The 70,376-nt window shown below is 41.5% G+C and overlaps 1 protein-coding gene and 2 pseudogenes across 1 annotated transcript; 2 read left to right on the forward strand and 1 right to left on the reverse strand.

Moving 5' to 3' along the window:
- The first annotated feature begins 19,471 nt into the window (after positions 1 to 19,471).
- Positions 19,472 to 60,404, forward strand: LOC113888698 (adhesion G protein-coupled receptor E3-like). Its single transcript, XM_027535726.1, has 12 exons — positions 19,472 to 19,522; positions 20,867 to 21,044; positions 26,457 to 26,576; positions 27,831 to 28,024; positions 34,145 to 34,303; positions 35,750 to 35,944; positions 39,689 to 39,924; positions 41,938 to 42,004; positions 45,839 to 45,930; positions 47,158 to 47,338; positions 49,479 to 49,574; positions 59,535 to 60,404. The coding sequence occupies exons 1-12, from the start codon at positions 19,472 to 19,474 to the stop codon at positions 59,583 to 59,585; spliced, it is 1,620 nt and encodes a 539-aa protein (XP_027391527.1). The 3' UTR covers positions 59,586 to 60,404.
- On the forward strand, positions 28,475 to 30,964 carry LOC113888696 (annotated as a pseudogene).
- LOC113888697 lies at positions 36,113 to 36,512 on the reverse strand (annotated as a pseudogene).
- Positions 60,405 to 70,376: the final 9,972 nt, after the last annotated feature.

Below are 70,376 nucleotides of genomic sequence, written 5' to 3' on the forward strand. Positions count from 1 at the left end.
CTCCTGTTTCACTTTTATCAAGAGGTTCTTTAGTTCCTCTTCACTTTCTGCCATAAGGGTGGTGTCATCTGCATATCTGAGGTTAGTGATATTTCTCCTGGCAATCTGGATTCCAGTTTGTGCTTCATCCAGCCCAGCGTTTCTCATGATGTACACTGCATATAAGTTAAATAAGCAGGGTGACATTATACAGCCTTGACGTACTCCTTTTCCTATTTGGAACCAGTCTGTTGTTCCATGTCCAGTTCTAACTGTTGTTTCCTGACCTGCATACAGGTTTCTCAAGAGGCAGGTCAGGTGGTCTGGTATTCCCATCTCTTTCAGAATTTTCCACAGTTTATTGTGATCCACACAGTCAAAGGCTTTGGCATAGTCAATAAAGCAGAAGTAGATGTTTTTCTGGAATTCTCTTGCTTTTTCTATGATCCAACAGATGCTAGCAATTTGATCTCTGGTTCCTCTGCCTTTTCTAAATCCAGCTGGACCATCTGGAATTTCTCAGTTCATGTACTGTTGAAGCCTAGCTTGGAGAACTTTGACAACGACTTTACTAGCTTGTGAGATGACTGCAATTGTGCAGTAGTTTGAGCATTCTTTGATGTTCCCAAAAGGAATGAAAACTGACCTTTCCCAGTCCTGTGGCCACTGTTGAGTTTTCCAAATTTTCTGGCATACTGAGTGCTGGATTTTAGCAGCATCATCTTTTAGGATTTGAAATAGCTCAGCTGGAATTCCATCACCTCCACTAGCTTTGTTCATAGTGATGCTTCCTAAGGCCCACTAGACTTTGCTCCACGATGTCCAGCTCTAGGGGAGTCATCACACCATCATTGTCATCTGGGTCATGAAGATCTTTTTTGTACAATTCTTCTGTGTATTCTTGCCACCTCTTCTTAATAGCTTCTGCTTCTCTTAGGTCCGTACCATTTCTGTCCTTTATTGAGCCCATCTTTGCATGAAATGTTCCCTTGGTATCTTTAATTTTCTTGAAGAGATCTCTAGTCTTTCCCATTCTATTGTTGTCCTCTATTTCTTTGCATTGATCACTTAGGAAGTCTTTCTTATCTCCCCTGCATGGATATCTTTCCTTTTCTCGCTTACCTTTCACGTCTCTTCTTTTCTCAGCTATTTGTAAGGCTCTTCAGACAACCATTTTGCCTTTTGCGTTTCTTTGTCTTGGGGAAGGTTTAGATCACCACCTCCTGTACAATGTTACAAGCCTCCATCTATAGTTCCTGAGGCACTCTATCAGATCTCATTCCTTGAATCTATTTATCACTTCCACTGTATAATCATAAGGGATTTGATTTAGGTGATACCTGAATGACCTAGTGGTTTTCCCCTTTTTTCTTCAATTTGGCAATAAGGAGTTCATGATCTGGGCCACAGTCAGCTCCCAGTCTTTTTTTTTTTTTTTTTCTGATTGTATAGAGCTTCTCCACCTTTGGCTGCAAAGAATATAATCAATCTGATTTTGGTATTGACCATCTGGTGATGTCCATGTGTAGAGTTGTTCCTTGTGTTGTTGGAGGGTGTGTATATACACAAACACAGTGGAATGCTACTAAACCGTAGAAAAGAATGAAAATTTGCCATTTGCAGCAACATGGATGTACGTGGAGGGCATTAGGCTAAGTGAAGTAAGTCAGACAGAGAAAGACAAAAACTATCTGATATCACTTAGAGGTGGGATCTAAGAAACATGAGAAATAGGTGACTATATATAACAAAAAAGAAGCTGACTCACAGATGTAGCATATAAATGAGTGGTTACCGGTGGGAGGAGGAGAACGGTAGGATGGGGGAGTGGGAGGTGAGACAGAGTTTTGGCTATCACATCTGGGGGGTGGTACTTCTAGCACCTAGTGGGTGGAGTTTACAGCTGACTCCTACAGCAAAGAATAATCCAACTCCAACGTCAATAATCCCAAGATATAGAAAAAATATGCAGTGTTTAATTACAATTTTCTAACATTAGTAGGAGCTCTGAGCATAGAGATTAGATGTAGCTTTTATTTTCTTCTTTTTTAAATCCAAGTTTTCTAAGACTTCTATAAGAAATGTACTTTAAGATTTTTAAACATCACTTTATTAGGAAAACTTGGCAAGCTGCAAGAATTGTACAGTGAACACCCACGTACCTGAGAGAGGCTGGGACCTGGGACTGTTTGTTGCAGTGGTTCCACCTGGACAAACACCTTCCTGAACAACAAGATGCAAAGAAACTATAGGGGACTAAAAATAACTTCACAGTTTCGCAGCTGGGGGCAAATTATAAACCAATTGCCATTTCTGGTGTGGGAGCAGACTGAGGGTCCTGCACATGGACCTGCAATCTTCAGTGAAAGTTTTACTTGTGTTTTCAGTGTATCTCCATGTCTGCATTGCCCTCTCCCTTCATGGGCTACGGTCCATGGGGTCGCAAACAGCTGGACATGACTGAACCACTAACTCATTCACATTCATTCGTTCATCTTATTTTTTTAATGCATTTCAGAGTAAGTTGAAGCCTTCAGTAAACTGTCTCTGTTTCTGTATTTAAAAAGAAAAAAAATTGCTATTCTCTTCATTTGCACAATACTAGAAGACCGTCCCATAGCAGCTGTTACAAAACCCCCAATTCTCCCTGAGAAACACCAGAGAAAGATAAAAGACAATGTAAGTTCCTATTTTTGCTTTCATTTTGTCGTGATGGCTCGAAGTCTGTTTTTGCCTTGGAGTGGTAAGTCTTTAAAATATTTTATTCTCTTTTAAGAAATGCAAATATTGTGTATTGATACATATATATGGGATCTAGAAAAAAAGGTACCGATGAACCTATTTGCAGGGCAGGAATAGAGACACAGACATAGAGAATGGATTTGTGGACACAGCAGAGGGAGGCGGGGGCAAGAGGAAGGTGTGATGAATTGAGAGAGTAGCATTGAAACATACATTATCATGTGTAAAATAAATAGCTAGTGTGGAGTTGTTATATAACACAGAGAGTGCAACTCAGTGCTCTGTGACAACTTTGAGGGGTGGACTGGGGTGGGGGGCAGTGGGGGTGAGGTTCAAGAGACAGGTGACATATGTATACTTTTGGCTGACTCACCTTGTTATATGCCCACAACCAACCCAACGTCATAAAGCAATTATCTTAAACAGACATAGAGAACAGACATACGGACACGGGGAGAAGGGAGGAGAGGGTGAGATGTATGGAAAGAGTAACATGGAAACTTACATTACCATATGTAAAATAGATAGCCAACAGGAATTTGCCGTATGGCTCTGGAAACTTGAACAGCGGCTCTGTATCAACCTAGAGGGGGTAGGATTGGGAGGGGGTTTCAGAAGGAAGGGGATGTATGTATGCCTATGACTGATTCATGTTGAGGTTTGACAGAAAACAACAAAATTCTGTAAAGCAATTATCCTTCAATTAAAAAAGTATTTTATTTTAAAAAAACAAGTATCCTCCAATTAAAAATAAATTTTAAATTAAATAATAAAAAATGTTTAATATTTTATTCTCTTTAAGTAGAAATAGCAAGGACACTTCAGCTCTCATACTCTATCTCGTTTTTAACACTGTGGCTTGGGCAGGGGGCATCCACTTAGTTTGCTCTTTTAAAACCATTTTATTCCATGGTCTCCTATGGAAATACCTGGAGGAATTAAGATGGGGCACTTTCAACATGATTTCATCAGGCAGTGGGGCTCTTCAAAGCTTGCTCTTATATTCCGTCGTACAAGGATAGGATCAAAGTGAGCTTCTGGGGTGGTTGTTGCGCTGTGGTCAGTCGTGTCCTACTCTTTGCGACTCCACGGAGAGGGGAACCTGGCGAGCTACAGTCCACCGGAATTTTCAGGCACGAATCCTGGAGCGGGTTGCCGTTTCCTTCTCTAGGAGATCTTTGCCGCCTCGTCTCCTGCAGCTCCTGCATTAGCAGGCGGAATCTTTACCACTGAGCCAACTGGGAAGCCTTGCAAAACATGAATCTCTTGTAAGAATGGATTTTTTTCGTGTCAAGGCCAGACTTTTGACATGGAAAGCTGTCCCGTGCTCATTTTTCTTCCTGAAACTGAGTTGAATTCTCCCGGATCCATTTGCTTTAGCGAGTCAAAATTCCGCCCGGGTCTCACCTTGGTGTTTCTTGGCTCAGAACAGACAGCTGAGCTGCGTGTGGACGGCGCCCCCTGGTGGTCACATGTGGATGGGACAAAGCATGCAAAGGCCTCGTAACACCGAAACGTTTCTCTTTCAATCTGAATGTCCCATGACAGGAACTGAAAATTGATAAGGACCCTTCCTCTGTTGCAGAGAGATCACATTTGCTTCCTACTCCTAATTTTGGAAGCCCCAACCTGTATTATATAAAACATTAAAATTGTTCCTCATTCCATATTACGTGGGTTTTGTTTTGTTTTATGGGGTTTTGTTTGTTTGTTTGTTTTTGCTAAAATTACCAAGAGCATTTCTAGAATTATTGCCCAGGATAAACTCATTTAATTGTCCAAGCCTTATGATTTTTTCGTTTTTGGGGGGAGCATGGGGCAGCTTGCAGGATCTTAGTTTCTGGATCAGGGTTCAAACTGAGCCCCCCGGCAGTGAAAGCGTGGGATCCTAACCACTGTTCAGTTCAGTCGCTCAGTCGTGTCCGACTCTTTGTGACCCCATGAACCCGCAGCACGCCAGGCCTCCCTGTCCATCACCAACTCCCGGAGTTCACTCAAACTCATGTCCATCGAGTCGGTGATGCCATCCAGCCATCTCATCCTCTGTCGTCCCCTTCTCCTCCTGCCCCCAATCCCTCCCAGCATTAGGGTCTTTTCCAATGAGTCAGCTCTCTGCATCAGGTGGCCAAAGTATTGGAGTTTCAGCTTCAACATCAGTCCTTCCAATAAACACCCAGGACTGATCTCCTTGAGGATGGACTGGTTGGATCTCCTTGCTGTCCAAGGGACTCTCAAGAGTCTTCTCCAACACCACAGTTCAAAAGCATTAAATCTTCGGCGCTCAGCTTTCTCTATAGTCCAACTCTCATCCATACATGACCACTGGAAAAACCATAGCCTTGACTAGATGGACCTTTGTTGAAAAAGTAATGTCTCTGCTTTTGAATATGCTGTCTAGGTTGGCCATAACTTTCCTTCCAAGAAGTAAGCATCTTTTAATTTCATGGCTGCAATCACCATCTGCAGTGATTTTGGAGCCCAGAAAAAGAAAGTCTGACACTGTTTCCACTGTTTCCCCATCTATTTGCCATGAAGTGATGGGACCAGATGCCATGATATTATTTTTCTGAATGTTGAGCGTTAAGCCAACTTTTTCATTTTCCTCTTTCACTTTCATCAGGGTGGTGTCATCTGCATATTCTGAGGTTATTGATATTTCTCCCAGCAATCTTGATTCCAGCGTGTGTTTCTTCCAGCCCAGCATTTCTCATGATGTACTCTGCATAGAAGTTAAATAAGCAGGGTGACAATATACAGCCTTGACATACTCCTTTTCCTATTTGGAACCAGTCTGTTGTTCCACGTCCAGTTCTAACTGTTGCTTCCTGACCTGCATACAGGTTTCTCAAGAGGCAGGTCAGGTGGTCTGGTAGTCCCATCTCTTTCAGAATTTTCCACAGTTTATTGTGATCCACACAGTCAAAGTCTTTGGCATAGTCAATAAAGCAGAAGTAGATGTTTTTCTGGAACCCTCTTACTTTTTCAATGATCCAGTGGATGTTGGCAATTTGACCTCTGGTTCCTCTGCCCTTTCTAAAACCAGCTTGAACATCTGGAATTTCATGGTTCATGTATTGCTGAAGCCTGTCTTGGAGAATTTTAAGCATCACTTTACTAGCGTATGAGATGAGTGCAATTGTGCAGTAGTTTGAGAATTCTTCGGCATTGCCTTTCTTTGGGATTGGAATGAAAACTGACTTTTTCCAGTCCTGTGCCCACTGCTGAGTTTTCCAAATTTGCTGGCATATTGAGTGCAGCACTTTCACAGCATCATCTTTCCCGATTTGAAATAGCTCCACTGGAATTCCATCACCTCCACTAGCTCATAGCTCATAGCTTGTTCATAATGATGCTTCCTAAGGCCCACTTGACTTCACATTCCAGGATGTCTGGCTCTAGGTGAGTGATCATATCATCATAATTATCTGGGTTGTAAAGATCTTTTTGTACAGTTCTTCTGTGTATTCTTGCCACCTCTTCTTAATATCTTCTGCTTCTGTTAGATCCCTACCATTCCTGTACTTTATTGAGCCCATCTTTGCATGAAATGTTCCCTTGGTATCTCTAATGTTCTGTGAAGAAATCTCTAGTCTTTCCCATTCTATTGTTTTCCTCTATTTCTTTGCATTGATCGCTGAGGAAGGCTTTCTTATCTCTCCTTGCTATTCTTAACCACTGTACTGCCAGAGAATTCCCCAGCTCCTATGACTTTTATGAAACACTTGTCGAGTGAGAAACCTAACTTATGTATTATTTTCAAGTAGAATAGACTGCTAATTAATGTCAAATTCAAGAAGTGAAGAAGTCATATAATTCTACCTATATACCTGCAAAAGGCATTAAAGTGAACATTTATTCATCAGTATGACTCATCTTTCTAAGTTTTCCCCTATTTTATCCATTTTTTCCTTGAAGTCTCAAAAATATTTTCATGGATCTGTGAACATTTGTTTACCCTGATCAACATACTTTTAACTCTCAATGATCACTAGTGAGCCAAAATTATGTTGGGTGTGCCCAATGTGTTTGGGGAAACTAAGTATACAAGAGCTATCTGGGGAAAAAGGCAGAGTCAGCCTCAATAGATTCAGGTCACCAAAGTATTTTAAAAATTAAACTCCCCTTTTGTTTTCTCCCCCAGGACTTTCTTGCTTAATTTTCCTCCTGAATATTCCTAACTCATCATTCCAAGGTATGTGGGTGATGGGCAGTGAATCTGGAATAGTTTGTGTAGTTTGTGTTTCTGTAGATGGTTCTAGTTTGTTGGGTTTTTTTTTTGACTGCACCCCGAGGCATGTGGGACCCTAGTTCCCTGACCAAGAATCAAACCCACATCCCCTGGACTGGAAGGTGGAATCTTAACCACTGCACCACCAGGGAAGTCCCTATAGATGTTTCTTTACAAAGCAGTTTGGGGATAAGCAGAACAAGTTTTGCTCTCCCCAAATTCGACTTAAAAAGAGAAATATGGAAATGGTAAGCATTTCCTCAAATTCATGTAACTCTCCAAGTAATTCTAGCCCTTACCGTTTTCCCCACCACACTAAACTTATGACACTTAAAAACAAAATAGCTTGGGGCTTCCATGGTGGCTCAGATGGTAAAAAGAAATAGCTTTATTGTCTTATTCTTACTGTGTAACTGAGGTTATTTACACAAAGAATCCACAAAAATCAGGAGAACAATTATATAGAAATAATAAAGAGAAAACCATTCTTTTTATTATGGTACTTATATATATGCTCTTTTACCTACATATATATGTATATATATATTCATATACCTAGGTCTCCTACATGGCAGGCAGATTCTTTACCACTGAGCCACCACGGAAGCCCTCAAGACATAAGAGCCACAGTAAAAAGGGTCATCCTCTTTTATTATTTCCATATAACTTTTGTGGGTTCTTTGTGTAGATAGCCTGTGTATTTTAAATAGTTTGTATATAAATATTAATGTGTATTTACACACATAAAGAGATACAGATATAGACTGAGATTTGATAAATACAGATGTGACTTTGTATGTATTATTTTACCAAATATGGTCACAGTTTATAGTGTTTTACAATATGCTTTTATTTGACCTAGTATATCCTGAATATCTCCTCTTGTCAATCAGACATAGCATTTCGTTTTGTTAATATACCGCAGTTTATTGGTCCATTATCCTGTTGGTGGACTCCTGACTCTCCGATGCTTGACTACGATGAATAGGGCTGCTGTGAACATTCTTGTACAAGTCTTTCTGTGGATGTATGTTTTCATCTTGGGAGGGGATTTTCTTGGGGAAATTCCTCTAAGAGTAATCACTAGGTCATAGGATGACCAAATAAGTAGAATTATTTTCTTCATCTTGAAAATGATAAAAATGAAAGCAGAAAAAGCAATCCAGCCTGGGGAACTGCAAGTTAAAAATCACAATGAGATTTGCCTCTTGGTCCAATGGTTAAAACTCTAAGCTTCCACTGAAGGGGTTATAGATTCGATCCCTGGTCAGGAAACTAAGATCCCACATACCTCAAGGTGTGGCCAAAAAAATTAATGCAATAAATCACAATGAGATAATTGTTATTAACCTGGCAGGGTGGCTAAAATTAAGAAGCAGACACTACCAAATGTTGGCAGGGATGTGTAGCAACCAGAAGTCTCATAGATTGTTGTTGGTGTTTAGTTGCTAAGTCATGTCTGACTCTTTGTGACCCCATGGACTACAGCACATCAGGCTTCCTGTCCTTCACTGTCTCCCAGAGTTTGCTCAAACTCATGTCCACTGAGTCAGTGGTGCCATCCAATCATCTCATCATCTGTTGCCCTCTTCTCCTCCTGCCTTCAATCTTTCCCAGCATCAGGGTCTTTCCAGTGAATCAGCTCTTGGCATTAGGTGGCCAAAGGACTGGAGCTTCAGCTTCAGCATCAGTCCTTCCAATGAATATTCTTTCTTTAGGATTAACTGGTTTGATCTCCTTGCTGTCCACAGGACTCTCAAGGGTCTTCTCCAGCACATAGATTGTTACTGAAGGGTAAAATAGTACAGCACCTCTATGGATAAAGTGGTTAGGATTCCCCGCTTCCTCCGCACAGAGCACAGGTTCAATTCCTGTTCTCGGAACTAAGATCCCATACACTGTGCCTTGTGGCCATTAAAAAGAGTAGTAAGGAGTTCATATTTAGTAGGAGATTGCCCTGAGATGTTCATATTTATTCATATTCATATTTAGTAGGAGATTGCAAACACCCTCTTCCAACAACACAAGAGAAGACTCTACACATGGACATCACCAGATGGTCAACACCGAAATCAGATTGATTATATTCTTTGCAGCCAGAGATGGAGAAGCTCTATACAGTCAACAAAAACAAGTCCAGGAGCTGACTATGGCTCAGCTCATGAACTGCTTATTGCCAAATTCAGACTTAAATTGAAGAAAGTAGGGAAAACCACTAGACCATTCACATATGACCTAAATCAAATCCCTTAGGATTATACAGTGAAAGTAAGAAATAGATTTAAGGGCCTAGATCTGATACAGTGCGTGATGAACTATGGACTGAGGTTTGTGACATTGTACAGGAGACAGGGATCAAGACCATCCCCATGGAAAAGAAATGCAAAAAAGCAAAATGGCTGTCCGGGGAGGCCTTACAAATAGCTGTGAAAAGAAGAGAAGCGAAAAGCAAAGGAGAAAAGGAAAGATATAAGCATCTGAATGCAGAGTTCCAAAGGATAGCAAGAAGAGATAAGAAAGCCTTCCTCAGCGATCAATGCAAAGAAATAGAGGAAAACAACAGAATGGGAAAGACTAGAGATCTCTTCAAGAAAATTAGAGATACCAAGGGAACATTTCACATAAAGATGGGCTTGATAAAGAACAGAAATGGCATGGACCTAACAGAAGCAGAAGATATTAAGAAGAGGTGGCAAGAATACACAGAAGAACTGTACAAAAAAGATCTTCATGACCCAGATAATCACGATGGTGTGATCACTCACCTAGAGCCAGACATCCTGGAATGTGAAGTCAAGTGGGCCTTAGAAAGCATCACTATGAACAAAGCTAGTGGAGGTGATGGAATTCCAGTGGAGCTATTTCAAATCCTGAAAAATGATGCTGTGAAAGTGCTGCACTCAATATGCCAGCAAATTTGGAAAACTCAGCAGTGGCCACAGGACTGGAAAGGGTCACTTTTCATTCCAATCCCAAAGAAAGGCAATGCCAAAGAATGCTCACACTACTGCACAATTGCACTCATCTCACACGCTAGTAAACTAATGCTCAAAATTCTCCAAGCCAGGCTTCAGCAATATGTGAACCATAAACTTCCAGATGTTCAAGCTGGTTTTAGAAAAGGCAGAGGAACCAGAGGTCAAATTGCCAACATCCACTGGATCATCAAAAAAGCAAGAGAGTTCCAGAAAAACATCTACTTCTGCTTTATTGACTATGCCAAAGCCTTTGACTGTGTGGATCACAATAAACTGTGGAAAATTCTGAAAGAGATGGGACTACCAGACCACCTGACCTGCCTCTTGAGAAACCTGTATGCAGGTCAGGAAGCAACAGTTAGAACTGGACATGGAACAACAGACTGGTTCCAATTAGGAAAAGGAGTATGTCAAGGCTGTATATTGTCACCCTGCTTATTTAACTTCTATGCAGAGTACATCATGAGAAACGCTGGGCTGGAAGAAACACACGCTGGAATCAAGATTGCTGGGAGAAATATCAATAACCTCAGATATGCAGATGACACCACCTTTATGGCAGAAAGTGAAGAGGAACTCAAAAGCCTCTTGATGAAAGTGAAAGTGGAGAGTGAAAAAGTGGGCTTAAAGCTCAACATTCAGAAAACAAAGATCATGGCATCTGGCCCCATCACTTCATGGCAAATAGATGGGGAAACAGTGGAAACAGTGTCAGACTTTATTTGGGGGGGGCTCCAAAATCACTGCAGATGGTGACTGCAGCCATGAAATTAAAAGATGCTTACTCCTTGGAAGGAAAGTTATGACCAACCTAGATAACATATTCAAAAGCAGAGACATTACTTTGCCAACAAAGGTCCATCTAGTCAAGGTTATGGTTTTTCCAGTGGTCATGGATGGATGTGAGAGTTGGACTGTGAAGAAAGCTGAGCGTCAAAGAATTGATGCTTTTGAACTGTGGTGTTGGAGAAGACTCTTGAGAGTCCCTTGGACAGCAAGGAGATCCAACCAGTCCATTCTAAAGGAGATCAGCCCTGGGATTTCTTTGGAAGGAATGATGCAAGAGCTGAAACTCCAATACTTTGGCCACCTCATGCGAAGAGTTGACTCATTAGAAAAGACTCTGGTGCTGGGAGGGATTGGGGGCAGGAGGAGAAGGGGACGACAGAGGATGAGCTGGCTGGATGGCATCACTGACTCGATGGATGTGAGTCTGAGTGAACTCCGGGAGTTGGTGATGGACTGGGAGGCCTGGCGTGCTGCGATTCATGGGGTGGCAAAGAGTCAGACACAACTGAGTGACTGAACTGAACTGCCCTGAGATGTTAACCATTTAAGATGACATTTTTTATTATTTATTTATTTTGGGTGTCCTGGGTCTTCATTGCTGCGCAGGCGTTTCTCTAGTTGTGGCGAGTGGGGGCTACTCTCTAGCTGCGTGTTCAGGCTTCTCACTGCTGTGCCTTCTCTTGTTGTGGGGCATGCAGGCTTTAGCAGTTGCAGCACATGTGGCAAATGGGCTCAGTTGCTCCAAGGCATGTGCAGTCTTCCTGGACTGGGGATCAAACCTACATCTACTGCACTGGCAGGCGGATTCTTTACCACTGAGTCAACAGGAGAGCCCTTGAAATTACATTTTGAACTCAGGGATGATCATTCTATCTCCCTGTTCATTCCTGTCTAGCCTTCCACACCAAGATGGTCTCCATCTCATGACTTGTCCCACTGCTCAAGAAAACCTTCTGCTAGAGACTTCCCTGGCTGTCCAGTGATTAAGACTCCATGCCTCCAACCCAAAGGACCCAGGTTCGTTCCCTGGTTGGGAACTAAGATCCCACATGCCATGTGGCAGGGCCAGAAAAGAAAAAAAAAAGCCCACCTTCTGCTAGATTTTCTCATACTTAGTCGTCTCAGCCACACTTGCCCTGGTCATCCAACAGAATTTCTCTTCCTGACCTCCTCTTAGCCTCTGGCTTCTTTTTTATTTATTTATTTATTTTTAATTGGAGGATAATTGCTTTATGGCACTGTGTTTCTTTCTGCCATACATCAATATGAATCAGCTATCAGTTCAATTCAGTCGCTCAGTGTCCAGCTGTTTGTGGCTCCATGGACTGCAACACATCAGGTTTCCCTGTCCGTCACCAACTCCCGGCGCTTGCTCACACTCATGGGTATACATATGTTCCCTGCCTCTTGAACCTCCCTCCCACCTCCCATCCCATCCCACCCCTCTAGGTTGTCACAGAGCACCAGATTTGAGCTCCCTGCATCATACAGTAAAATTTTCACTGGCATTCTAATTTTACATATGGTAACGTGTATGTTTCAATGCTACTTTCTCAGTTCATCCCGCCTCTGGCTTCTTGTTGTGGTTCTTCAGTTGCTCAGTCGTGTCCAACTCTTTGAGATCCCATGGACTGCAGCATGTTAGGCTTCCCTTCCCTGTCCTTCACTAACTCCCTGAGTTTGCTCAAACTCATGTGTTTGAGTCGGTGATGCCACCCAACCATTTCATCCTATGTCACCCCCTTCTCTGTCACCCCCTTCTCCTCTTGCCCTCAATCTGGCTTCTTATATTACATCTATTTGCAATCCTTTCCATATGGGATAATTTGTTCCCTTGTCTCCCCATAAAAATATAATTCTGTGGAATCAGGACCTGGAATGCTCTCATGAACTGGTGGGCAAGAGAATGATAAACCAAGTGCCAGGAACCTAGGAAGTACCCCATGGCAGACCAAATGTCTGCCTGACAGGAGGGCAACATGGATTGAACTCACTCGTTTGACCTTTGATGGATCCTTAATCACAGATGTGAATGAATGCCTGAATACCCAGGCCTGCCCTTCGAAAGCCATCTGCACAGACGCTGTGGGAGGCTACTTCTGCACCTGTAAATCCGGATTTGAATCAAGCAATGGGAAGACATATTTTAATGGTTCTGGAGTGAAGTGCATAGGTGAGTGTTATTTAGGTAAGAACATTCTAGACAAAAGTAGGTCTACTTATCCCTCATATTGAGATATTGGACCTAAAGTTGGAGAATAACTGATCAAGTCAATGGCTTTGATAGTAGAGACCTACGTGTTAGGCATGGAAAGCATTTTTTGTTGAATGTCATAAAGAGCCGTTAAATTCTTTAGCTCAAGGGTCTTTTTGTTTAGATTGCAGAGTTTTGGGATCTAAATACTAAATAAAAGGACCTTCCCTGGTAGCTCAGCAGGTAAAGAATCTGCCTGCAATGCAGGAGACCCTGGGTTCAATTTGATTCCTGGGTTTGGAAGTTCCTCTGGAGAAGGGATAGGCTACCCACTCCAGTATTCTTGGGCTACCCTGGTGGCACAGACGGTAAAGAATCTGCCTGCAATGCAGGAGACCTGGGTTCAATCCCTGGGGAGGGAAGATCCCCTGGAGTGGGGCATGACCACTCACTTCAGTATTCTTGCCTAGGGAATCACCATGGATGGAAGAGCCTGGCAGGCCACAGTCCATGAGGTCAAAAAGAGTCAGACATGACCGAGCGACTAAGCACAGCACAGCACTAAATAAGAAGGAATGTTAGCCAGGGATGTATAAAAGGGGTTTGTCCTCAATCTGGAATATTTTTAAGTCCATATTAATAAGGGGTTGGCATGCATGTATAGCATATTAATTTCCCACTTGAAATGTTGTTTTATTTCAGTCACTAAGTGGTGTCTGACACTTTGTGACCCCGTGGACATACCAGGCTCCATTGTCCTTCACTATGTCCTAGAGTTTGCTCAAACTCATGTCCATTGAGTTGGTGATGCTATCTAACCATCTCATCCTCTGCTCCCCTCTTCTCCTTTTGCCTTCAATCTTTCCCAGCATCAGAGTCTTTTCCAATGAGTCAGCTCTGCCCAAAGGATTAGAGTTTCAGCTTCAGCATCAGTCCTTTCAATGAATAGTCAGGGTTGATTTCCTTTAGGATTGACTGGCTTGATCTCCTTTTTGTCCATGGGACTCTCAGGAGTCTTCACCAACACCACAGTATGAAGGCATCAATTCTTCAGCACTCAGTGTTTTTATGGTCCAACTCTACATCTGTACTTGACTACTGGAAAAACCATAGATTTGACCTTTCTCAGCAAAGTGGTATTTCTGCTTTTTAATACACTGTCTAGGTTTGTCATAGACTTCCTTCTAAGGAGAATGTTTCCTAATACATTAAAAATATATAGTTCACATAAAATTCTATTCCTACCATTTTGCATTTGGGGATTTCAAAAAACTTTTATCACTTAAGTTTATATTTATAGCAAAAAAAAACTTCAAGATTTGTGCATGGGAATTTGTTTTCATTGTATATTCTATCATGTTATTTCAGAGCTTTAGAATGTAGTTTTTAGAAAGTGTTTTAAAAGAACTCAACTCCTGAAACACACTAGTGAGTTTTCAGATGTTGCTGCCGAGTTTTTCACATGGAGAAATCAACTCATATAAAAAGAGTTGTTTATGTATTTATTTTGGGGGTAGAGAGAAATTTTCTCAGGAACGGGACTGCTGGATCATATGGCAATTCTATTGTTAGTTTTTTGAGGAATTCCCATACTATTCTCCATAATGGCTATATGAATTTATATTCCCACCAACAATATATGAGGGTTCCCTTCTCTCCACACCCTCTCCAGCATATATTGTTTGTAGACTCTGAATATAAGAATGCCACCTGTGCTCAAGACACAGAAAATGTGGACTCGTCATAAAGTCGTCTTAGTTCTTCCATTGTTTTCTACACAGATGAGTTCTATGCGTGCTCAGTCACTCGATCACACCCTGACCCCTTGGACTATAGCCCACCAGGCTCCTCTTGTCCATGAAACTCTCCAGGCAAGAATGTTGTGGTGGATTGCCATTTTCCTCCTCCAGGGCATCTTCCTGACCCAGGGATCAAACCCACATCTCCTGTGTCTTCTGCATGGGCAGGCAGATTCTTTACCACTGCACCACTGCCGCCACCTGGGAAACCCAATGAGTCCCATTCTCTTTCTAAATCTTACCTCACTGTTTGTTGGGGTTTTTTTTTTTTTGAGGGGGGGGAAGGAATTTCTTGTATGGTGTTTTCATATTCTCTTATATTTTGTCACTTCCTCCGAGACATGTTTTCTAGACTCACACTTTAAAAATCTCTGTTCATCACTTCCTGTTCCTTCTACTGTTTTTTTTAAATAAATAAACATGTATGTTAGTTAATGTTAGTCACTCATTCATGTCAGACTCTGCAACCCCGTGGACTGTAGGAGGTTGTAGCCCACCAGTCTCCTCTGCCCATGGGATTTCCCAAGAATACTGTAATTTCCTTCTCCCAGGGATCTTCCTGATTCCTGAACTGAGGTCTCCTACATCTGAGCCACTAGGGAAGCCCAAATAGGTATTAAGTCTCTTTTTTAATTTTTTAGTTAAAAAGTGTTTTTATTGAAGTATTTATTGCTGTTGTTCAGTTCACTCAAGGTGAGTGCCTTGAAATACACAGACTGTTCACTGCTCTGATGCTGGCTAATACTGTGACTCGTGTGTAGTGGACACGCACAAGCATGGGATGAAGAAGTGAACTCACGGAACCCTGAGTGACCCCATGGAGCTGTGTCACTGAATGATTCATTTTTCATCCCTTTCCTTTTCTGCCACAGATAAGAATGAATGCCTGAACAGCACAGCGTGCCCACTGACAGCCACATGTAAGAACATCCCGGGAAGCTACCTCTGTGTCTGCAATCCTGGGTTTGAGACGCCTGAGGGGAGAACTCAATTTATTGGCTCCAGAGGAACTTGTGTAGGTAAGCAGATTCTCTGACACCTTCAGGTGAAAACTTTCTAAAAGAAAGATTTGACCAAAACAAATGATGAAAAACAAACAAATAATCAATATGGATCTGACTTCAATATGTTAATAACCTTTAAATTCCTCAGTATCTAAACATTGTCATTTGATATAGCTGTTTATGTGTGTTTATGTATGCATAACATGTATGTGTGTGTGCTCAGTCGCTCAGCCGTGTTTGACTCTTTGTGACCCCATGGACTGTAGCCTGCCAGGCTCCATGGGCTTCTGCAGGCAAGAATACTGGAGGCAGTTGTTATGGCTGCTTCCTCCAGGAGATCTTCCAGACCCAGTGATAGAACCTGTGTCTCCTGTATCTCCTGAACTGGCAGACGGGTTCTTTACCACTGAGCAGAGATGCCTTCCAAATGCACAGCTTCTGTTAAAGTAACCACAAAGGCTCTCCCTAGTGGCTGTCAATTTATTGATATTTTAACTTGTCATCCTTACTTCTATTGAAAAAAATCCAAAGATAGAGCAATTCAATTAAAAAACAGAAAGACAAATTCTTTTTCAAAAGAATAGCTGCATATACACGTATAACTTGGAGAAGGAAATGGCAACCCACTCCAGTATTCTTGCCTGGAAAACTGTATGGACAGAGGAGCCTAGGAGGCTACAGTCCATGGAGTTGCAAAAGAGTCGGACATGACTGAGCACGCATGCACATGTATAACTGAACCAATTTGCTGTATACCTGAAACTAACACAATATTGTTAATCAACTATACTCCAATACAAAATTAAAAAAAAATTTTTTAAAGGACAAACTGCTGAATTGGAGAAAATATTTACAAATTATATGATGGATAAGGGATTAATTTCCAAAATATCTAACAGCACATACAACATCAAAAATTTTTTTAATTGATTAAAAATGGACAGAAGATCTGTATAGACATGTTTTCAAAGACATACAGCTGGCCAACAGGCACATGAAAAGATACTCAACACTGCTGATCATCAGAGAAATGCAAATCAAAAGCACAATGAAATACAACTTCACATATATCAGAATGGCTATCATGGAAAAGTCTGCAAACAACAAATGTTGGAGAGGATGTGGGAATGTAAATTGGTGCAGCCGCTATGGAAAACAGTATGGAGGTTCCTCAAAAAAACTAAAACTAGAGTTACCATATGATCCAGCAATTCCATTCCTGGATATATATCTGAAGAAAGCAAAGACATTAATTTGAAAATAGCAATAGTATTTACAATAGCCAAGATACAGAAGCAACTTAAGTGTCCATTGACAGGTGAATGGATAAAGAAGATATGAGATATATAAAGATACAGACAGATAGGTATAGATATATATACATGCAATGAAATACTACTCAGCAACAAAAAGAATGAAATTCTGACATTTACAACAATACGGACTAGAGAGTATTATACTTAGCGAAATAAATCAGACAAAGACAGACAAATGCTGTATGGTATTACTTACATGTGGACCCTAAGAAATAAAACAAACAGATGTATATAACAAAACAGAAACAGATTCACAGATATAGAGAACAAGCTAGTGGCTACCAGTGGGGAGAAGAAAGGGGGAGTGGCAAGACAGGGGTATAGAATTAAAAGGCACAAACAAGTATGTATAAAATAAATAAGCAACAAGGATATATTGCCCAGCACAGGGAAATATACCCACTACTTTGTGATAAGTTTAAATGAGGTATATAATCTATAAAAATATAGACTCACTATATTATACACCTGAAACTAACACAATATTATTAAAAAAAAAAAAACTATACTTCAATTTTGGGCTTCCCTGGCGACTCATATGGTAATGAATCTGTCTGCAATGCCAGAGACCCAGGTTGGATCCCTGGGTTGGGAAGATGCCCTGGAGAAGGGAATGGCAACCCACTCCACTATTCTTGCCTGGAGGATTCTATGGACAGAGGAGCCTGGCGGGCTACAGTCCATGGGGTCACAAAGACTTGGACACTAATGAGCAACTAACACACACACTCACATACTTCAATTGGCCAGCAGGCATGACAACCAGCAGGCATGACTGAGAGGCAGAAATCCCATTTGGAAAGAAAGCTGGGAGAAAAGTTGGGAGGGAAATTTCTCCAAATTCAGACTGTGAACAAACATTTCATTTCATTTCTTTTTTTTTTTTTTTGAACTCTCATTCTATTTCTAGGAATCAACCATAGTTCCCCTACCCCAACCCAAGTTACATTTTCAGAAGACCGTAAACAACAGGTATGTTCCCATCTTTGTAAATCTGTTTGGTGCCCACCACCAGTATGTGGAAATAAGCAATAATTACAAACAAAATACTCTCTAGGGGGAATATGCTAAAATATAAAACAAGGGTTCAAATCAACCCCACCAGCGCATACACACATAATGGTCTCTGGGGATAAAAAGGTGTTTCTTGATATTAATATTTTTAGATCCTCTCCTATTTCTTCCATATTTTATGCTTTATCTATTGCTTTCATTTTGAGCAACAAAGTATTGTTTGGGGAAAACATGGCAGCCATGAAGTGTTCTCAGTCAACACTAGCTTTGTACAGAATTAATTATAAAAAAAAAAAAAAGAGGCACCCTGGGACTTCCCTGGCAGTCCAGTGGGTTAAGACTTCATGCTTCCAATGTAGGAGGCATGGGGTCCATCGCTGGTCAGGGAATTAAGATCCCTGGCCAAATGGCATGATCAAATTATTTTTTAAAAAAGAAGCACCCTTACCCCCTCAATTTAATCATTATTACGATTGATATAATTTCATTGCTGCAAGTACTGTGTGTTATTGTAAATAAATCTTTTAAGGGTGACCTACAAAACAAATATATGTTACATTAAGACAATAAGGAAACCAGTATGTACACCCATAAGATGAATTTTCAAAATCCAGTCCTTTGTTTCATTAAACGTTATTTGTAGTTTGGTCTAAGTTGTCCAGTGTCATATAGACCTTAAAGGAATTAAAAATCCTGACTTCTAAACCATTTAGGTGAAAGTGTACTTTTGGAAAATAGACTGTCTCTAATCACAGTCAAGAAGAAAGGTAAATATGCTATGAAGATTGTTTTTATTAAAAGAGAGAGTGGAAGAACCTGTCTACATTATTATATATTATATAAGAAGGTTATGTATAAATAATATGTTATACAGGAACACAAATATTTTATATAAAATATACAAAAACAGAAATAAATTTTAATATTTTGACTATTATGAATGGTTCTTGGTTATTATTATGTCTCCATCCCCTAAAGTTAATATATTTGAATTGCCTCTTCTCCAATTTTATTTTGATTTTGTCAGTGGGAAAAAAGGGATTAGCTTGAGAGTTTAGATTTTATTATATTTAGGCATTTTTAACATTTTGGTTCTCTAGAAATTATTTTTGAGGATAATGAGGTGGGTGTTGAACTGATTCACTCTTTTCAAATGGATGCCCACTAGTCCCAAAACAATGTATTGAACTTTATTTACATTGTGTGTGTGTGTTAAGCTCCAACAAGTGTGTTTAATTTTGCAGTCTTGCATTCACAGATATGTCAGAGTATTTCTCTGCCAGGACCAACTGTTTTAATAAAGCTTCTGAGAACTTGAGAACAACCTCTGGATGCTTCTAACTGAATGAAAGCCAATGATATGTTTCTATTCTTTCCTTTTAGGACACCACCCAGGACCCAAATAACAACAGGATTAGCTCTGTTACCATGGTGACAAAAGGAGTACCAGAAGATAACAATGTCACACTTGTGTTACAGGTTTGAAATCATTCTCAGTTTCTGTGAATGTTCTCTCACAATAGATAATTCTCCATCTTTTTCTTCCTCCAGTATGCCAGAAGGAATTAATTATAAATTAGGTGGGACAAGTTCTTTGTCCTTTCTGTCTCCACATCACAGGAGGAACGCAAACCCCACAATAGATTTTTACCTTAATTCTACTGGCTACAGAGGTCTCTCCCTTCCTAATTTTCTGAAAATAAGCATTTTCCCATATTAGATGACAACTGATCACTTCTGTAGGGGTATACTAAAAAGCTCTAAAAGAAAGCACAAATGCAGGGGAATTAAGAAGAAAAGCAAAGGTGAGACCAGGCAGCATGGGCACGTTCTCAGTCGCTCAGTCGTGTCCGACTCTTGGCAATCCCACGGACTATAGCCCACCAGGCTCCTCTGTCCATGGGATTTTCCAGGCAGGAATACTGGAGTGGGTTGCCATTTCCTCCTCCAGGGGATCGTCCCCACCCAGGAAACCAGGTAGAAGGTGATGCAAAATCTAGGACCAGTGAATTAAAAACATTCAATTACTTCACAATGAAATGAAGTGACAGTGTAAGGTCTGAGTTTCTTCCAGCTTTGTTTAAACATTCACACCTTTTCCCTACACTGTTCCCTTCTTCTGCTATTGAGCAATGGGAATAATCCCAGAGAAAGCTCATAGTTGTGGAAGCTTCGAGAAAGGTCTGGAAAATAAAATCTGTAGTCTTAGTTTCCTTTTATGATTTCCTACTAGACAATAGTCATTTTCACATCCATTATTTTTTGTTTATTCCTCAATATTTCATTATTTAAAAAAAATTTTAGTGGCATATCACACTATTTTGTTTATTCCTAGGTATTTTATTCTTTTTTTTAAATTTTATTGAGGTATAGTTGATTGACAGTGTTGTGTTAGTTTCTGGTGTATAGCAGAGATTCATATATATATTCATTCTTTTTCGGATTCTTTTACCATATAGATTATTACAGAATATTGAGTATAGTTCCCTGTGCTATACAGTAGGCCCCTATTGCTTACCTGTTTGGGTAAACAACAGGTGTGTGTATGTTAATCCCAAATTCCTAAATTGTCTGTGAGTCTGTTTCTATTTTGTGAGGACACTCACAATTTTTAAATTTATTTTTTTATGTTATGGTTTATCACAGGATAGTGAATGTAGGTCCCTGTGCTCTACAGTAGGACCTCATTTTTTATCCATCCTTTGTATCATAGTTTGCATCTGTTAATCCCAAACTCCCAGTCCATCCCTCTCCCAACCCCTCTCCCTCTCGGCAACCACAAGTCTGCTCTCTGTGTCTGCACACTCACTGTTTGTATGGCAGGAAATAGTCAATTCTTTTGGCAACTTCAGCAAGACCATCAGCGAGTCATCTCAGAGACGCAAGGAAGAAACTGCCCGTTTAGCGACACAGTATCTTCACAGAGTGCAGTCGGCAGCCTATGAAGCTGCCCTCAATCGACCCACAGGAGGAACGCTGAGGAAAGAGTCACAATTTATGGGTAAGCTGCGGTCATAGATACTCAGGCAGACTCTCAAACTTAATTGGGTTCAGGAAATGCTGGTTGAGCTACAATTCCATTGCCAGAAAACAGCCTTCTCTTTCTTTACACTGGCAAAATCTGTGTATGTACTTGACATGAAATATCTTATTTCTCTTCAGAACCCTAAGTTTGCATTGGATGAGGCTTGAACGTTCATTTGACTGGACCATCCATTCATCATTCAGGTCTAACCTATTTTCAAAGTGAATCTTTTGTGGCTGTGTGTATTGTCACTTTTAATCCAAGAGTCACCCTAGAGTTACGTACAAATCTTTATCAAGGATACACTGAAGGATAAAGCAGCCTCTAGTCTTAGAATCAGTAAAAGTTGGGAGCATAAGCAGCACCTAGTAAAGTGTCTGGTACTTCAAAGCATTTACTAATCATCAAACGAATGACTGAATATACGGACAGAAAAAAAAATGTGGCGCTGTCATCAATTAGAGGATAAGATTCCACTTTTTTAGAAAAAATTATTTTATTGAAATATAGTTTCCCCCCTCCATATCCTTAAGTTTTCAGACATTTTTCCCCTGATGACATTATGAGTAAGCAATGGTTTCTTGCTGTAGTTTTATGTGCATCTCACTGATTACTAATGGACTAGAAGTCTTCATTTTATGCTGGCCATTGGATTTCATTTCTGTAATTATTCTGATCTATATTCTTTGTTCATTTTCCCTTATCCAGTTGTTCTTTGTCCATTATACTTTTGGTTTTTATCTTACTGAATTTTAGGGCCTCTTTACATATGATGGACTTCATTTATGTTTCTAAATATCTTCTGCCAATCTGTGGTTTCTTGAAAGGACTCTTGGGTGAAGATGTTTCCACTTTTGATGTAATCACATCTTTCTGTCTTAGAGATGTGGGGAGGGAGATAGCAAATACCAGGGAAGCAGTTTGTGATGCTAATTAGACTGATCAGAGTAGGCTTGGAGAGGAGGTGAGATTTGTAAGAAGACTTGAAGGAAAAGAAGGAGTGAGCTACGTGCATATCTCACGGAGAATGATCCTGGGCAGAGGGGTTGGGGTGAGCATTCCTGGTGTGCTGGAGGTACTTGCAGAGTGTCTGGAAGTGACTGGTCAAGGAACTGATGTAAGGCAAGATCAGACAGGGTCTCCTGGGAATTGTAACAACACTGGCTTTTATTCAGGGAGACCCTATCTGATTCACATTTTGAAAGGATCTGATTGGCTGCTCTGGAGGAACAGTGAATGCAGTTATGTGACTGGGATCAGCCAGGATAGATCTACTGGCGGTCTAGATGAAGTCAGTGCTCCCAATCAGATTCACACCAACATTGGTGTCTTTTCAGCAAAAAGGTGAATTTGCTGCCAGGTTTGAGAGAAAGAGAAAGGTTGGTGCTAAAGTTGATTAATGTGTAGGTGATTAAAATATTTGGCTTGTTCAAAACAAAAGAGACAAAAGAGTGAGTATGGAGAGATGGAGGGAAGGAATAAGATGCCTTGTGATTCTTTTTTAAATTAACTTTTATTGGAATATGGTACTTTACACTGTTGTGTTAGTTTCTACCATACAGCAAGATGAGTCAGCTACATATCCTCTTTTTTTGGATTTCCTTCCCATTTAGGTCACCACAGAGCACTGAGTAGAGTTCCCTGTGCTGTAGATTTTATGTGCATATGTACAGTAGATTCTCATCAGTTATCTATTTTATTTGTTGTTATTGCTTAGTCACTAAGTCGTGTCCAACTCTTTTGAGACCCCATGGACGGTAGCCTGCTAGGCTCCTCTATCCATGGGATTTCCCAGGCAAGAACACTAGATGGGTTGCCATTTCCTCACCAAGGGATCTTCCTGACCCAGAGATTGAACTCGCATCTCTGGCATCTCCTGCATTGGCAGGTGGATTCTTTACCACTGAGCCACCTGGGAAGCCCATAGTATCAATAGTAACTGACTTATATGCCTTGTTATTTTTCAGCATGTATCAAACTAAGTGAAAAAGTATATGATTAGTAAATAATGGCCTCTTAAACTCTTTAATTAAGACCTTCTCTTGAATGGTAGTGTGGTCAAAAGGAAAGATATCAGTCTCAAGATTAGAAGAGATGAGACAGTCTCATGCCAGCCTCACTCAACTCTACCATATTGAATCTGTTCCCTCCAATAAGAGACTGGGTGCCCAAATAAAGCCAACAGCTTCTATGTGTCCACTCCAACTCCAGCACCCAAGCTCCAGTTTTCATTTGAAGCTCCCACAGTTGTCAAGGGCTTCCCTGATAGCTCAGCTGGTAAAGAAGCCACCTGCAATGCAGGAGACCCCAGCTCAATTCCTGGGTTGGGAAGATCCACTAGAGAAGGGATAGGCTTCCCACTCCAGTATTCTTGGGCTTCCCTGTGGCTCAGCTGGTAAAGAATCTGCCTGTAATGTGGGAGACCTGGGTTCAATCCCTGGGTTGGGAAGATCCCATGGGGAAATTCCTACGGAAATTTCTACCCACTCCAATATTCTTACCTGAAGAATTCCATAGACTGTATGGTCTATTGGGTCACAAAGTGTCAGACACTCCTACAGTCGTCATTTATTTTAATTTAATTTTTATTTATTTTTTGCCACACCACGCTGCATGTGGAATCTTTTTTTTTTCTTCTTGTTTTTATTTTATTTATTTATTTTTTAAATTTTATTTTATTTTTAAACTTTACATAATTATATTAGTTTTGCCAAATATCAAAATGAATCCGCCACAGGTATACATGTGTTCCCCATCCTGAACCCTCCTCCCTCCTCCCTCCCCATACCATCCCTCTGGGTCGTCCCAGTGCACTAGCCCCAAGCATCCAGTATCATGCATCGAACCTGGACTGGCATCTCGTTTCATACATGATATTTTACATGTTTCAATGCCATTCTCCCAAATCCTCCCACCCTCTCCCTCTCCCTCTCCCACAGAGTCCATAAGACTGTTCTATACATCAGTGTCTCTGTTGCTGTCTCGTACACAGGATTATTGCTACCATCTTTCTAAATTCCATATATATGCATTAGTATACTGGATTGGTGTTTTTCTTTCTGGCTTACTTCACTCTGTATAATAGGCTCCAGTTTCATCCACCTCATTAGAACTGATTCAAATGTATTCTTTTTAATGGCTGAGTAATACTCCATTGTGTATATGTACCACTGCTTTCTTATTCATTCATCTGCTGATGGACATCTAGGTTGCTTCCATGTCCTGGCTATTATAAACAGTGCTGCGATGAACACTGGGGTACATGTGTCTCTTTCCCTTCTGGTTTCCTCAGTGTATATGCCCAGCAGTGGGATTGCTGGATCATAAGGCAGTTCTATTTCCAGTTTTTTAAGGAATCTCCACACTGTTCTCCATAGTGGCTGTACTAGTTTGCATTCCCACCAACAGTGTAAGAGGGCTCCCTTTTCTCCACACCCTCTCCAGCATTTATTATTTGTAGATTTTTGGATCGCAGCCATTCTGACTGGTGTGAAATGGTACCTCATAGTGGTTTTGATTTGCATTTCTCTGATAATGAGTGATGTTGAGCATCTTTTCATGTGTTTGTTAGCCATCTGTATGTCTTCTTTGGAGAAATGTCTATTTAGTTCTTTGGCCCATTTTTTGATTGGGTCATTTATTTTTCTGGAGTTGAGCTGTAGGAGTTGCTTGTATATTTTTGAGATTAGTTGTTTGTCAGTTGCTTCATTTGCTATTATTTTCTCCCATTCTGAAGGCTGTCTTTTCACCTTGCTAATAGTTTCCTTTGATGTGCAGAAGCTTTTAAGGTTAATTAGGTCCCATTTGTTTATTTTTGCTTTTATTTCCAATATTCTGGGAGGTGGGTCATAGAGGATCCTGCTGTGATGTATGTTGGAGAGTGTTTTGCCTATGTTCTCCTCTAGGAGTTTTATAGTTTCTGGTCTTACGTTGAGATCTTTAATCCATTTTGAGTTTCTTTTTGTGTATGGTGTTAGAAAGTGTTCTAGTTTCATTCTTTTAGAAGTGGTTGACCAGATTTCCCAGCACCACTTATTAAAGAGATTGTCTTTAATCCATTGTATATTCTTGCCTCCTTTGTCAAAGATAAGGTGTACATATGTGCGTGGATTTATCTCTGGGCTTTCTATTTTGTTCCATTGATCTATATTTCTGTCTTTGTGCCAGTACCATACTGTCTTGATAACTGTGGCTTTGTAGTAGAGCCTGAAGTCAGGTAGGTTGATTCCTCCAGTTCCATTCTTCTTTCTCAAGATAGCTTTGGCTATTTGAGGTTTTTTGTATTTCCATACAAATTGTGAAATTATTTGTTCTAGCTCTGTGAAGAATACCGTTGGTAGCTTGATAGGGATTGCATTGAATCTATAAATTGCTTTGGGTAGTATACTCATTTTCACTATATTGATTCTTCCAATCCATGAACATGGTATATTTCTCCATCTATTAGTGTCCTCTTTGATTTCTTTCACCAGTGTTTTATAGTTTTCTATATATAGGTCTTTAGTTTCTTTAGGTAGATATATCCCTAAATATTTTATTCTTTCCGTTGCAATGGTGAATGGAATTGTTTCCTTAATTTCTCTTTCTGTTTTCTTATTCTTAGTGTATAGGAATGCAAGGGATTTCTGTGTGTTGATTTTATATCCTGCAACTTTACTATAGTCATTGATTAGCTCTAGTAATTTTCTGGTGGAGTCTTTAGGGTTTTCTATGTAGAGGATCATGTCATCTGCAAATAGTGAGAGTTTTACTTCTTCTTTAACAATTTGGATTCCTTTTATTTCTTTTTCTGCTCTGATTGCTGTGGCCAAAACTTCCAAAACTATGTTGAATAGTAATGGTGAAAGTGGGCACCCTTGTCTTGTTCCTGTCTTTAGAGGAAATGCTTTCAATTTTTTACCACTGAGGATAATGTTTGCTGTGGGTTTGTCATATATAGCTTTTATTATGTTGAGGTATGTTCCTTCTATTCCTGCTTTCTGGAGAGTTTTTATCATAAATGGGTGTTGAATTTTGTCAAAGGCTTTCTCTGCATCTATTGAGATAATCATATGGTTTTTATTTTTCAATTTGTTAATGTGGTATATTACATTGATTGATTTGCAGATATTGAAGAATCCTTGCATGCCTGGGATAAAGCCCACTTGGTCATGGTGTATGATCTTTTTAAGATCATACATGGTGTTGTTGGATTCTGCATGTGGAATCTTAGTTCCCTGACCAGGGATCAAACCCGTGCACCTTGCATTGGGAGCATGAAGTCTTAAATACTGGGCCACCAGAGAAGTCCTTGTCATTTTTTGAAATGAGATGGACAAGGAGATTATAATTTAAAACAAGTGTTTATAAAGATTTCCAATATTCACACAGATTTTTTTGTTTTTTTAGTTATTGAAGTGCTGACTATCAAGAACAGCTGCAAAACAGAAAATGAGATAGTTAAATTACAGACTGAAAAGGAGTCAATGGACATCGATTGCAGTGTTGTCACTGGAGGAGGAACTGGAGGTAACAGAAATTACCTAGATTATCTCAACATCTCTAGAATTGGGGGGAGGGGAAATTTACTTTTATTTTTTATTGAATTATATTAATAATTAATACACAATACTATACTAATTTCGGCTATACAACAGGCTGATTTGATACTTTTATACATTATGAATGATCAACTCACTGTGCAAAATTGTTGCAATATTACTGACTATATTCTCTGGTATAATTATATCTTTGTGACATATATAATTCCAATCACCCATCTTCTCCCCATGCCCCCTTCACATTCTTTCCTCTGGAAAACACCACTTTGTTCTCTATGTCCATGAGTCTGTTTCTCTTTTGTCTTGTGTTTTAGATTCCACATAGATGTGAAATCATGTGGGATTTGTCTTTCTCTGACTCATTTCACTCAACATAACATCATACCCTCCAGGTTCATCCATATTGCTGCAAATGGCAAGACTTCTTTCTTTTTTGTGGGTCCATCTAGACAAGGCTATGGTTTTTCCAGTAGTCATGTATGGATGTGAGGGCTGAACTATAAAGAAAGCTGAGCGCCAAAGAACTGATGCTTTTGAACTGTGGTGTTGGAGAAGACTCTTGAGAGTCCCTTGGACTGCAAGGAGATCCAACCAGTCCATCCTAAAGGAGATCAGTCCTGGGTGTTCTTTGGAAGGAATGATGCTAAAGCTGAAACTCCAGTACTTTGGACACCTCATGCGAAGAGCTGACTCATTGGAAAACACCCTGATGCTGGGAGGGATTGGGGGCAGGAGGAGAAGGGGATGACAGAGGATGAGATGGCTGGATGACATCACCGACTCGATGGACATGAGTTTGAGTGAACTCTGGGAGTTGGTGATGGACAGGGAGACCTGGCGAGCTGCAGTCCATTGGGTCGCAAAGAGTCAGACATGACTGAGCAACTGAACTGAATATTCCATTGTGTATATATACCACATCTTTATCCATTCATCTATGGAGGACACTGAGGCTGCTTCCATATCTTGACTATTGTAAACTGCTGCAAGGGACACAGAGGGTATCTTTTCTAGAATCCAGACATAGCCTTATCATCCTGCAAGTGGAAAGGCTTTGAAATCTCCCCATCTCTTTTTCATGGATGTATGATCTAACAAAGTAGGATTTAGGATTCTACATTCCGTATTTGACTTCTTAGAGACTTGCCAGATAAATTCTTAACTTTGGCTACACATTCCCCCATCTCCTCCTCAGGTTGATCATATCCTTGCTTCCTTTCAGGTGCTGTGGTTTTCATTTCTTACAAGTCTTTCGGGTCCATCTTAGATGGCTCCTTTGTGTCTAAGGAAAACCTAACTCTTGATGAAAAGCTGGATCACTTTCAACTGAATTCCAAGATGATAAGTGGTACCACAGGATGCAAGAAGAATTGTTCCCTGGCCAAACCTGTGAACTTCACATTTCACCATATACAGGTGGGCAAGTTATCAACTTGTTTGAGCACCTAGAGATTTCTACCAATCACACCTGTAAACCCAGTAGTGAAAAGGTATGGTTTTTGTAGTCAATTCTTTCTCCCCAAGCTGGTTTATCAGGAATTGCCAATGGAGATTGGAAATTCAGCCCAGTGCTTGGTTACTAGCTACTCCAAAAATTACGTGATGGGAATTATTCCCTCAACAGACTAAGAAGTGATAAAAACTGTAGCCTTATTTACTGTTGGGAAATGAACAGATAAAGCCGACTCTGCAATCCCATGGACTATAGCCTGCCAGGCTCCTCTGTCCATGGGATTTTCCAGGCAAGAATACTGGAGTGGGTTGGCATTTTCTCCTCCAGGGGATCCTCCTGACCCAGGGATCAAACCCGTGTCTCCTGCACTGGCAGGCAGATTCTTTAGCACTGAGCCACCTGGGAAGCCCAAGATGTTCACAGTAAGGTCTCTTAAAGTGAAATCATCAAGTCACGTACTTTAAGTATGTACAGTTATATTTGTCGAGTATTCCTCGATAAAGCTGGAAAAAATAAAAGACTCAAAAAATTAAAAGTCAGATGAGAGCTTCCCTGGTAGCTCAATGGTAAAGAATCCACCTGCCAATGCAGGACACGTGGGTTCGATCCCTGGTCCAGAAAGATCCCAAATGCCTCAGGGCAACAAAGCCCCTGTGTCACAACTACTAAGCCTGAGCTCTAGAGTCCTCAGGCTGCAAATACTGAGCCCACGTGTCACAAGTACTGAAGCCCATGCACCCCAGAGCCCATGCTCAGCAACAAGAGAAGCCAGCCATCACAGTGAGAAGCCCATGCACTGCAACTTGAGAGTAGACCCTGCTCTCTGAAACTAGAGAAAGTCCTGCACAAAACGAAGACCCAGCACAGCCAAAAATAAACAAGCAAATTTTGAAGTCAGATGAAAGAGGTTTTTTTTTTTAACATTTGGAAAAATTTCATTTCTGACCCAAGAATTGAAACTTGAGCCTCTAATTAATTGAAGAAGAATTTGAAAATACATTATCTGGTCTTCTAGTTCTAAGTAGAAGATACTTTATATAACAAAGTCTATATTGAATATGGTATCTTGCACTTCAAAATTTGTTGAGTGTAGATCTTATAGTGTTCTTACCACAAAAACAAACAAAAAGCTGAAACAAAGGGACACAAGAAACTTTAGGAAGTGTTGGGTAGGTTTTGTTATTTTGATGGTGGTGCTGGCATCACAGGTGTTTGCATATGTCCAAATTCATCACATTTTATGTAGTGTGTGCTGTGCGCTCAGTCGTGTCTGACTCTTATGACTGTAACCCACCGTGCTCCTCTTTCCATGGGATTCTCCAGGCAAGAATACTGCAGTGGGTTGCCATTTTCTACCGCAGGGGATCTTCCCAACCTAAGGATTGAATTCACGTTTCCTGTGTCTCCTGCATTGGCAGGCAGATTCTTTACCTTTGTAAATATAATTATAATAATTATACCTCGGTATAGCCATAAAAAAAACTGAATCCCATTACTTTTAAAACACATTAAAAATTGTCCTCACAAGATATTCAATGTAGGCCCCTGTGCTATATGTTAGAACCTTGCTGTCTATTGATTCTAAATGTATAGTTTGCATCTACGAACACCAAACTCCCAGTCCATCTCTCCCCCTTCCCCCTCCCCCCGGCAACCACAAGTCTGTTCTCTACGTCTGTGAGTCTGTTTCTGTGTAAACACAATTTTGCAATAATTATAAATGGAAAGTAACATTTAAATTGCATAAAAAAATTTAAAAACAAAAACCTTAGTATAAAAAATTTTATTGGCGTATAGTTGATTTGGAATCGGTGAATTTAACTCAGATGCTCATTATATCTACTATTGTGGACAAGAATATCTCAGAAGAAATGGAGTAGCCATCATAGTCAACAAGAGTCCCAAATGCAGTACTTGGATGCAATCTCAAAAACGACAGAATGGTCTCTCTTTGTTTCCAGGGCAAACCATTCAATATCACAGTAATCCAAGTCTATGCCCCAACCAGTAATGCTGAAGAAACTGAACAGTTCTACGAAGACCTATAAGACCTTCTAGAACTAACACGCAAAAAAGATGTCCTTTTCATGATAGGGGACTGGAATGCAAAAGTAGGAAGTCAAGAAATACCTGGTAAGTGCGCTCTGCGGCTCCGTGAATCTGTCTCTTGCTTCAACAGTGCTTTGATGGAACAGACCCAGGGACGCCCCTTGCTCCAGCCTCTGACCACCCTCCAACCTTTTTTCCAGTCGCAGCCTCAGGAGTCAGCCACTCAGCTGTCCGCGATCATCAGGACCAGCCACCTGATGAGCTATATATAGTCCATTTTTAAACTCCTTATTACCGACCAATCACGAGCTCCCAGATTCGTTAGAATTATTCTACCGAAGTGGAGGCCGCAGTCAACCGCCCGGTTAACATGCAACTGTGGGCCTCCTGCACCTACCTCTCTCTGGGCTTCTATTTCGACGGCGAAGATGTGGCCCTGGAGGGTGTGGGTCACTTTTTTCGCGAATAGGCCAAGGAGAAGCACGAGGGCGCAGAGCGTCTCTTGAAACTGCAAAACCAGCGTGGCGGCTGCGCCCTCTTCCGGACGTGCAGAAGCCATCTCAAGACGAGTGGGGTAAAACCCAGGACGCTATGGAAGCTGCCCTTCTCCTAGAGAAGAACCTGAATCAAGCCCTGTTGGATCTGCACGGCCTGGCTTCTGCCCGCAGAGACCCCCACATCTGTGACTTCCTGGAGAACCACTTCCTAAATGAGGAAGTGAAACTCATCCAGAAGATGGGTGACCACCTGACCAACCTCTGCAGGCTGGCTGGTCCCCAGGCTGGGTTGGGCGAGTATCTCTTCGAAAGGCTCACCCTCAAGCGCGACTAGGAGCTTCTGTAGACCAGTGGGCTTTGAAGAACCCGCCTAACATCAGGGCTGCCTGAAGCCTCTCTCTGCAGCTATTAGGCAGCTTTTTAACACCCTAGAGCCCACTCTCAAGCCTTGGACCAAATGGAAACAATAAAGCTTTTTGCAGCATTAAAAAAAACAAAAACAAAAAAAGAATTACCTGGAGTAACAGGCAAATTTGCCCTTGGAGTACAGAATGAAGCAGGGCAAAGGCTAATAGAGTTTTGCCTAGAGAACACACTGGTCATAGCAAACATCCTCTTCCAACAACACAAGAGAAGACTCTACACATGGACATCACCAGATGATCAGTACTGAAATCAGATTGATTATATTCTTTGCAGCCAAAGATGGAGAAGCTCATTCAGCAAAAACAAACCGGGAGCTGACTGTGGCTCAGATCATGAACTCCTTATTGCCAAATTCAGACATAAATTGAAGAAAGTAGGGGAAACCACTAGACCATTCAGGTATGACCTAAATCAAATCCCTTACCATTGTACAGTGGAAGTGACAAATAGATTCAAGGGATCAGATCTAATAGAGTGCCTGAAGAACTATGGACAGAGGTTCATGACATTGTACAGGAGGCAGTGATCAAGACCATCCCCAAGAAAAAGAAATGCAATAAGGCAAAATGGTTGTCTGAGGCGTCCTTACAAATAACTGTGAAAAGAAGAGAAGTGAAAGGTAAAGGAGAAAAAGAAAGATAGACCCATTTGAATGTAGAGTTCCAAAGAATAGCAAGGAGAGATAAGAAACCTTCCTCAGCGATCAATGCAAAGAAATAGAGGGAAACAATAGAATGGGAAAGTCTAGAGATCTCTTCAAGAAAATTAGAGATACTAAGGTAACATGGAACATTTCATGCAAAGACGGGCTCGATAAAGGACAGAAATGGTATGGACCTAACAGAAGCAGAAGATATTAAGAAGAGGTGGCAAGAATATACACAAAAAAGATCTTCATGACCCAGATATTCAACATGGTGTGATCACTCACTTTGAGCCAGACATCCTGGAATGCGAAGTCATGTGGGCCTTAGGAAGTGTCACTACAATCAAAACTAGTGGAAGTGATGGAATTCCAGCTGAGCTATTTCAAATCCTAAAGATGATGTTGTAAAAGTGCTGCACTCAATATGCCAGCAAATTTGGAAAACTCAGCAGTGGCCACAGGACTGGAAAAGGTCAGTTTTCATTCCAATCCCAAAGAAAGGCAATGCCAAAGAATGCTCAAACTACTGCACAATTGCACTCATCTCACACGCTGGCAAAGTAATGCTCAAAATTCTCCAAGCCAGGCTTCAACAGTATGTGAACTGTGAATTTCCATATGCTCAAGCTGGAGTTGGAAAAGGCAGAGGAACCAGAGATCAAATTGCCAACATCTGTTAGATCATCAAAAAAGCAGAGTTCCAGAAAAACATCTACTTCAGCTTTAATGACTATGCCAAAGCCTTTGACTGTGTGGGTCACAATAAACTGTGGAAAATTCGGAAAGAGATGGGAATACCAGACCACCTGACCTGCCTCCTGAGAAATCTGTATGCAGGTCAAGAAGCAACAGTTAGAACTGGATATGGAACAACAAACTGGTTCCAAATATGGAAAGGAGTACATCAAGGCTGTATATTGTCACCCTGCTTATTTAACTTATATGCAGAGTACATCATGAGAAATGCTGGGCTGGATGAAGCACAAACTGAAATCAAGATTGCCAGGAGAAATATCAATAACCTCAGAATGTGCAGATGACACCACCCTTACGGCAGAAAGCAAAGAAGACCTAAAGAGCCTCTAGATGAAAGTGAAAGAGGAGATTGAAAAAGTTGGGTTAAAACTCAACATTCAGAAAACTGAGATCATGGCATCTGGTCCCATCACTTCATGGCAAATAGATAGGGAAACAATGGAAACAGTGACAGGGGGGCTCCTAAATCACAGCAGATGGTGACTGCAGCCATGAAATTAAAAGATGCTTGCTCCTTGGAAGAAAAGTTATGACCAACCTAGACAGAATATTAAAAAGCAGAGACATTACTTTGCCAACAAAAGTCCATCTAGTCAAAGCTATGGTTTTTCCAGTAGTCATGTATGGATGTGAGGGCTGAACTATAAAGAAAGCTGAGTGCTGCAGAATTGATGCTTTTAAACTGCAGGGTTGGAGAAGACTCTTGAGAGTCTTGGACAGCAAGGAGATCAAACCAGTCCATCCTAAAGGAAATCAGTCCTGATATTCATTGGAAGGACATGCTGAAGCTGAAACTCCAATACTTTGGCCACCTGATGCAAAAAGCTGTCTCATTTGAAAAGACCCTGATGCTGGAAAAGACTGAAGGCAGGAGGAGAAGGGGAGGACAGTTGGATGGCATCACTGACTCAATGGACATGAGTTTGAGTAAACTCCGGGAGTTGATGATGGGACAGGGAGGTCCATGGGGTTGCAAAGAGTCGGATGTGACTGAGTGACTGAACTGAACTGATTTAGAATGTCATACTGGCTTCAAGTATACAATATAGTGGGCTTCCCAGGTGGCTCAGTGGTAAGAATCCGCCTGCAACTTCAGGAGAGGAAGGAGATATGGGTTTGATCCCTGGGTTGGGAAGATGCCTGGGAGGAGGAAATGGTAATTCACTCTAGTATTCTTGCCTGGAAAATTTCATGGACAAAGGATTCTGGTTGGACACAACTAAGAATGCACGCGTGCATACAATATGGTAATCCAGTACTTTTGCAGATTATATTCCATTAAAGGTTATTACAAAATAATGGGTAGAGTTTCCTGTGCTATATAGTAAATCATTGTTGCTTATCTATTTAATAGATAGTATTTTGTATCTATTAATCCCATAGTCCTAATTTGTCTGTCCCCATCCTTAATAAGCACAAGTCTATTTTCTATGTCTGTGAGTTTGTTTCTGTTTTTTATATTCCATTCATTTGTTTTTTTAGATTCCACATATAGGAGATAATATAGAGTATTTGTCTTTATCTGCCTGACATTTTACTAAGCATAATACCCTTTAGGTCAATCTGTATTGTTGCAAATAATTTCTTATTATTTCTTTCTTTTCTATGGTTGAATAGTATTTCGTTGCATGTGTGTGTGCGTGCATGTATATGTGGGAAGCTTCAGATTTTAAATGATAGTGTCTCATGAAGAGCAATTTTCTTTCCAGATGGTAGGGGAAAGCAGAAAGTCTCTTTGTGTCTACTGGGATGAGCTGGTCTGGTCTAATGAAGGGTGCCACGTGATCTTTTCCGACGGAACTCGAACTGTATGCAGTTGCAGCCATCTGTCCACCTTTGCCGTCCTCATGGCCTCGGTCGAGCTGAAGGTACGTGTGTAAACACACATGACGCTGAAAATCAGCTCTGCTGCAGGGTGGTGCTGGGGTGGAAGGCAGGGATCTTCAAAAAGAAGATGAAAAAATATTAGCAGAGGAACAGCTATGTATCTTCCTCTCTTCTTCCTTTTTTCATTTTTTTAAATCCAAGGATAATGCTTTACAATGCTGTCTTAGTTTCTGCCATACACCAACATGAATATGTACACCAACATTCCCTTCCCTTTTGAGTTTCCCTCTTACTGAAACTGCATCCCATCCTATTAGGTCATCACAGAGTACCAAGCTGAACTCCCTGTGCTATTCAGCATCTTCCAGCTAGCTTTTATTTTACACATGGTAGTGTACTTGTTTCAATGCTACCTGAGAAGCCACAGTGTATATGCTCCAATGCAACTCTCTCAACTGGTCCCACCCTCTCCTTCCCCTGCTGTGAACACAAGTCCATTCTCTATGTCTGAGTCTCTATTCCTGCTCTGCAAGTACATTCATTCATCAATACCATTTTTTCTAGATTCCATACGCATGCATTAATATAAATTTCTCTTTTATCCTGTTAAAAAAATACTACTCTTTTAGGAGGTATGTAGTGGCATCTCATTGTGGTTTTAATTTATATGACCCTGATGACTAATGGTGTGGAACCTCTTTTCATATGTTCTCGTGGGATAGAACTTGTGAGTGAAACATCCCTTCTATCTGGGAAACTAGTTGTCCAAAACCACTGCATTCAGCCTTTAGGAATTTGGTGAACTTCTGATGGATTTCTTCACACCCACTCCTGTAACAACTACCTGTTCCTTCTGTGCTCTGTTAAAACTGAAATAGTTCCCATGTCTCATCTCCCTTGGGAAGAATTTGAGTTAACGTCTCCTCTTTGCTGTGCAAACTCATCTCTGCAATGAGATCGAGAAAAGTTACTATTTTATTGGCTATCATTATTTTATTGTTTGGACGAGAGTCATGTTTCATTGCAATATTCTACATCTTTTTAGAAAATTATTTATTTTTGGCTGCCTGGCTCTTCATTGCTGCACATGTGCTCTCTCTAGTTGCTGTGCCCAGGCTTCTCACTGTGATGGCTTCTCTTGTTGCAGAGGAGCCCAGCAGTGGGCTCTAGAGCACGTGGGCTTCACTAGTTGCAGCAGGTGGGCTCAGTACTTGTGGCACACGGGCTTAGTTGCCCCACAGCATGTGGGACCCTCCCAGACCAGGGATGGAACCCATGTCCCCTGCAATGACGGGTTGATTCTTCACCAGTGGACTACGAGAGAAGTCCAGTCTGGCCCCTATTGGTCTGCTCAGTTTCTCACGAGGAAATTACCACTGTGGGTTGAGAGTTCTTATTGGGAACCACAATTGGCTTATTGGCTTATTGGGAACCACAGCATCCAAAACAAAAACCAGTTGGGATCTCTTTTCTCCTGCTGCATCTAGGAGGATCCCGTGCTGACCATGATCACCTACGTGGGGCTGAGCCTCTCTCTGCTCTGCCTCTTCCTGGCGGCCCTCACCTTCCTCCTGTGTCAATCCATCCAGAACACCAGCACCTCCCTCCACCTGCAGCTCTCCATCTGCCTCTTCCTGGCCTACCTCCTCTTCCTCACAGGCATCAAACGGACAGAGCCTGAGGTAGGAGAATTAGCCAAAACCCTTTCTTACTTGTTTTTTATTTTGGCCAGGCTACATGACTTGTAGGATGTTAGTTCCCCCACATAAGATTGAATCTAAGGCCACAACAGTGGGAGTGTCAATTCCTAAACTGGACTGCCAGGGAATTCCCTTCTTCTTTTTTTATTTTTAATTTTTTTTTTGAACACCCAAATCTTTTATTGAGGGGGGACATTTCCGGGAGGCCTCCCACTGCACAGCCTGTTCCTTGGCGCTGCTTCCTGAGTCCTGTGGCTTCGTCACATCCGGCAGCTCAGGCGGGCTGGGCCTCGAATGCCTCACCTGCCCTGAAGGCTAGCCCCACAGTGGCAGGGGCCTGAGGCCGTGCTGTCTGGCTGGTGAAGCCTCACTCTCCCAACGTCTTGCCGTCGTCGTCCAGAAGCTGGTCGTCCTTGTACAGCCGCTGCTTATCCGGAGGCCGCTTGAGGATACCCTCGACGATGCGCTTCTGCTCGAACACGGTGCTCGACTCCTTGGCATCCATGAAGACGGTGGTCTTGTGGCGCCCGATCATGAGGAACAAACACATCTTGGCGGCGGCGGGCCGGCCTGAGCGCGGAGCCGGGGTCCCCCGCACGGCCCGGCGCCCCCGCCGCCCCCAGCCCCAGCCCGGCCCCGGCCCAGCACCCCTCCCCGCAGGCCCCTCTTCTTTTTTTTTAACCAGCTTTTTCTTTAATTTTTATTGGAGTATGTTGCTTTACAAGGTAGTGCTAGTTCCTGCTGTACAGCAAAATGAGTCAGTCACACATATACATATATCCCTCCCCTTTGGGGCTTCCTTCTCATTCAGGTCACCAGAGTGCTTTAAGGAGAGCTCCCTGTGATATACAGTAGGCTCTCATTAGTTATCTATTTTATACACAGTATCAACTGTATAATTCATCCATCTGTAATTTGTCCTTTTTAAATGTACACCTCAGTGGCTTTCAGTGTATTCGTGGAACTGTGTATTCCCATGGGTTACTTATTACTCATTACATGTTCATACCCTCAAATTACATCAACCGTATCCTCCCAACCTCTGTCTCCTGGCAATCAGGTCTTTACTCATTTTTTTCTTTTAACAAAGAAATTTTTAGATTTCTGAGATTTTTTAGATTCCATTTTTATTTTTAGAAAACAGATTGTACAGTATTTGTCTTTGTCTGACAATCTCCTGAGCATAAGCACTCAAGGTTCATCTGTGTTGTTGCAGAAGGCAGGAATCCTCCTTTCTCATGGCTAAATAGTATATTAGATATGTTGCTGGAAAATTCCACAGGCAGAGGAACTTGGCATTATCTATGTCTATAATCGGAGAAGGCGATGGCACCCCACTCCAGTACTCTTGCCTGGAAAATCCCATGGACAGAGGAGCCTGGTGGGCTGCAGTCTGTAGGGTCGCTAAGAGTCGGACACGACTGAGCGACTTCATTTTCATTTTTCACTTTCATGCATTGGAGAAGGAAATGGCAACCCACTCCAGTGTTCTTGCTTGGAGAATCCCAGGGACGGGGAGCCTGGTGGGCTGCTGTCTATGGAGTCGCACAGAGTCGGACACGACTGAAGAGGCTTAGCAGCAGCAGCAGCATGTCTATAATAGACACAGATATGTTGTTGTTTAGTCACTAAGTTGTGTCCAACTCTTTTGCAACCCCTTGGACCACAGCCTGCCAGGCTCCTCTGTCCTTGGGATATCCCAGGCAAGACTACTGAAGTGGGTTGCTATTTCCTGCTCCAGGGGATCTTCCTGACCCAGGGATCAAACCCACATCTCCTGCATTGGCAGTCGGGTTATATACCCACCTGAGCCACCAGGGAAGCCCAGATATAGAGACAGAGATATAAAACCGTCACCCTGATCAAGATATGGAACATGCCCAGAATGCACAGAGTTTTCTTCATGTCCTTTCACCAGTTAATTGTCAATTTAAAAACTTGTACTTTGCTTTACAATAATTAGCCTCCAACTAAAATAAAGAAATGTTTTAAAAAAGAATAACACTGAAGAGGCTTAGATGCCTTAGGTATCTTCATAATATGCTGAAAGGCAAATTATGGGATAAAATATGTCCATACTTGTTAAAACTGCTTATAGATGGATCATGAAAAATTGTAAATATATAGGAAATAAATGTCTGAGGTGGTTCTTATGTTAAAAAAAAAAAAAAAAAAACTTGTACAGACTGAATGAACGATGCACAGTGGAGATGGGTCCTGAGGGTCACTGATTTATAATTCCAAGCTAGCAGGTTTGATATCAAGCATTGTTTCATGCAACAGCATCTCCAAGGAGTGAGGGGGAAAAACCAGGAAATGAATGGAGTTTTACAAGGAATGAGAGATTGCTGGAAAGACTCAGGACATGATTCCAAACAGAGGAGGGTTTTATTCATTGTGAAAAGAGAGTCAATGGTCCAGAAGAGATCATGAGAGGTGTAGAAGAAACCCATTACCCTCGGACAATGGACAGTGGCCACTGTTCTCTTGAAATGTGTGGAAAGCAGTGTCCTCAAACAAAAGTCAGGTTATACTTTTATCAAAGACATGGAGTGGGAGGTGGAGGGGTGGGCGTCATTTCCCTGGTGGTCCAGTGGTTAAACTGCACACTTCCAGTGCAGGGAGCATGGGTTCAATCCCTAGTCAAGTAACTTAAGATTCCACATGCTGCACTGTACAACCTAAAGAGAGGGGGAAATGACTTGTTCAAGTTCCAGTGTTCCTAAAGACATGGAGGGAACATTCAGTGAATATGAAGAAGGGTGGGGGAGGGTTTGCTTACTACAGAAAATGTCATTCAGAGCAGATGCTTTCATAGTGGAGGAAACCACAAGCTATTGGCTCAAAAGAGAAAACTATGGGGCTTTATGGGGATAAGAATATTGGGGGAGTCACTCACTCATTCATTCATTCATGTACCCAACATATATGCCACACAGACCAGAGTGACTTCAGTTCTGGGCAGTGACCAAGATGGAAGAGATGGTGATCATGGCAGGACAAGCAGGCCATAAGCTTTCTACGAGGATTAATTTCATCCTCAGAAGGGCAAAGGGGGCAGGGAGGTGGTTAAGGGTTCCTGGAATGGAGACAGCCCTGGCCAGCACTAGCTTCATCCGACTCAGAGAAGTCTAGCATCCATTAGCCAACAGGCAAAGGTCTATCTGATTTCTGCAGTCCTTAACACACTTTGAATATTGTCTTCCTCCATTTTAAGATGGACAAAGATCTCTTTGAACTTTAGTTAGCTAGTTAGCTTTTTTGGCTGCGCTGGGTCTTCGTAGCTATGAGCTTTCTCTAGTTGCAGCATCTTCCTTGCAGTACATGGATTTCTCACTGCAATGGCTTCTCTTGTTTCAGAGCATGGTGTTTGGGCTTAGTTGCCCCATGGCATGTGGAATCTTGCCAGACAAGAGATCAAACCTGTGTCCCCTGCATTGGCAGATGGATTTTAAGCCCTGGACCACCAGGGAAGTCCCCCATTCAACTTTAAACATGATACATTTTCAGTTTTTCTTGGGTGGCCCAAGTGACACCCTGCCAAGGCATGGGAATAGACAAGGGTGACCATCCATCTGTTTGGAGACATGACTCTAAAGAGAAGAAGGACATGTGAAGAAGGCTAAGGAGCATCTCTCACCAAAGTTACCCAGAGACAACCCTGGTGAAAAGCAGATGGTGAGGTCATTGCACCCAGGACTACTCCAGTGCCCCCTCTCCCCCCAGGTGCTGTGCAAGGTCATCGCCGGTGGACTGCATTACCTCTACTTGGCCGCCTTCACCTGGATGTTCCTCGAAGGGCTGCACCTCTTCCTCACTGTCAGGAACCTCAGGGTGGCCAACTACACCAGCGCAGGCAGATTCAAGAAGAGGTTCATGTACCCTGTAGGCTACGGGGTCCCAGCGGTGATTGTGGCTGTGTCTGCAGCGATCAACCCCCAAGGATACGGCACCACTAAGCAGTGAGTCCGGTGCTGAAAATGTGCTGTTGGGGACGTGGGTACACACGTGTCTCCCTGGGAAACTGAGGGTGGAAGGAAGGGTGGAGTAGGTCACGACTCAGGCTGAGAACAAAGATGCTGAACATTTATTTCTCCAGCCCCTGGGGCGAAGTGTTTCATATACACCATTTCTCATGTCTATCAAAACATCCCTAGAGGAAAGTGGTCCAATTGTTCCCATTTTGTATACTAAGCAAACTGAGGTTCAGAGAAAAAGGTGAACGACTAGTGTAAAGTAACACGGACAGTAAACTGGAAGGAGCATGAATTTTTATTTTTTATACAAATGTCTATATTTATAAATGTCACATGTTTATAGATCTTTAATACTTCTATTACTGAAAGTAATAACTAGTTTTATAAAAAATAATATTCTAATAAAGAACCTCTGTAATACCACTAAGCCCAGTATGTGTTAGTCATTCAGTCACATCTGACTCTGCACCCCATGGACTGTGGCCCACTAGGCTCCTCTGTCCATGGAATTTTCCAGGCAAGAATACTGGAGTGGATTGCCATTTGCTACTCCAAGGTATCTTCCTGACCTAGAGTTCTAACCCATGTCTCCAGTGTTTCCTGCTTTGGCAGGTGGATTCTTTACCAACTGTACCACTTGAGAAGCCCCTTAAATATATATACATATAAATATATACTTTTATAAAAATGGGGTCATGATAAAGATACTGCATGTAATTTGTTTATTCCCTTAATACTCTCCAGACCAGAATACTGGAGTGGGTAGCCTTTCCCTTCTCCAGGGGATCTTCCCAACCCAGGGATCAAACCCAGGCCTCCCACACTACAGGCAGATTCTTTACCAGCTGAACCACAGGGAAGCCCAAGAACACTTGAGTGGGTGGCCTATTCCTTCTCCAGGGGATCGTCCTGACTCAGGAATCCAACCAGGGTCTCTTGCATTGCAGGCAGATTCTTTACCAACTGAGCTATCAGGGAAGCCCAATATATATATAATATAGATGTAAATGTATATTTTTTTATAAAAAAATGGGATCATGATAAAGGTATTGCATGTAATTTGTTTATTCCCTTAATAATATATAGTGGACTTTTTCCACATTAGTACAGATACACATCATCATTCAATGTATTATGTTGTATATTCTTACCATCTTTATAAAATTAATCTCTAAGCGATAGACATCTGAAATTCTTTACAAATTTTTGCTGTCATAACCAAATGCTTCCATAAACTTGAAGGAGCATGAATTCTAGACTTGATTGCTGCTAAGTCGCTTCAGTCGTGTTCGACTCGGTGCGACCCCATAGACGGAAGCCCATCAGGCTCCACCACACCTGGGATTCTCCAGGCAAGAACACTGGAGTGGGTTGCCTTTTCCTTCTCCAATGCATGAAAGTGAAAAGTGAAAGTGAAGTTGCTCAGTCATGTCCAACTCTTAGTGACCCCATGGGCTGTAGCCTACCAGGCTCCTCCGTCCACGGGATTTTCCAGGCAAGAGTACTGGAGTGGGGTGCCATTGCCTTCTCCGCTAGACTTGATTACCTGGTTCCAAATTCAAGGTTCCTCACTTACTAGCCTAGTGACTCTGAGGACAGTTAAATTCTTTCCTAGGTTTTCTCATTTGTAAAATAGAGTAATACTATCTACTTCCAAGTATTAGAATGGTACCTGACACATGTAAATGCTATATGCATGCTCAGTCGCTTCAGTTGTATCCAACTCTTTGTGACCCTATGGACTGTAGCCCACAGGCTCCTCTGTCCATGGGTTTCTCTAGAATACTGGAGTGGGTTGCCATGCTCTTCTCCAGGGGCTCTTCCCCGCCCAGGGATCAAACCCATGTCTCCTTCATCTCCTGCATAGCATGTGGATTCTTTACCAGTGAGCCACCTGGGAAGCCCAAAAAGTCCTATATAAATATTCTCTATTGCAGATTATGTATTGTATTCCATTACCTTTGTAAAATGCTGCTACTGTTGCTTTCTGTTTTTCAGTTGCTGGATCAACGTAGAGAAAGGGTTTATCTTGAGTTTCTTAGGACCCGTATCAGCCGTCATCTTGGTAGGTTTGTAGTGTGCGTGTGTCTGCCTCAGGTGCCATGTGTGTATAGAGTATGTGTGCGTGCTATGTAGTATTCAACTTAATTTGAAGATCAAAAGAGGTACTATTTTTTATTTTTTATTGCAGTACAGCTGATTTATAATATTGTGTTAGTTTCAGGTGTACAGTGAAGAGATTCAGCTATATATATAATGGAAAGTAAATGGAAAAAGTATATTATATATATATATATGTACACACACACACACACACATATATATATACTTTTCAGATTCTTTTTGATTATAGCTTATTACAAGGTATTGAATATACTTCCCTATGCTATACAGTAGGTTGTTATTGTTTATCTGTTCATATATAGTAATGTGCATATGTTAATTCCAACCAGCTACTTTATCCTTCTCTCCACTTCCCCTTTGGTAACGATAGTTTGTTTTCTGTTTGTCGGTCTATTTCTCTTTTCTATTTAAATTCATTTGTGTATTGTTTTTAGATCCCACATATAAGCAAGAACATAATATATTTATCTTTCTCTGACTTGACTTCACTTAGTATGATAATCTCTAGTTGCAACCATGTTGCTGCAAATGGCATTATTTCATTCTTTTTATGACTGAATAATATTCCATTGTATATATGTAGCACATCTTCTTTATCCATGCCTCTGCTGATGGACATTTAGGTTGCTTCCATGTCTTGCATACTATAAATAGAGCTGCAGTGAACATTGGGGAACATGTATCTTCTCAAAGTATGGCTTTCTCTGGATACATGCTCAGGAGTGGGATTGCTGAATCATATAGTAGTTCTAGTTTTACTTTTTTAAAGAATCTCCATACTGATCTCCATCCCGGTTTTACCAGTTTACATTCCTACCAACAGTGTAGGAGGGCAATCTAAGTACTATTTTAACATTCATTTGTTTCCTTTTAATAGTAGATGTTTGAGCATATGTCTTTATTTAAATTTTTTGAGCATATTTTTGCCATCAAAAAGTCTACAAACAATAAATGCTGGAGAGGGTGTGGAGAAAAGGAAACCCTCTTAAACTGTTGGTGGGAATGCAAACTAGCACAGCCACTGTGGAGAACAGTGTAGAGATTCCTTAAAAAAACTGGAAATAGAACTGCCATACAACTCAGCAATCCCACTGCTGGGCATACACACCAAGGAAACCACAGTCAAAAGACACATGTACCCCAATGTTCATTGCAGCACTGTTTACAGTAGCTCAGACATGGAAGCAACCTAGATATCCATCAGCAGACAAATGGATAAGGAAGTTGTGGTACATATACACAATGGAATATTACTCAGCTATAAAAAGAATGTATTTGAGTCAGTTCCAACAAGTGGATGAAACTGGAGCCTATCATACAGAGTGAAGTAAGTCAGAAAGAAAAGCACCAATACAGTATATTAACGCATATATATGGAATTTAGAAAACAGTAATGACAACCCTATATGCAAGGGAGCAAAAGAGACACAGTTGTAAAAAACAGATGTTTGGACTATGTGGGAGAAGGCAAGAGGGGGATGATTTGAGAGAATAGCATTGAAACATGTATATTACCACATGTAAAATAGATGACCAGTGCAAGCGTGATGCAAGAAGCAGGGGACTCAAAACCAGTGCTCTGAAACAGTCCAGAAGGGATGGCGTGGGGAGGGAGCTGGGAGGGGGCTTCAGGATGGGGGTACATATGTGCACCCATGGCTGATTCATGTTGATATATGGCAAAAACCACCACAATATTGTACAGTAATTAGCCTCCAATTAAAATAAATTAATAATTTTTAAATAATAAAAGTAAAAAAATTTTTAAGGAAAAAATTTTTGAGCACATTTAAATGCTGATGAATAGAGAAGAAATCATCCTTGTATCTCTAATATCTAGCATGCCATATATACTTAATATATATTTGTTGAATAAACAAATAAGTGGATGTGTAAAAATATAATTGTGACTATGATAAAATTATGTGATTTGGAAGTGATTTCACCAAGTGTTCTTAAATCTTCTTCAGTTTTTATGTTTGTTCGACTCAGGATATAGTCTGATGATTAGTCAGTTTAGGCTACAGTGTGGTACAGTGACAAAGAAGTCCCAACATCTCAGTGGCTTGGCAGAGCAAATACGTTTTTGTGTGCTATTTTTGCAAAGTCCAGTGTGGATCAAGACGCTCCTCCCCATGTGAGATTCAGCTTTACTTTTTTATGACTGTGCTGGGTCTTCGTTGCTTTGTGCAGGCTTTCTCTAGTCGTGGTGAGTGGGGGCTACTCTTTCTTGGGCGCTCAGGTTTCTCATGGAGGTGGCTTCTCTTGTCGTGGAGCACAGGCTCTAGGCATGAGGGCTTCAGAAGTCGCAGCACATGGACTCACTAGTTCTGGCACATGAAGTTAGTTGCTCCAAGGCATGTGGGATCTTCCCAGACCAGGGACTGAACTCGTATCTCCTGCATTGGCAGGCAGATCGTTAGCCCCTGTGGCACCAGGGAAGTCCTCAGTTTTTCTTTTATGATTCTATTATTTTGACATGTGACCTCCTTGGTTGTTGCTAGAGGGGAAGAGTTGAAGACTGTAGGATTCAGGCATATATCACTGCGACCAACATCTCATCCACTAGAATTCAGCCATATGCCCCAGACTATCTGAAATGAGCCTGGAAAATACCTGCCCATGGCCCGTGTGTGCAAGGAAAGGCGTTGGTGGAGACACCACATTGCACTGTGTGCCACCTGACCACCCACGCATGTTCTTTTGTGGCCTTTCAGGAGCTCCTTGGTGGTATTGTACAAGTATCCCCAGTCTGCTCCAAAGGAATTTCAATATATTCTCTTTTTTTAACTTTTTGGCTGTGCTATGAGGCATGTGGGATCCTAGTTCCTGACCAGGGATGGAACCTGCATCCCCTGTATTGCAAGCATGGAGTCTTAACCACTGGACCACCAGGGAAGTCCCCAAGTTGCAACATATTCTAACTATAAAATCTCATACCTTTTCCCATGATCTTCAGTGCTTTCTAGTTTGACTCTCTATTTCTTTCTTAGGGAATAGTTACCCTGCAATGTTGCACAACAAAGTGCATTAGCTAGAGCATGTAGCATGTTAGTCACTCAGCCATGTCCAACTCTTTGAGACTCCATGGGCCATAGCCCACTAGGCCCTTCTGTCCATGGAATTCTCCAGGCAAGATTACTGGAGTGGGTTGGCACTCCCTTCTCCAAGGGATCTTCCTGACCCAGGAATTGAACCCTGGTTTCCCGCACTGCAGGCAGATTCTTTACTTTCTGAGCCATCACATATATCCCCTCTCTCATGGCCCTCCTTCCCACCCACCCCCATCTCACCCCTCTAGGTCATCACAGAACACCCAGCTAAGCTCCCTGCCTTCTACAGCAGGTTCTCACTGGCTATCTGTAGCTCTCTACACATGGTATCTTCACACACGGCAGTACACATATGTCAGGGAAAACCATAAAGAGATGAAACAACAACCCTCAGAATGGGAGAAAATAATGGCAAACAGAGCAACTTACAAGGAATGAATCTCCAAAATACACAAACAGCTCATGAAAACTCAATATGAGAAGAAACACACCCAATCAAAAAATGGGCAGAAGACCTATGTAGACATTTCTCCAAAGAAGACACACAGATGGCCAAGAGACACATGAAAAGATGCTCAACATCATGAACTATCAGAGAAATGCAGATCAAAACTACAAAGAGTAGTTCACCTCACACGGGTCAGAATGGCCATCATAAAAAAAAAAAAAAAATGACTCTGTATGTTGGTCCACAATTAGTATCTTATTTTTTTTTCTTTCAGATAAACTTAATCTTTTATTTGATAACCCTGTGGATTTTGAGAGATCGACTTTCTTCCCTCAATAAAGATGTGTCCAAGATACAAAACACAAGGTAAAATGGGTTTAGACAGTTTTATGGGCTTAGCATAGGTTGTAGCCCTAAAGGATTGCTTTTTCAAGCATGCATGCATGCTCGGTTACCAAGTGGTGCCCAATGCTTTGCAACCTCATGGACAGTAGCCCACCAGGCTCCTCTATCCATGGGATTTCCCAGACAAGAATACTGAAGTGGGTTGCTATTTCCTCCTCCAGGGAATCTTCCCAACCCAGGGATCAAATCCATATCTCCTGCATCAGTAGGCAGATTGTTTACCTACTGAGTCTCCGGGAAGCCCCTAAACAGTCATCTGTAGAGAGTTGCCTACCCTGTTAGGAACCACTGTCAAATGAGAATCACCCTTAAAATCATATGCATTTGAAACCTTGAAATTAATGAGAAGATTCACAGAAACAGAAAGTAGAATTGATGTTGCCAAGAGATGAGAGTATGAAGAAATGGGTACTTATTGTTTAATGGATACAGTTTCAGTTTTTCAGGGTGAAATAAAAGCTCAGTAGAAAGATAGTGTTGCTGGTAGTACAACAATGTGAATGTATTTAATGCCTATGAACTGTATGTTTAAATATAGTTGCAGTAAATTTTGTGTTATGTGTATTCTGCTGCATCAAAATAAGTAGTGGTAAAATACCACACTTGCCTGGGAAATCCCATGGACACAGGAGCCTGGCGGGCTACAGTCCATTGGGTCACAAGAGTTGGACACGACTTAGCGACTAACAACCACCACCACCACAAAATATCATTCCAGTTATAAACATTCACATTAGAGGAAAACACCCATGGAATAAACTCATGTTCATCTATTAAAGTTTTTACAATGAAAATAATAGCATTACTTCCAAATATTGCATCACAACCACAGTTTCTCCAAGTCCATCTTGGCTTGAGAAAATTTCACCAGTAACTGGAGAGAATAGGCTTCCCAGGTGGCTCAGTGGTAAAGAATCTTCCTGCCAATACAGGAGATCTAGGCTCAATCCCTGGGTTGGGAAGATCCCCTGGAGAAGGAAATGGCAACCCACTCCAGTATTCTTGCCTGGAAAATCCCATAGACGGAGGAGCCTGGAGGCTACAGTCCATGGGGTTGCAAACAGTCAGGTATGACTTAGCAACTAAAGAACAACTGGAGAGGAAGGCAGATGGGGCCTGAAGACAGGACAATATACTATTCAAGAGAGAAGGTGGTGAGTTGGTGACTCTCCTTCTTGGTGTTAACAGGATGCTGACGTTTAAAGCCATTGCTCAGCTCTTCCTCTTGGGCTGTTCCTGGTGCCTTGGCTTCTTTCTCGCTGAACTGATAAAGGAACCCATCAGATCCATCATCGCCTATGCGTTCACCATCACCAACGTCCTGCAGGGAGTCTACATCTTCCTGGTCCACTGCGTCCTCAACCAGCAGGTAATAGGACCCATCCTGTCTTCTTCCCAGCTCCCAGCTGGGGTCCTCTCATGCGTTTACCTGGCTAGCCCTTCTCTCCCACATGATGCCCTTCTGCCTGATGGTGTGTTCCCGTTTTCCCCAAGCCTACCATTCTCCACTGAGTCTGGGAGTTCAAGCCCCTGTTTGTAGAAACATTTTTTATGTATCTGTAGGATGAGGTGAGTTCCACATCCTACCACTCTGCCATCTTGATTCTCCTTTGGGCATTCAAGTCTCCGTTTTCCAGTTTTCCAGTTTCCCAACTCATGAATCTGTAATGAGTATTGGATGGTAGTGGCCCCATTCTTCTCAGATCATGAATATGGGGTCTAACAGCAGCAAAACTAAAGTTTGGGGGACAGTGGTTTCCATTTCTTACTATTCATATTATATGTTAATGATTATTACTTGCTTGGCTCTGGGGGATCCAGGGGCTGCTTTCTGAACAGTGAAGAAATCAGAAATGGGAAACAACATAATTAGACATGAATAACCAACTGTGATTTTCACCTTGGGGAAAATTGTTAGGGAGATATTAAACTACCAGGTAGGGCTTCTTTAGACTTGACGGTGAGGGGCTTAAGGTGGGTAGGAGACAACCAGCCAAAGAAGGGCAGTAAAGCTGATGTGGAAACCCTTGCCAGTCCCAGAACCCAAAGATGTGTAGTGAGGGCAGTGCTCTGAGTGTAGGAGAATAGGGTGGTAGTGATGATCCAGGTGCCAGCATTGGCTGGACCACATAAACTTTTTTTTTTAATTTAAATGTATTTATTTTAATTGGAGGCTAATTACTTTACAATATTGTATTGGTTTTGCCATACATCGACATGAATCCGCCACGGGTGTACACGTGCTCCCCATCCTGAACCCCCCTCCCGCCTCTCTCCCCGTACCATCCCTCTGGGTCATCCCAGCGCACCAGCCCCAAGCATCCTGTATCCTGCATCGAACCTGGTAACGATAACCTTGTATGTGAGACAGCAAAAGAGACACAGATGTATAGAACAGTCTTTTGGACTCTGTGGGAGAGGGAGAGGGTGGGATGATTTGGGAGAATGGCATTGAAACATGTATCATACCACATAAACTTTTTAAGCAGTGATTTTGCACTGCATTCTGACTTGATAAATAGATGGATTTTGCTAGGTTTCCCTCCAGTGGGGTTGTATGGATCTCAGAGAGACGTGTAGTCAGGTATAAATGTAAGAGTTGAACCATAAAGAAGGCTGAGCGCTGAAGAATTGACACTTCAAACTGTGGTGCTGGAGAAGACTCTTCAGAGTCCCTTGGACAGCAAGGAGATCAAACCAGTTAATTCTAAAGGAAATCAACCGTGAACATACATTGGAACTGATATACATTGGACTGATGCTGAAGCTGAAGCTGAAGCTCCAATATTTTGGCACCTGACGCTAAGAGCCAACTCATTGGAAGACCGTGACACTGGGAAAGACTGAGGGCAGGGGGAGAAAGGGGCAACAGAGGATGTGACAGTTGGATGGCATCATCGACTCAATGGATGTAAGTTTGAGCAAATCCCAGGAGATACTGAAGGACAGGGAAACCTGGTGTGCTGCAGTCCATGGGGTCTCAAAGAGTGGGATAAGACTTAGCAACTGAACATCAACAACAACATTGAGAGGAGGAAGCAGTTCTCAGTGGTTACAGAAAACTGCTCATGTTCTTAAGGATAATATAAATGTTGAGTTATCATTAGCATAAAGGTGCATAGGCTGATCCACAAATAATATCTCTGTAATCACTCATAGGGGCCTCCCTGGCGGATCAGATGATAAAGAATCTGCCAGCAATGCAGGAGACCTGGGGTTGATCCCTGTGCTGGGAAGACCCCCCTGGAGAAGGGCATGGCAATCCCTCCGGTATTCTTGCCTGAAGAATTCCATGGGCAGAGGAACCTGGTGGGCTACAGTACATGGGGTCACAAAGAGCTGGACATGACTGAGCGACGAACACAAAATCACTCATAGATCAATCTATCTGATATGGCCTCCGCGGACCATCTGCAAATAAAAATGGGGGAAAGTACTATTTTCGGTAGCATTGTGCATATAGCCAGAAAGCATTAAAACGCAAGATTTTTGTTTACCATCTTTTTCAGGTGAGAGATGAGTACATAAAGTGGCTTAGGAGGATGAATAAAAAGACAGAGTCTGACAGCTACATCCTTTCCAGCTCTACCAGCCAAACCCACATGGTAAGATGATTTCCTCTCCTAGTCCATGCTGTTTCCTAATTTGAATTATTCTCTTCAAACCGGTCGGCAGTTCGGTCTGCCCCTCCCCCAATAGTCTGACTGGACCACACATTGACTCTTGGCACAGGAACCTGTTAGCATCTCTGTCTCAGCTTACTGTGCAATATCTGACATTGAGCATCTCTAGGGTAGGGTAATAGCATACTTACCCACACATAATCTGCACAGTGAAAGATTTTGTTTTTCTGGGATTATTGGTTTCTAAGTGCAAGGGCTTCCCCGGTGGCTCAGTGGTAAAGAACCTGCCTGTCAATGCAGGAGATGCGGATTAGATCCCTGGCTCAGGAAGATCCCCTGGAGAAGGAAATGGCAAACCACTCCAGTGTCCTCACCTGGGAAATCCCATGGACATAGGAGCCTGGCAGGCTATATAGTCCATGGGGTCCCAAAAGAGTTGGACACAATTTAGCAACTAAATAACAACAGCAATCTGAGTCCAAACCTTGGAGTTACAAAAACGTGAATAAAACTCTTTCTAATTTATATTATACTGTAACTAAGATATCCTTGTTCATGAGTTCCACAAGTTGCCAAACAGGTTTCACTGCTGGTAGGCTCTGAGCCTTAACCAGGCCTGTGCTTTGTAAACCTTCAGAGAGGCCACAGAACTTGGGACTTGCCAAACATGTTTAGCCAGGATTTTTTTTTCCAGCAGAAAATGTCTTTACATTTTGTAGAACACTGGTGTTTTTGTTTGTTTGTTTGTTTGTTTTCTTTTTTTTCCTAATTTTATTTTATTTTTAAACTTTACATAATTGTGTTAGTTTTGCCAAATATCAAAATGAATCCGCCACAGGTATACATGTGTTCCCCATCCCGAACCCTCCTCCCTCCTCCCTCCCCATACCATCCCTCTGGGCCGTCCCAGTGCACCAGCCCCAAGCATCCAGCATCGTGCATCGAACCTGGACTGGCAACTCGTTTCCTACATGATATTTTACATGTTTCATTGCCATTCTCCCAAATCTTCCCACCCTCTCCCTCTCCCACAGAGTCCATAAGACTGTTCTATACATCAGTGTCTCTTTTGCTGTCTCGTACACAGGGTTATTGCTACCATCTTTCTAAATTCCATATATATGCGTTAGTATACTGTATTTATGTTTTTCCTTCTGGCTCACTTCACTCTGTATAATAGGCTCCAGTTTCATCCACCTCATTAGAACTGATTCAAATGTATTCTTTTTAATGGTTGAGTAATACTCCATTGTGTATATGTACCATAGCTTTCTTATCCATTCATCTGCTGATGGACATCTAGGTTGCTTCCATGTCTTGGCTATTATAAACAGTGCTGCGATGAACATTGGGGTACACATGTCTCTTTCCCTTCTGGTTTCCTCAGTGTGTATGCCCAGCAGTGGGGTTGCTGGATCATAAGGCAGTTCTATTTCCAGTTTTTTAAGGAATCTCCACACTGTTCTCCATAGTGGCTGTACTAGTTTGCATTCCCACCAACAGTGTAAGAGGGTTCCCTTTTCTCCACACCCTCTCCAGCATTTATTATTTGTAGACTTTTGGATCGCAGCCATTCTGACTGGTGTGAAATGGTACCTCATAGTGGTTTTGATTTGCATTTCTCTGATAATGAGTGATGTTGAGCATCTTTTCATGTGTTTGTTAGCCATCTGTATGTCTTCTTTGGAGAAATGTCTATTTAGTTCTTTGGCCCATTTTTTGATTGGGTCATTTATTTTTCTGGAGTTGAGCTGTAGGAGTTGCTTGTATATTTTTGAGATTAGTTGTTTGTCGGTTGCTTCATTTGCTATTATTTTCTCCCATTCTGAAGGCTGTCTTTTCACCTTGCTAATAGTTTCCTTTGATGTGCAGAAGCTTTTAAGGTTAATTAGGTCCCATTTGTTTATTTTTGCTTTTATTTCCAATATTCTGGGAGGTGGGTCATAGAGGATCCTGCTGTGATGTATGTTGGAGAGTGTTTTGCCTATGTTCTCCTCTAGGAGTTTTATAGTTTCTGGTCTTACGTTGAGATCTTTAATCCATTTTGAGTTTATTTTTGTGTATGGTGTTAGAAAGTGGTCCAGTTTCATTCTTTTACAAGTGGTTGACCAGATTTCCCAGCACCACTTGTTAAAGAGATTGTCTTTAATCCATTGTATATTCTTGCCTCCTTTGTCAAAGATAAGGTGTCCATATGTGCGTGGATTTATCTCTGGGCTTTCTATTTTATTCCATTGATCAATATTTCTGCCTTTGTGCCAGTACCATACTGTCTTGATAACTGTGGCTTTGTAGTAGAGCCTGAAGTCAGGTAGGTTGATTCCTCCAGTTCCATTCTTCTTTCTCAAGATCGCTTTGGCTATTCAAGGTTTTTTGTATTTCCATACAAATTGTGAAATTATTTGTTCTAGCTCTGTGAAGAATACTGTTGGTAGCTTGATAGGGATTGCGTTGAATCTATAAATTGCTTTGGGTAGTATACTCATTTTCACTATATTGATTCTTCCAATCCATGAACATGGTATATTTCTCCATCTATTAGTGTCCTCTTTGATTTCTTTCACCAGTGTTTTATAGTTTTCTATATATAGGTCTTTAGTTTCTTTAGGTAGATATATTCCTAAGTATTTTATTCTTTCCATTGCAATGGTGAATGGAATTGTTTCCTTAATTTCTCTTTCTGTTTTCTCATTATTAGTGTATAGGAATGCAAGGGATTTCTGTGTGTTGATTTTATATCCTGCAACTTTACTATAGTCATTGATTATTTCTAGTAATTTTCTGGTGGAATCTTTAGGGTTTTCTATGTAGAGGATCATGTCATCTGCAAATAGTGAGAGTTTTACTTCTTCTTTAACAATTTGGATTCCTTTTATTTCTTTTTCTGCTCTGATTGCTGTGGCCAAAACTTCCAAAACTATGTTGAATAGTAATGGTGAAAGTGGGCACCCTTGTCTTGTTCCTGACTTTAGAGGAAATGCTTTCAATTTTTTACCATTGAGGATAATGTTTGCTGTGGGTTTGTCATATATAGCTTTTATTATGTTGAGGTATGTTCCTTCTATTCCTGCTTTCTGGAGAGTTTTTATCATAAATGGATGTTGAATTTTGTCAAAGGCTTTCTCTGCATCTATTGAGATAATCATATGGTTTTTATTTTTCAATTTGTTAATGTGCTGTATTACATTGATTGATTTGCAGATATTGAAGAATCCTTGCATCCCTGGGATAAAGCCCACTTGATCATGGTGTATGATCTTTTTAATGTGTTGTTGGATTCTGATTGCTAGAATTTTGCTAAGGATTTTTGCATCTATGTTCATCAGTGATATTGGCCTGTAGTTTTCTTTTTTTGTGGCATCTTTGTCAGGTTTTGGTATTAGGGTGATGGTGGCCTCATAGAATGAGTTTGGAAGTTTACCTTCCTCTGCAATTTTCTGGAAGAGTTTGAGCAGGATAGGTGTTAGCTCTTCTCTAAATTTTTGGTAGAATTCAGCTGTGAAGCCGTCTGGACCGGGGCTTTTGTTTGCTGGAAGATTTTTGATTACAGTTTCAATTTCCATGCTTGTGATGGGTCTGTTAAGATTTTCTATTTCTTCCTGGTCCAGTTTTGGAAAGTTGTACTTTTCTAAGAATTTGTCCATTTCTTCCACGTTGTCCATTTTATTGGCATATAATTGTTTATAGTAGTCTCTTATGATCCTTTGTATTTCTGTGTTGTCTGTTGTGATCTCTCCATTTTCGTTTCTAATTTTTGTTGACTTGATTTTTCTCCCTTTGTTTCTTGATGAGTCTGGCTAATGGTTTGTCAATTTTATTTATCCTTTCAAAGAACCAGCTTTTGGTTTTGTTGATTTTTGCTATGGTCTCTTTTGTTTCTTTTGCATTTATTTCTGCTCTAATTTTTAAGATTTCTTTCCTTCTACTAACCCTGGGGTTCTTCATTTCTTCCTTTTCTAGTTGCTTTAGGTGTAGAGTTAGGTTATTTATTTGACTTTTTTCTTGTTTCTTGAGGTGTGCCTGTATTGCTATGAACTTTCCCCTTAGGACTGCTTTTACCGTGTCCCACAGGTTTTGGGTTGTTGTGTTTTCATTTTCATTCGTTTCTATGCAAATTTTGATTTCTTTTTTGATTTCTTCTGTGATTTGTTGGTTATTCAGCAGTGTGTTGTTCAGCCTCCATATGCTGGAATTTTTAATAGTTTTTCTCCTGTAATTGAGATCTAATCTTACTGCATTGTGGTCAGAAAAAATGCTTGGAATGATTTCTATTTTTTTTTAATTTACCAAGGCTAGCTTTATGGCCCAGGATGTGATCTATCCTGGAGAAGGTTCCATGTGCGCTTGAGAAAAAAGTGAAATTCATTGTTTTGGGATGAAATGTCCTATAGATATCAATTAGGTCTAACTGGTCTATTGTATCATTTAAAGTTTGTGTTTCCTTGTTAATTTTCTGTTTAGTTGATCTATCCATAGGTGTAAGTGGGGTATTAAAGTCTCCCACTATTATTGTGTTATTGTTAATTTCTCCTTTCATACTTGTTAGCATTTGTCTTACGTACTGTGATGCTCCCATGTTGGGTGCATATATATTTATAATTGTTATATCTTCTTCTTGGATTGATCCTTTGATCATTATGTAGTGACCTTCTTTGTCTCTTTTCACAGCCTTTGTTTTAAAGTCTATTTTATCTGATATGAGTATTGCTACTCCTGCTTTCTTTTGGTCCCTATTTGCATGGAAAATCTTTTTCCAGCCCTTCACTTTCAGTCTGTATGTGTCCCCTGTTTTGAGGTGGGTCTCTTGTAGACAACATATGTAGGGGTCTTGTTTTTGTATCCATTCAGCCAGTCTTTGTCTTTTGGTTGGGGCATTCAACCCATTTACGTTTAAGGTAATTACTGATAAGTATGATCCCGTTGCCATTTACTTTATTGTTTTGGGTTCGAGTTTATACACCGTTTTTGTGTTTCCTGTCTAGAGAATATCCTTTAGTATTTGTTGGAGAGCTGGTTTGGTGGTGCAGAATTCTCTCAGCTTTTGCTTGTCTGAAAAGCTTTTGATTTCTCCTTCATACTTGAATGAGATCCTTGCTGGGTACAATAATCTGGGCTGTAGGTTATTTTCTTTCATCATTTTAAGTATGTCTTGCCATTCCCTCCTGGCTTGAAGAGTTTCTATTGAAAGATCAGCTGTTATCCTTATGGGAATTCCCTTGTGTGTTATTTGTTGTTTTTCCCTTGCTGCTTTTAATATTTGTTCTTTGTGTTTGATCTTTGTTAATTTGATTAATATGTGTCTTGGGGTGTTTCTCCTTGGGTTTATCCTGTTTGGGACTCTCTGGGTTTCTTGGACTTGGGTGATTATTTCCTTCCCCATTTTAGGGAAGTTTTCCACTATTATCTCCTCAAGTATTTTCTCATGGTCTTTCTTTTTGTCTTCTTCTTCTGGAACCCCTATGATTCAAATGTTGTAGCGTTTAATATTGTCCTGGAGGTCTCTGAGATTGTCCTCATTTCTTTTAATTCGTTTTTCTTTTATCCTCTCTGATTCATTTATTTCTACCATTCTATCTTCTAATTCACTAATCCTGTCTTCTGCCTCTGTTATTCTACTATTTGTTGCCTCCAGAGTATTTTTAATTTCACTTATTGCATTATTCATTATATATTGACTCTTTTTTATTTCTTCTAGGTCCTTGTTAAACCTTTATTGCATCTTCTCAATCCTTGTCTCCAGGCTATTTATCTGTGATTCCATTTTAGTTTCAAGATTTTGGATCAGTTTCACTATCATTATTCGGAATTCTTTATCAGGTAGATTCCCTATCTCCTCCTCTTTTGTTTGGTTTGGTGGGCATTTATCCTGTTCCTTTATCTGCTGAGTATTCCTCTGTCTCTTCATCTTGTTTAAATTGCTGAGTTTGGGGTGTCCTTTCTGTATTCTGGCAGTTTGTGGAGTTCTCTTTATTGTGGCGTTTCCTCACTGTGTGTGGGTTTGTACAGGTGGCTTGTCAAGGATTCCTGGTTAGGGAAGCTTGTGTCGGTGTTCTGGTGGGTGGAGCTGTATTTCTTCTCTCTGGAGTGCAATGAAATGTCCAGTAATGAGTTATGAGATGTCTATAGTTTTGGGGTGACTTTGGGCAGCCTGTATCTTGAAGCTCAGGGCTGTGTTCCTTTGTTGCTGGAGAATTTGCTTGGTGTGTCTTGCCCTGGAACTTATTGGCCCTTGTGTGGTGCTTGGTTTCAGTGTCGGTATGGAGGCATTTGATGAGCTCCTGTCAATTAATGTTCCTTGGAGTCAGGAGTTCCCTGGAGTCAGGGTTTGGACTTAAGTCTCCTGCTTCCGGTTATCGGTCTTATTTTTACAGTAGTTTCAAAACTTCTCCTTCTATACAGCACCATTGATAAAACATCTACATTAAAGATGAAAAGTTTCTCTACAGTGAGGGTCACTCAGAGAGGTTCACAGGGTTACATGGAGAAGAGAAGAGGGAGGAGGGAGTTAGAGGTGACCCAAATGAGATGAGGTGAATCAATAGTGGAGAGAGTGGGCTAGCCGGTAGTCACTTCCTTATGTGCACTCCACAACTGGACCACTCAGAGATGTTCACGAGGTTATACAGAGAAGAGAAGAAGGAGGAAGGTAACAGAGGTGGCCAGAAGGATAAAAGGGGGGAATGAAAAGGAGGGAGACAGATCCAGCCAGTAATCAGTTCCCTAAGTGTTCTCCACCGTCTGGAACACACAGAAATTCACAGAGTTGGGTAGAGTAGAGAGGGGTTAGGGAGGAGACACAGGCGACCTGGTGGAGAAAAAGGAGAGTCCAAAGGGAGAGAGAGGAGTCAAGCCAGTAATCTCACTCCCTAGTGAAAAATGGGTCCTGAAGATTGGGTCCTTAAAGGTACAAAATTGGTAACAAATACATAAAAGCAAAAATTAAAAATCTAGAGTAGAGTTTGGAATTTCAAAAATACGATGTTAAAGAAAAGAAGAAGGAAAAGAAAGAGAGAAAAAATGAACAAACAAAAACAAACAAGGTCACGAAAATTATAAAGAAAGTACAGGTACAAAATTGATAACTAATACCAGAAAGCAAAAATTAAAAATCTAGACTAGAGTTTGGAATTTCAAAAATACGATGTTACAGAAAAGAAGAAGGAAAAGAAAGAGAGAAAAAACAAACAAAAACAAACAAGGTCGCGAAAATTATAAAGAAAGTACAGGTACAAAATTGATAACTAATACCAGAAAGCAAAAATTAAAAATCTAGAGTAGAGTTTGGAATTTCAAAAATACGATGTTAAAGAAAAGAAGAAGGAAAAGAAAGAGAGAAAAAACGAACAAACAAGAACAAACAAGGTCGCGAAAATTATAAAGAAAGTACAGGTACAAAATTGATAATACCAGAAAGCAAAAATTAAAAATCTAGAGTAGAGTTTGGAATTTCAAAAGTACAATGTTAAAAAAAAAAAGAAGAAGAAGAAGAAGAAGAAAAATAAAGAGAGAAAACAAACAAACAAATACGAACAATGTCACAAAAATTATAAAGAAAATACAGGTACAAAATTGATATCAAATACCAAAAAGCATAAATTAAAAATCTAGAGTAAAGTTTGGAATTTCAGATATACAATGTTATATAAAAGAAGAAGAGAAAGAAACAGAGAAGAAGAAGAAAAAAAAAAAAGTCACAGAAATTATATAAAAAAAAACTATAGGTACAAAATTGATAACATATACCAAAAAGCGAAAATTAAAAATCTAGAGTAGAGTTTGGAATTTCAAAAATATAATGTTAAAGAAATGAAGAAAACAAACAAACAAAACAAACAAAAACAAGGTCAAAAAATTATAAAATATATATATATGAAGTTTGCTGAAGAAGAAAAAAATAGGGTCTTTTTTTTTTTTTGCAAAGTAATAGGTTATAAAAGTGAAAATTAAAGGAACAATAGAGGACTTAAAATTTTTTTTAATTAAAAAAAAGAAACAATGATCGTAAAAATAATAAAAATATATCTAGGACTTTTTTTTTTTTTTTTTTGTGGGTGTTGTGGATTCAGTTCATTTTTGGCTAGTTCCTTGGTCAGATTTATATTTCTCAAGATCTATAGGCCCCTTCCTATGTAGTCCGTAGTAACCACAGGGTTTTGATCTATTGCCTGTAGCTTCCAAGGCGTTTCCCTCTGTTATATCTTCTTCTGTTTGCTAGTCTCTTCAGTATCTGGTTTCCGCCCTGACACAAAGGGCACGGCAGAGGACACTTTTTTTTTTTTTTTTTTAGGCTTACTTGTTCAGTCGCGCTGTGGGGAGGGAGGGAGGGATGCTGCAAACAAATAACACTGGCGTGGGCTCGCAGTGCCTCAGCCACCCTGGGTCTGCCCCCGCTCACGGCGCATGTAGCCACCCTGTCCACACTGCTCGGACTCTAGGTTGTTCCGCCGGGAACAATCCGAGGCTGGCCCTGGGCTGCATGCACCTCCCAGGTCCAAGCCGCTCAGGTTCAGGCACTCGGGTAGTCCTCAGAGGCGCAGACTCAGTTGGGCCTGCGTTTTGTGCTCTTCCCAGGTCCAAGCAGCTCAGGTGATGAGGTGTTTGGCGAGCGCCAATGCTGCGACTTATCGCCTCCCCGCCACTCGGTTATCTGGGTGTAAAACCGGCGCACCTTCTCAGGCAGATGTTGACCATCCAGACCCCCAAGAAGTTTTAGTTAGCAAAGAAGCCTGCTTACAGTTTTATAGATAATGTCTCTCTGGGGCTGCGATTGCCCCCTTCCGGCTCTGGCTGCCTGTCACCGGAGGGGGATGATCTGCAGCCGGCTATCTCTGTTCAGTCCTTTGTTCCGTGCGCGGGCCTGGCGGTCTTAGGTTAGGGCTGGCTTTTCGCGTGGTAGATATCCCACAGTCTGGTTTGCTAGCCCAAATTATTTTGCTCAGATAGCGCTCAGGGTATTCAGGCCAGATTCTTACTCTCAGCGATGCAGCCCACGCCGCGCCTCCCTGCCCAGCCCTGGCTTGCTAATGGCGGATGCAGGCGTCTGCCCTGCTTCTCCGCTAAGGGAGTTACCGTAGGGCTCGCAATCTGCGAGTTTTAATTGCTTATTTATTTTTTCTCCCTGTTATGTTGCCCTCTGTGCTCCAAAGCTCGGCACAGATTCGGCAGTGAGAAGGTTTCCTGGTGTTTGGAAACTTCTCTCTTTTTAAGATTCCCTTCCCGGGACGGAACTCCGTCCCTCCCTCTTTTGTCTCTTTTTTTTTTGTTTTTAATATTTTTTCCTACCTCCTTTCGAAGAGTTGGGTTGCTTTTCTGGGTTCCTGATGTCCTCTGCCAGCATTCAGAAGTTGTTTTGTGGAATTTACTCGACGTTTAAATGCTCTTTTGATGAATTTGTGGGGGAGAAAGTGTTCTCCCCGTCCTACTCCTCCGCCATCTTGGCTCCTCCCCCAACACTGGTGTTTTTTAAAAAAAGAAGACATAATTTAAGGACTGTTGGCATAGGCAAAATAGTACTTGAAGAAAGTAATAGACATCACAAAACACTTTTCTTCTTTTACTTGATAATGATGAAGGAAAAGGAACGGAGGGATAAATAAGACGAGTTTAGGTGAGATGTAAGAGCATGAGAGCTTGGTTTTAGACCTACTTCCAAAATTAATTTGGATGTGAATTTGAGGTCAGTCTCCTCATGGGTGAGTTAAGGGGACCAGACTTCATCAACTTATGCTTACTTTCATATCTTCAACTTTCTGAGATACAAAAAACAAAGTTAAGTACATTAAGCCTGGAAGAAAAACACTCAGACTTGCCCTGGGATCCATGCTTCAATATCAATCTCATCTTTTTGTCAGGAAATTCCCATCAAATGATTTCAAAACTTACTTTCAGGAATATTTCAGCATTAATTATATTTCTGTCTCTCCCACAAATTCACACATGGAGGTGGAAAAATCATCCGACTTCCCGGGGAAAAGAAGCAATACTTCAGTCTGAATGTGACAAGTTCTTCCATATCATCCTCCCAATCACCCTGGAGAAAGAATTAGCCATATGACTCAACCATCCATGAGAACTGATTTATCCTACAGGAGAACTGTTGGCACAATGTATGCTTAGGTTGAATAATATTTTGTGTAGTGTTGCAGTGTTATTTGCAAATAATTAAGAATAGTGTTTTCAAGTATTTTACGCAGAGACATGTAGGTCTTAAATCTGGTGAGTTTCCAAATGTATATACGTGTATTTGTTGTTGTCGTCTAGTTTCTAAGTTGTGTCCAACTCTTTGTAATCCCATGGACTGTAGCCCACAGGCTTCTCCATCCATGGAATTTGCCAGGCAAGAATAATACAGTGGATTGCCATTTCCTTTCCCAGGGAATCTTCCCAACCCAGTTTTGAACCCAAATCTCCTGCTTGTATATCTATCAACTGTATCAATCAAATCAAGATATGGAGTATTTGCATTATTTCTGAAAGTTCCCACGTAATCCTTTCAATCATGTATCCCCAGTCTTCCACCCCAGAAACAATTATTCTGATTTCTATAGCAACAGATTAATTCTGTCAGTTCTTAAAGCCCCTATACATGGAATAATACACTGTGTCTGCCTGGTGTCTGCCATGTTTCTCTCATCATGATTTTAGAATTCATCCACTTCATGCATATGTTGCTAGTCTGTGCCTTTTAATCGCTAAGTACCATTTCACACTATTGTATATCACAATTTGTTTATCCATGTTCCTATTGATGTCTATTTGAATTATTTCCATTTTTCTACCATGAATAAAGATGCTATGATCATTCTAATACAATATTTGTGTTTGTGTGTGTGTGTGGCCGCATGTCTCATTTTTCTTGGGTAAATACCTTGGGTGTAATTGCTAGGTCATATGTTAATGATCCACTTTCAAAGAAACTGACAAAACTCTAAAATGTTTGCAATAGTTTACAATAACCCAGGAATATTGAAGAGTTTCACTTCCTCCTCTTCCTGAGCACCACTTGGTATTATCAGTACTTTGACTTTTATCCATTTGCATGGGGGACAGAGGTATTTCATTGTGGTTTTTAAAATGCTGAGCACCTTTTCTTGTGTTTCTTTTTCATTTGCATGTCACCCCTCATTAAACATTCAAGGGTTGTTTGCAGGAATTGAGCATGTATGATGCATATGAGTCTTTGTCAGGTACATGCATTCAGATCATTTCATTTTCTTAACTTCAGTACAGTTGATTTTGTTGTTGTTGTTATAGTCGCTCAGTCCTTTCTGACTCTGTGACCCCATGGACTGCAGTCTGCCAGGCTCCTCTGTCCATGGGGTTTCCCAGGCGAGAAACTGGAGTAGATTGCCATTTCCTTCTCCAGGGGATCTTCCCCACCCAGGGATCAAACCTATGTCTCCTGAATTGGCAGGCAGATTCTTTACTGCTAAGCCACCAGGGAATCCCCACTGTATAGCAAAGTGAGTATTTTTCCTAGACTGTGGATGGTGTCATCCCCTAGGTAGTGTCTGCTCTGTTTTTAGCTCTCTCTGCAACGTGGATCTGGTCCTAACGAGACAGCAGAGCTATTGTCTTTGCAAACGTTATAATGCAGTATCTCCTTGCTGTCCAAGGGACTCTCAAGCATCTTCTCCAGTACCACAATTCAAAAGCATCAGACAGTTAGGATGATGATTTCATGGAGTCTAGGAAAAGCCCCAGCTCACATCTGGCTCTGAGTCTAACTCCTCTGAATCTAGCTCAACCTCCCATTGAGGCAGCAGCTGCCAGTGTACCAGGGGGAAGATCCACTCCAAGCTCACTTTAGAACCATTCCCAACTAAAGCAAATGGGCTCACATAGACAGTATACAGACACTCCCAACAAGGACTTGCCTTCAGGACTGGGAAAGGTTACTGTTTCAACCAATTTCAAAATGGCAAAGGGAGAAAGTGAAACACAATGAGAAGGCCGAGGAGTATGTTTTGAATGAAAGAACAAGATGGAACCTCTGGGGCTATCTTAGGATCCTGTAATCCCACTCCTGGACATGATCAGAAAGGATCCTTGAACCCCAGGGTTCATCGAAGGTCTGTTTACAATAGCCAAGACATGTTGTTGTTCAGTTGCTTAGTTGTGTCCGACTCTTTGCTACCCCATGAACTGCAGACATGGAAGCCAAGACATGGAAGCAACCTAAATGTCCATCAACAGAGGGGTGAATAAAGAAGATGTGGTACATATATATAATGGAATATTACTCACCCAGTAAAAATAATGAAGTCATGCATTTGCAGCAAACAGGATGGGTCTAGAGATTGTCATACTGAGTGAAATAAGTCAGACAGAGAAGGAGAAATATCATATGATATCCCTTATTTGTGGAATTGAGAGGGTAACAGGAAGGAAGGCCAGAGGTCCCCAAGCGGCAGGAGGAAATAAAAAAATGGCAGACTTTTTCCCCTTCTCTGTTGACAAAATCAGTTCTGCTTAAGACTAACCTTTTGTTTTCTCAAAACTTGGGCTTCTAATGGCTCAACAAACCAAAGTTCATGTCAATTGTTTTATGGCCGGGGATGACATCGTGCCATCCTATCTCAAAAATGCATATTGTGGGAGAAGAACCTGGTGAAAGTCTCTCAGCCTGGAGGTGTTTCTTTTATCTGATTAGAAAGAATCCCAGGGATGGCGGGGCTTGGTGGGCTGCCGTCTATGGGGTCGCACAGAGTCAGACACAACTGAAGCGACTTAGCAGCAGCAGCAGCAGAAGCTCGCTAATAGACATAAAATGCCTTGCTTAAAACTAGAAAGGGGACACTCTTTCCAGACTCTTCTGGTGTCTATGTCAGAAGCTTTCTCTATCTATATTATACTTTAATAAAATTTTGCTACACAAAAAGCTCCAAGTAGTCAAGCCTTGTCTCTGACCCCGGATTGAAATCCTCTCCTCTGGAGGTCACAAATCCTGGTATAATACACGGCTTGGAGCAGCAACCGTTCATCTTGGGGGCTCCTCTGGGATCTTCAAGACAAGGTAAGGATGCTTGGAGTTCCAGTTCTCTGTTCTCCTAGTAAACACACTTTCCACAGTACTTTACTAACTCTATGGTGTGCCTGTGTGTGTGAAAGCAGCATGAATAAGATGTGAAATTGGCCACGGAGCCATCATTGAGCCCTGTTCTGCGGTTTTGTGGCGCCTCATAATGACCAAAGGCAGCCCCAAGGGAAGCCTTGTTGGAGGTTTATACCGACCTGCCAAGGCCAAGAGGCACCCAAAGTTCCTGCAAGGGGAGAGGCCAGAAATGGGTGAAGTGTGTGGACCAAACTTTCTTTCTTCAGTCACCTTTGCTGGTCTCTTTGACCATTTCACTACTGCCTGAGGAATTAGAAATACTAACCAAACATGTCAGAATTTAGACTTTCAAAGGACTTGGAATCCATGCTGTTGGTTGTTTTATCATGCACTACAGACAGACGGTGACTGCAGCCATGAAATTAAAAGACACTCACTCCTTGGAAGGAAAGTGATGACCAACCTAGATAGCATATTCAAAAGCAGAGACATTACTTTGCCAACAAAGGTCCGTCTAGTCAAGGCTATGGGTTTTCCTGTGGTCATGTATGGACGTGAGAGTTGGACCATCAAGAAAGCTGAGAGCCAAAGAATTGATGCTTTTGAACTGTGGTGTTGGAGAAGAGTCTTGAGAGTCCCTTGGACTGCAAGGAGATCCAACCAGTCCATTCTAAAGGAGATCAGCCCTGGGATTTCTTTGGAAGGAATGATGCTAAAGCTGAAACTCCAGTACTCTGGCCACCTCATGTGAAGAGTTGACTCATTGGAAAAGACTCTGATGTTGGGAGGGATTGGGGGGCAGGAGGAGAAGGGGATGACAGAGGATGAGCTGTCTGGATGGCATCACTGACTCGATGGACGTGAGTCTGAGTGAACTCCGGGAGTTGGTGATGGACAGGGAGGCCTGGCATGCTGAGATTCATGGGGTCGCAAAGTGTCGGACACGACTGAGCAACTGAACTGAACTGAACTGAACTGACAGACAAAAGCACGTTCGGTAGCTAGGTGGAGCTCTAGCTCCTGTCTCCAACCCCCACCTAGAGCAGGGAGGGACATCGCTGGTAGAAAAGGCCGCTGGATGCTGCTTTTTCTCTCTTACAGATGGGAGCTGACAGTTCCAGCCTCGCTCCTTTGAACTGCATCCTGAAAAACTGGGATAGATTCGACCCCCAGGGCTTAAAAAGACTCACCTGATCTTCCTATGTGATACTGCATGGCCATGGTATCCATTGGAGGAAGGGAAACAGTGGCCGGTTGGAGCATCTTTAATTATAATATTGTCTTACAATTAGACCAGATCTGTAGAAAACAAGGGGAATGGGTAGAAGTAGCATATGTGTTGCCTCTTTTTCTCTCTGAGAGACATGCCAAACTTACGTCCTCGGGGTATAGATTTGGGTGTGAAACCTTCAGCTCCCTCCTGTCCTCCTACTTTGCCCCCATATTGGGGGCTTCCAGCTGAGCAAACTGAAAGTCAGGGCACCCCTCAGGGGCAGGTTGCCTCTGTCTTGGTAGAAACTCAAACTGAATTTCAAACTGCTCCAGTCTCAGTAGCAGTTCAAACTGCTGTCTCAATATAACCTCGGACTACTCTGGTTTCAACTGAAACTCAGACAATCAAAGTGAAAGAGGCTCAGACAGCTAAAACTAAGAGTGACATACAGGATGAGATGGAGGACAGGAGACAAAGAGATAAGGAAAAACAGGTTTCTCCAATCTATCCTTGGGATCAAAAGTGAAGGGCAGCCAAAGAGGCTGCTGCTACTGCTGCTAAGTCGCTTGAGTTGTGTCCAACTCTTTGCAACACCATAGATGGCAGCCCACCAGGCTGAGGAACAGCCAAACAAGATGTTGCCTCTCCATAAAGCACCCACCAGGAAAAATAATCAATCTGTGAGAGTTAATGAGCCCTTTTCTTATCAAGAAATACAAAGAATCAAAGAAGACCTGGGAGACTATTTAGAGGACCCAGAAAAATATATTAGAGACTTTAAGGGTGTTATTCTGCTTTATGACCTTACTTGAAAGGATGTGATGTATATCCTGGGGCAGATGCTAACTCCTGACTCAAAAACTTGAGCTTTGGAGAAAGCTATTGAGTTATGGAGTTATGGAGATGAATGGCTTGGTAATGAATTAGCAGAAAAGAGGTAAGACAAGATAGCCACCCTCCCTACTGGAAATCAGGTGGTCCCAACTATAGAACCAGACTGGCTGCCATACGACCCAGCAATCCCACTGATGGGCATACACACCGAGGAAACCAGAATTGAAAGAGACACATGTACCCTAATGTTCATCGCAACACTGTTTATAATAGACAGGACATGGAAGCAACCTAGATGTCCATCAGCAGATGAATGGATAAGAAAGCTGTGGTACATATACACAATGGAGTATTACTCAGCCATTAAAAAGAATACATTTGAATCAGTTCTAATGAAGTGGATGAAACTGGAGCCTATTATACAGAGTGAAGTAAGCCAGAAAGAAAAACACCAATACAGTATACTAATGCATATATATGGAATTTAGAATGATAGTAACAATAACCCTGTATGTGAGACAGGAAAAGAGACACAGATGTATAGAACAGTCTTTTGGACTCTGTGGGAGAGGGAGAGGGTGGGATGATTTGGGAGAATGGCATTGAAACTTGTATATTACCATATGTTAAATGGATCGCCAGTCCAGGTTCGATGCATGATACAGGATGTTCGAGGCTGGTGCATTGGGATGACCCAGAGGGATGGTATGGAGAGGGAGGTGGGAGGGGGGTTCAGGATGGGGAACACGAGTACACCTGTGGCAGATTCATGTCGATGTATTGCAAAACCAATACAATATTGTAAAGTAATTAGCTTCCAATTAAAATAAATAAATTTATATTTTAAAAAAAGAATCACAGTCCAGTACTTTTGCCTGGAAAATCCCATGGATGGAGGAGCCTGGTAGGCTGCAGTCCATGGGGTCGATAGAGTCGGACACGACTGAGCGACTTCACTTTCACTTTTCACTTTCATGCATTGGAGAAGGAAATGGCAACCCACTCCAGTGTTCTTGCCTCGAGAATCCCAGGGACGGGGAAGCCTGGTGGGCTGCCGTCTATGGGGTCGCACAGAGTTGGACACGACTGAAGCGACTTAAAAAAAAAAAAGAATCAGACTGGGACTATAGCACAGCTAAAGGGCGATGGGGTCAGAGTCATTTTGTCAGGTGTACTCTTGAAGGACTCAGGCAAGCATATGCTAAGACTTTAAACTATGCCAAATTGGCAAACATAGAACAGGAAGAGAAGGAAACACCTGGTAAATTCCTAGACAGACTGTGAGAAGCCCTTCACAGCTTTCCTGAGATTGATCCTGAAAGTGAAGAGGAAGAGTGATCTGAAAGGACAGATTTCTCACTCAGTTGGCTCCAGATATCTGCTATAAGCTACTGAAACAAGTGTATGTATCAAATCAGTCTTTAGATAATTTGTTGCAACTGACTCAGACAGTTTATTATGGAGGGGAATATGAGAAGAGGAAAGAAAGGCAGAGAAAGACCAAGGAACAGACTGAAGCCCTAATAATGACAGTCAGAACCATTCTGAGACAGACTGAAAAAAGTGCCCAGAGGGACCCTGGTGGAAAGGGATGGATTTGTTATTACTGTGGAAAGGAGGGGCACCTCAAGTGGGATTGCCCTCAGGCTTCTAAGCCACCCCTGGGTGCATGTCCTGTCTTCAAAGGACCGCACAGGAGAGACTGCCCCCAGAGACATAGGCCCCTGAGAGGTCAGACTCTCAGGACAATCAAGACTGAAGGTACCCACACAAGCTCCCATTCTAAATACACCTGAGGAATCCCAGATATTAATAACTGGTGTGTGTGGCGGGGGGGGGGGGGGGGGGGGCAATCTGTTTTCTTCCTTTTGGACACCAGGGCAACTTACTCTGTGCTTACTGAAGTCCCTGGCCCACTTTCCCCCAATCCACTACTGTAATGGGACTGTCTGGATGAGCCAAATGTTATTATTTCAGTTGTCCTCTAAGCTGCAATTGGGACTCTGTGCGGTTTTCACACAAGTTTCTGATCGTGCCAGAGTCTCCCTCACCCCTTTTGGGGAGGGATATGCTGAGCAAGGCCCATGCCTCTGTTTTCATGAATATGAAGCCCTCTATTTCTTTCCCATTAACTGAACAAAATGTAAATCCTAGAGTGTGGGATGATGGAAAAACTGTGGGCCAAGCCCAAAATGCTATTCCTGTCACTGTCAAGCTCAAAGACCCTCACATATTTCCACATCAAAAGCAGTATCCTCTAAAGCCCGAGGTTAAAGAAGGGTTAAAACCTGTCATTGAAAATTTAAAGGAGCAGAGGCTATTAATTCCCTGCAACAGTCCATGCAACACTCCTATTTTGGGTGTGAAAAAGTCAAATCATAAATAGAGATTAGTTCAAGATTTACAAATAATAAATGAGACTGTGGTTCCTTTACACCCCATGGTGCCTAATTCTTACACTTTATTGTCTGAAATTCCTGAATCAGCCAAATATTGTTCAGTCATTGATTTGAAGGCCTAATCATACCCAAAGGGATGAGAGCCATAGGCCCAAGAGAACTAAGCCTATACTAAATTATCCCCTACCTATTACTTTAAGACAATCGAGAGGATTTGGGGTCATCACAGGTACTGCAGCATTTGGATTCCGGGTTATGGGAAACTTGTCCAGCCTTTATATAAACTTATAACTGAAACTCAACAAGCCCAAAGCAACAAGATGATTTGGTCTCCAGATACTCAAATGACTTTTAAGGCTCTTCAAGCTGATCTCCTGCATTTCCTGCTTTGAGCTTGCCCACGGGATCAGAGTTTAATATGTTTGTCACTGAAAGAAAAGGTATGGCCTAGGGAGTTGTGACACAACCTCGAGGACCTCACCAGCAACCTTTAGGATACCTGAGTAGAGAATTAGATGTAGTGGCATGTCGGTGGCCACGTGTCTAAGAGTAATTGCTACTATTGCTTTAATAGTACCTGAAGCTCTTAAGTTTTAATGGGCGAATTCTTACTGTACTGACTTCCATGATGTCAGTGAAATCTTAAGCTCTAAAGTTAATATCTGGATGACAGACAGTTGGATTCTTAAATATCAGCATTGTTGTTAGAAGGACCAATAATTAAGCTTAAAGTTTGTGAAAACTTAAATCCTGCCACTTTCCTTCCTGAGAAAAAAATGAAACACCCGATCACGATTGTTCCCTATTTCTAACCTTAAACTATACAGCTCGGGAAGATCTAATGGGCACCCTATCAGATCATTCTGACATGAAATTATTTACAGATGACAGTTCTGTTGTTTGGGATGGGAAGCAGAAAACAGATTATGCTGTGGTGGTGGCTGGACAGGTTTTAAAAGCAAAGTCTCTCTCCCCAGGAATTCCAGGAAGGGACTCCTGACTCAGCCTCTGAGTCAAGCAAGCCACTGTTTGAGCCAGGAACTGAGGTCCTGATAAAGACATTGGGCCCTGGGGGTGGGGGCAATCTCTCAAGCCCCTCTGGGAAGGCCCTTAACAGGTTACTCTTTCTTCTCTCACGGCTGTCAAGGTGCCAAGAACTGATTCATGGGTATACCACACTTGAGTTAAAAAGTGGCATACTGACCCCTCAGACTAAGTGATGTCATTTTAATGTCTTTATTCTCTATGATTTTACTTTTCACTTCTTATATGGGCCCAATAATCTCTGTGGCCCTGCATCTGCTGACTCCAAAAATCCTGACTCTGCTGTTTGACTCTCAAGACACCACCTTCCTGTCCTGGGCTCATTCCTAAGCCACATTCCACAACAGGTCTAATTGCTGGGTCTGCGGAGTGCTCCCCCCCTCATCGGTGGAAGGCTTCCCAGGGTGGGCATCTCCACGTCAGGGAAAGGACTTTCTCCAAGTCTGCAACTACCTTCGACAGCAACAATCATATGTGATCCCTCTTCTTAATCTGATGACATCTAACAATCCTAAAATGGACTACTGTAACATTTTGTACCTTAACTATGGACATAAGGTGACTTTTAACTTTGCTGATTGTTCTGTTTTTGCTCTTTGTTCCATGCATCTGTATCTGTGTAGTTGGATTTGTTTCTAGCCACATGAAGGCTTTTAAGTTACAAACAGTTGGCCAAACTCCTACGAGTGCCACAGCTTCCTCCAACTACTACCTGGGGCCTCTAGATCAGAGACCCTTAAAACGAGGATTAGGAGAATATGTTGCCTCACGAATGTAGGGACAACACCCCTTATCAGTGGAAGCAGTTATGGGATGAGAATGCCACCCCATTCCCTAGGCAACATAATTCTCCTAAAAGAAAAGGGGGAAATGAGAGGGTAATAGGTAGGAGGCCAGAGGTCCCCAGGCATCAGGAAAAATAAAGTGCAAGTGACAGATGTATTTTTTCCCCTTTTTTTGTTGACAAAACCAGTTCTGCCTAAGACTAACCATTTTTTTCCTTTCTCAAACCTTGGCTGATAATGGCTCCACAAACCAGTGTTCGTATCAATTGTTTTAGGCTGGGCATGACACCTCATGCCATTCTATCTCAAAAATGCATACTGTGAGAGAGGGGCCTGGTGAAACTCCCTCAGCCTTGAGGTGTCTCATTTATCTGATTAGCAGCTCACCAGCAGACATAAAACACCTTGCTAAAAACTAGCAAGCAGGCTCCTCTTTCTGTTTCCTTCTGATGTCTGTGTCAGAAGCTTTCTCCATCTCTGTTATATTTTGGTAAAACTTTGCTGCACAAAATCTCCAAGTATTCAAACCTTGTCGCTGACCCTGGATTGAAATTCTCTCCTCCAGAGGTCACAGATCCTAGTGTAACACATGGCTCACAGATGCAACCCTTCAAGAGCAAGACCCAGATTCCCCACAGCCAGTCCCTCCCTTCAGGAAGCTTCCACAAGCCTCTTATCCTTATCCATCAAAGGACAGACAGAATGAAAGCCACAATGACTGAAAACTAACCAAACTGATCACATGGATCACAGTCCTGTCGACTCAATGAACCATGAGCCATGCTGTGTAGGGCCACCCAAGACAGATGGGTCATGGTGGAGAGTTCTGACAAAACGTGGTCCATTGGAGAAGGGAAGTAGCAAGCCACTTCAGTATTCTTGCCTTGAGAACCCCATGAATTGTATGAACAGTATGAAAAGATATGACACTGAAAGATGAACTCCCAGATGACTAGGTGCCAATATGCTACTAAGAGAAGCAGAGAAATAACTCCATAAAGAATGAAGAGGCTGAACCAAGTGAAAAATGCCCAGTTGTGGATGTGACTGGTGAGGAAATAAAGTTCAGTGCTGTAAAGAACACTCCTGGTAGGACCATCAATTGGTGCATCCACTATGTAGAGCAATATGGAAGTTCTTTAAAAAACTAAAAATATTTTCTGGAATTGAGCTGTAGGAGTTGCTTATATATTTTTGAGATTAGTTGTTTGTCAGTTGCTTCATTTGCTATTATTTCTTCCCATTCTGAAGGCTGTCTTTTCACCTTGCTTATAGTTTCCTTTGTTGTGCAGAAGCTTTTACGTTTAATTAGGTCCCATTTGTTTATTTTTGCTTTTTTTCCAATATTCTGGGAGGTGGGTCGAGGGATCCTGCTGTGATGTATGTCGGAGAGTGTTTTGCCTATGTTCACCTCTAGGAGTTTTATAGTTTCTGGTCTACGTTTAGATCTTTAAT

This window comes from Bos indicus x Bos taurus, unplaced genomic scaffold, assembly GCF_003369695.1.
Source record: "Bos indicus x Bos taurus breed Angus x Brahman F1 hybrid unplaced genomic scaffold, Bos_hybrid_MaternalHap_v2.0 tig00001086_arrow_arrow_obj, whole genome shotgun sequence".
NCBI classification, from domain to species: domain Eukaryota; kingdom Metazoa; phylum Chordata; class Mammalia; order Artiodactyla; family Bovidae; genus Bos; species Bos indicus x Bos taurus.

Coding starts and splice junctions, on each gene's coding strand:
- LOC113888698 (XM_027535726.1), top strand. CDS start 19,472: ATGGTGACAAAAGGAGTACCAGAAGATAACAATGTCACACTTGTGTTA. Junction 21,045..26,456: donor GAAAGAGTCACAATTTATGG/GTAAGCTGCGGT, acceptor TTGTTTTTTTAG/TTATTGAAGTGCTGACTATC. Junction 45,931..47,157: donor TCCAAGATACAAAACACAAG/GTAAAATGGGTT, acceptor TGGTGTTAACAG/GATGCTGACGTTTAAAGCCA.